General features: G+C 45.7%; 1 protein-coding gene across 2 annotated transcripts; it reads right to left on the bottom strand.

The window, feature by feature from the left end:
* Nucleotides 1-14668: 14668 nt before the first annotated feature.
* Nucleotides 14669-64864, bottom strand: LOC118394133 (docking protein 4). Of its 2 annotated transcripts, none has more exons than XM_052462049.1 (9): nucleotides 64562-64864; nucleotides 33556-33860; nucleotides 23542-23649; nucleotides 22809-22923; nucleotides 22574-22693; nucleotides 18671-18860; nucleotides 17939-18077; nucleotides 17597-17711; nucleotides 14669-17398 (listed from the first exon to the last, which is right to left on the bottom strand). In XM_052462049.1, exons 2-9 carry the CDS (start codon nucleotides 33619-33621, stop codon nucleotides 17256-17258), a joined length of 996 nt encoding a protein of 331 aa, XP_052318009.1. In that variant the 5' UTR covers nucleotides 33622-33860; nucleotides 64562-64864; the 3' UTR covers nucleotides 14669-17255. The 2 variants fall into 2 exon arrangements, with proteins under 2 accessions (XP_052318009.1, XP_052318010.1); XM_052462050.1 differs by lacking the exon at nucleotides 64562-64864 and adding an exon at nucleotides 52243-52540.
* Between the last annotated feature and the right edge of the window lie 7225 nt (nucleotides 64865-72089).

Here is a 72089-nt window from a genome sequence, read left to right as displayed (position 1 = left end):
AATGCATTTTGGAATGAAACTCTTCATACATTAATATTTAGATTATCTAGTCGCATACTGTCATGAATTAACCATAATGAAGCATGCGTTTCCATTCAGTGTAAGTTGATTTGACCAACACCCAGAACTCTGTTCTCTGCTTACAGACTCATCAACATCATGCAGCCAAATTATGAAAACGGCAAGGAAATGCCTCTAAAGAATTGTGTGGATCAATGGACCTTTATCACTATAACAGATCTAAGTCAGAACAGCACTGATATAGCTAAAGAATAAAATCATAACCATCCCCAATGAAATGTTTTTATATGGTTTGACAGCATGTGATTGTTGAATGGAAATATAAAGATAATGACTGATAATGACTGATAACTTGCTGATAACTTGAACAGAAAATGTAAAGGAAAGGAAGAAACAGTATAACGTTGCCAGAAGTTGCATTCCATGAAATAGTTGTGCACTTATTAGGACTGACATGTATTTTACTGTCATTTGAGCTATGTCAATATTTGACTGACAACTTAACATATTCTCACGGCATCTTTTTTTTGGCATGATTTTTCCGAGTTGTGATTCTTTATTTCATTACAACAGCACATTTCACAACATTACCAAGCAGGGATCTCAGAAAGTGATCCTAGACAGCATCAAAGTCTCAGTGACATCACATCAGAAAAACAATTTGCTAAAGTTTAGAATGGCTCTACCCTCCACCAATAATGTAAGCAACGAGCGAGAGGGATGCAGAGAGAGTGGGTTCAATTGCAAAATGGGGAGATAGTCAGTAATCACATGTATAACTCTTTCTCCATCTCCACCAGGCCACGTTGGAGAAGATGGATGACATTTGGTTGGAGATTCCTACTGAGGCCTTACGTGTTTTCCTGGGAGACACGGCAGAGGAAGTTAACCTGGGAGTATTTTGGTTTGAGCATCACAGCATGTTCCCGGTAAAACAACAGTTAACAACATCTCAGAGATTACTAATGAAACAGTCCTGCACTCATAACATACATTTACATATTTCAGGACATCCTCATTTCACGCAAAGCACAGAAAAACATCTGTGGTACATCCTCATTTTAACTCCAGTATGTGAATCATGTAGTGACAACACATTGTTATTAACATACACTGATGTTATCAATGCACATTTGAATGAAGCCTAAACTGCAATGTGACAGGCTGCTATGGAAAGTAGCTCTATTTGCATGAATGGGATTTGGGCACATTGAGAGATTCATGGAAAGAACCAACAACCCGTTGTATCTCTGTCATCTATGTAAAGTTACAATGTAAAGTTCTGTTCTCTCTTCGTATCCTTGACTAGGTGGAGGAGAACGACAATGAGCTCCTAAACAGCCGAGTGGTGGCCATCGATGACGGAGAGTACATCTCAGGCCTCACTGACCATATAAAGGTCAACTTCCGGAATGCATCACTGGTTAGTGAGCAGTGCATATTCACACCACAATCAACCGTCACAGTCTCGTTTTAATTTATTTTTGTATTATTATTATTAGGATTATTTTCCTGTCTGCAATCCAAAAATGTCTTTAGAGCCTCAATTGTCAGGACCCGCTTACGAACCCGGGTCTCCGGAGTGAGAAACAGTCACTTAACCAACTGAGCCACGAATAGTTGGCAGAACCCAGAAGATGAGGCAGACACAGCAGTACTTGAGACGGTGTATTTAATGAAGTAAAAAGTGAAGTTCTTCAGGAAAACATGTAACTCCACAACCTCAAAAGGAATTCCACAAGAACAAAGGTAATCCTCCAAGACAAAAAGGTAAATCCACAAGGTGGAAGGTAATAGCACAAAAAGCCTAAAAAAATACTCAAAAACAAACAAGAACAAAAAACAGAATTCCACAAGAGAGACCACCGGGATCAACAAGAGTTCACAGAGTACTAGGGCTGGGTGCTAACATACAAACACAGAGCAAAGGACTGAGGAAAACAAAGGGTTTAAATACAATCAGGGGAAACGAGTCACAGGTGCAAATAATAATGGGGATCAAGGGAAAACAAAAGGTCAAAAGGCACAATGGGGGCATCTAGTGACCAAAAACCGGAACAACCCTGGCCAAATCCTGACAGAATCCCCCTAGGAACGGCTCCTGACGTTCCTACCAGCTCTCTCAGGGTGGAGGGCCCTGAACTGACGAATGAGGTCAGGGTCCAGTATGTCTTTGGCAGGAACCCAGGAGCGCTCCTCGGGACCGTAGCCTTCCCAGTCCACCAGATACTGCCAGGACCGCTGCACCCGGCGGGAATCCAGTATCCGATGGACGGTATAAGCCGGCTGGCCTCCAATGACACGAGGCGGAGGGGGAGGTCTGTCTGCCGGGACAAGGGGAGAAAAAACAACAGGTTTTAATAAGAAAATGTGAAATGTGGGATTCATCTTAAGGGATCTGGGTAAGTGTAGGCGATAAGAAACTGGGTTAACTCTCCTGGCAACCTTAAAGGGACCGATGTATTTTTGGGACAGCTTGCGAGACTCCACCCGTAGTGGTATGTCTCTTGTGGAGAGCCAGACTCTCTGGCAGGGGCGCAGGGTAGGCCCGGGACGGCGACGTCTGTTGGCTTGTTGTTGGTACCTCTGTGAGGAACGCATAATATTAAGACGGGTCTTCCTCCACATAAGCCGACAGCGTCTGACAAACTTCAAGGCTGAAGGCGCTCTGACTTCTGCCTCCTGGTCCGGGAACAATGGAGGGGCATAGCCAAACTGACACTCGTGCGGGGACATACCAGTGGAGGAGGAGCGCAAGGTGTTGTGCGCGTATTCGGCCCAAACAATGAAGGACGACCATGTGGACGGGTTGTTACGAGTCATACATCGGAGGGTGGTTTCCAGCTCTTGATTCATCCTCTCTGTTTGGCCGTTGGACTCCGGATGGTACCCTGAAGATAGACTGGCAGAAGCCCCCATGAGTTGGCAGAAGGCCTTCCAAAACCTAGAGGCGAATTGGGGACCTCTGTCAGAAACCATATCTTGAGGAATGCCGAAGACTCGGAACACATGATTAATTACCAACTCAGCCGTTTCCTTGGCAGAAGGTAACTTAGTCAGAGGGACGAACCTGGCCGCCTTTGAAAACCTGTCGATTATGACTAGGATAGTAGTATTGCCATGGGATGGAGGAAGGCCAGTAATAAAGTCCAACGAGATATGGGACCAGGGTCTGTGGGGAACAGGTAAAGGGTGAAGGAGTCCTTGCGGGCGGAGGTGAGAAGATTTGCCCTGGCAGCACACGGGGCAGGCATTGACGAAAGTGGCAACGTCTTCTCTTATGGTAGGCCACCAGAACTTACGCTGGATGAACTCCAAGGTGCGACCTACGCCCGGGTGACAGGTGAGGCGAGAGGAGTGCCCCCACAGAAGGACCTGAGTCCTCACTGCCTTGGGGACAAACAACCGATTGGCAGGACCTCCTTTCGGGTCCGGTTCAATAGCTTGAGCTCGTCTCACGGTATCCTCAACTTGCCACGAGATCGGAGCCACGATCTTAGCAGCAGGAAGGACAGGCATGTCCGTGTCATCTCGAATGGCAGGAGCGTAGACTCGGGACAGGGCATCCGGTTTGAGATTCTTCGACCCGGGCCGATAGGTGAGGATAAACTGGAATCGATTGAAGAAAAGAGACCATCTAGCTTGTCTAGAGTTCAACCGCTTCGCCTGCTGGATATACTCCAGATTTTTGTGGTCCGTAAGCACTTGAAACGGGTGAGAAGCCCCCTCGAGCCAGTGTCTCCATTCCTTCAATGCCATCATAACCGCTAGGAGTTCACGATCCCCCACATCGTAGTTCCTCTCAGCCGGGGTAAGCCGGTGTGAGAAGAAAGCGCACGGATGAAGCTTCTTGTCTTCACCCCTCTGAGACAGGACAGCTCCAACACCAACCTCTGAGGCGTCTACCTCCACCACAAACGGTTCATCCGTAGTCGGTAGTATCAGGATGGGAGCAGAGAGGACGCGCTGCTTGAGTCCTTGGAAGGCCGTCTCAGCTTCTCTTCCCCACAAAAACCTTGCATTGCCACCCTTGGTTAAAGCTGAGAGAGGGGCTGCCACCAAGCTGAAGTTCTTGATGAACTTGCGGTAAAAGTTAGTGAAGCCCAGGAAACGCTGAACTTCCTTAACGGATTTGGGGTGGGCCAATCCGCTACCGCCCCTACCTTCCTGGGGTCCATTTGGACTCGACCGGGTTCCACTACAAATCCCAGGAATTGTACTCGGGATGAATGGAATTCACATTTTTCCGGCTTAACGTACAGATGGCTGTCTAGGAGGCGTTTGAGTACTTGTCTGACATGCTTTGTGTGTTCTTGAAGAGAGCTCGAAAAGATGAGGATGTCATCCAAGTAAACGAACACAAATATGTTAAGCATATCCCTAAGCACATCGTTTATGAGCGCTTGGTACACCGCTGGGGCATTGGTCAGGCCGAAGGGCATCACCAAGTATTCATAGTGACCAGTAGGCGTGTTGAAAGCGGTCTTCCACTCGTCACCAGGTCTGATCCGCACAAGATGGTATGCGTTCCGCAGGTCAAGCTTAGTGAAAACAACTGCTTCCTGGAGCAGCTCGAATGCTGTGGCCATAAGGGGTAGCGGGTAACGGTTACGGACGGTTATGGCATTGAGTCCCCGGTAGTCGATGCAAGGACGTAATCCACCGTCTTTCTTGGCCACAAAGAAAAACCCTGCTCCCGCCGGGGAGGTGGATGGACGCATGAGGCCCGCTTCCAGAGCGTCCTTGATGTAGGTATCCATAGCAGCTCGTTCGGGTGGAGATAGGGAAAAGATCCGACCCCTGGGGGGGCAAGTGCCCGGAAACAGTTTGATGGGGCAATCATAAGGTCTATGGGGTGGTAGCATGGTGGCCCTCTGTTTGCTAAATACCAGTTTGAGGTCATGGTAACGCTCGGGAACTCGGGTCAGGTCGATGGATTCTAAAGACTCGGGAATAGAACTCGGGGAATTCGGGAAAATACAAGTAGCTTGGCACGTAGGACCCCACTGCTTGATAGTGCCCACAGACCAGTCGATGTGAGGGTTATGGCTGTGAAGCCAGGGGTATCCAAGGACGAGAGGGAACTCGGAAGAGAAGATCAAATGAAAGTTCATCAATTCCTGGTGTTGTGAAACTGAAAGTCGCAAGGAGGTGTGACATGTGACAAGTCCAGATCCCAAAGGGCTTCCATCCAATGTAGTAACCCTCATGGGGTCACTTAGAGGTCAGAGGGAACGCCATTCTCCTTCGCCCAGACACCATCCATGAAGTTACCTGCGGCTCCAGAGTCTATCAAGGCTTGAAGGTGAAGCTTGTGGTTGTCCCAGGAAAGGATGACTGGAATGAGCAGACGGGAGTTGGACGGATGGGAGGAGGTTATGTTTCCCGTTACAGTTCCCCCCGGTCTGTACGGGACAGAGCGTTTCCCTGGAGCCCGGGACACGTGGAACGGAAATGGCCCGGTTTGCCGCAATATAGACAGCGTCGCTCCCTCATCCGGCGGTCTCTCTTAGCCTGGGAGATGCGTCCAATCTGCATGGGTTCCGGTGGAGCCAGCGAGGATAAAGGTGGGGACTCGGAGCTGGGACTGATAGGGGCTAGAGGTCTACAGTTGAGTTCTCTCTCTCTCAGACGCTGGTCAATGCGTGAGGCCAACTTGATCAGGGACTCGAGATTGTCCGGTGGTTCCCGAGTGGCCAGTTCATCTTGGATAGTGTCGGAAAGGCCTTTCAGAAAGCACACCGTGAGCGCCTCGTTGTTCCAGCCACCGTGCGGAACTGGATGGCATGCCGTCACGCTGCGCTGACCTTGGAACTGTTTGGCTGAGTCAGGACCACTGCTTGGGCCTTGAAACACTTGTTTGAATTACTCAGCAAAGGCAGAGTAGCTGGCACAGCAGGAACTATGGGCATCCCACACAGCAGTAGCCCAGGCCAGGGCTTTTTCCGACAGCAGGGTGATGATATATGCGATCTTAGACCGGTCGGTGGGGAACGACGAGGGTTGCAGCTCGAAGGAGAGAGAACATTGGGTGAGAAACCCTTTACAAGCACTTGGATCACCTGAGAACCGTTGGGGAGGTGGAAGACGAGGTTCAGCCAGAGGGTTAACTGCCATGGGTACGTGAATCTGAAGTACTGGGACGGGAACTGTTGCCGGGGTAAGTCGATCAGATATCTGCTTTATGGAAGTCAGCATCTCCGACAGAAGATGAGAATGTCTAGCCATTAAGGCCTCTTGCTGAACCAGGGTGGCTTCGTGGCGTTGGACAGTCTCCTGGTGGTGGGACAGCATGGCAACAAGGTCCTGGGAACTGGCTGCCTCTGGGTTCATTTTTGGCTCTGTGTTTCTGTCAGGACCCGGTTACGAACCCGGGTCTCCGGAGTGAGAAACAGTCACTTAACCAACTGAGCCACGAATAGTTGGCAGAACCCAGAAGATGAGGCAGACACAGCAGTACTTGAGACGGTGTATTTAATGAAGTAAAAAGTGAAGTTCTTCAGGAAAACATGTAACTCCACAACCTCAAAAGGAATTCCACAAGAACAAAGGTAATCCTCCAAGACAAAAAGGTAAATCCACAAGGTGGAAGGTATAGCACAAAAAGCCTAAAAAAATACTCAAAAACAAACAAACAAGAACAAAAAACATAATTCCACAAGAGAGACCACCGGGATCAACAAGAGTTCACAGAGTACTAGGGCTGGGTGCTAACATACAAACACAGAGCAAAGGACTGAGGAAAACAAAGGGTTTAAATACAATCAGGGGAAACGAGGTACAGGGGCAAATAATAATGGGGATCAAGGGAAAACAAAATGTCAAAAGGCACAATGGGGGCATCTAGTGACCAAAAACCGGAACAACCCTGGCCAAATCCTGACACTCAATCATTGATGTTCACATGTACATTTTGTGGTGTGGATTGGAATAGGTCAGTGACTAATATATTCTCTGATAGGAAAACAAATCACTTACGTGAGTGTTCTGGGATGTTGAAAATTGTAGTATTATTTATTCACAAAACAAGAGTTTTATCATGAACTATATACAACCAAATGAAATGTTGAAAATGTTTCACTGTATCTCTTTGTTACACAGATACTGTTGCACATTGGAATTCCTCTGGATGTGTCACTGAGACAAAGGAAAATGAAACAGTGTGCTCTTGTAACCACCTTTCATTCTTCGCTGTACTTATGGTGAGAAATAACTTCTTAACCTAACTCTTAAAATATGTTGTGACCTCACTTTAACATTCGTTTGATCCTTTAAATAAAACTCTCAATCAAAGCGTGATCTAGCCACTGTGTGTTTTGTTGATGGCAGTCTCCGGTCAGTGGCTCCAGTGCCAGTCTGAGCTCCTCCTCTGTGTGGTTGCTGACGTTGTTGTCCAGGGTGGGCTGTGGAATATCCCTCTGTTTCCTGTGTCTGGCTCTTCTCATCCACCTCAGATCAGATTCTACTAAATCAAATCAAGTTATATTTGTCACATACACATGGTTAGCAGATGTTAATGCGAGTGTAGCGAAATGCTTGTGCTTCTAGTTCCGACAATGCAGTAATAACCAATGAGTAATCTAACCTAACAATTCCACAACTACTACCTTATAGACACAAGTGTAAAGGGATAAAGAATATGTACATAAAGATATATGAATGAGTGATGGTACAGAATGGTATAGGCAAGATGCAGTAGATGGTATCGGGTACAGTATATACATATGAGATGAGTAATTTAGGGTATATAAACATAAAGTGACATAGTTTAAAGTGGCTAGTGATACATGTATTGCATAAAGATGGCAAGATGCAGTAGATGCAGCAAGATGCAGCAGTTTAAATGAGTACAGTATATACATATACATATGAGATGAGTAATGTAGAATATGTAAACATCATATTAAGTGGCATTGTTTAAAGTGGCTGGAGGTAAGTCAGTATGTTGGCAGCAGCCACTCAATGTTAGTGGTGGCTGTTTAACAGTCTGGTGGCCTTGAGATAGAAGCTGTTTTTCAGTCTCTCTGTCCCTGCTTTGATGCACCTGTACTGACCTCGCCTTCTGGATGATAGCGGGGTGAACAGGCAGTGGCTCGGGTGGTTGTTGTCCTTGATGATCTTTATGGCCTTCCTGTGACATTGGGTGGTGTAGGTGTCCTGGAGGGCAGGTAGTTTGCCCCTGTGATGTGTTGTGCAGACCTCACTACCCTCTGGAGAGCCTTACGGTTGTGGGCGGAGCAGTTGCCGTACCAGGCAGTGATACAGCCCGACAGAATGCTCTCGATTGTGCATCTGTAGAAGTTTGTTAGTGCTTTTGGTGACAAGCCAAATTTCTTCAGCCTCCTGAGGTTGAAGAGGCGCTGCTGCGCAGCCAGCGCATGCTCTGAGGACGTGGCTGGGGATGCCGTCTGGGCCTGCAGCCTTGCGCGGGTTAACATGTTTAAATGTTTTACTCACGTCGGCTGCAGTGAAGGAGAGCCTGCAGGTTTTGGTAGCAGGCCGTGTCAGTGGCATTGTATTGTCCTCAAAGCGAGCAAAACAGTTATTTAGTCTGGGAGCAAGACATCCTGCTCCGCGACGGGGCTGGTTTTCTTTTTGTAATCCTTGATTGACTGTAGACCCTGCCACATACCTCTTGTGTCTGAGCCGTTGAATTGCGACTCTACTTGTCTCTGTACTGACACTTAGCTGACACAGCTAATACTTACGTTCACTACATGCAAATAACTAGCCACCACACACAATGCAATTCAAAGAGAACATCCTCGTTGGAAAAACAAGTTTTGGGATTCATAGTACCCTTTTTATATCAGCAGTTGTCACATAGTGCTTTTACAGAAACTTGACCCCAATGAGGAAGCAAAAGAAACCTAGATAGGAACTGCCATAAAAATGTGATTTAATCATAACTTCTTCCCCCAGAAGGGGAAAATCTGATGATTCCCTGTGCATCCACATCCACCTGTGTGTGGCGCTGCTGTGCCTCAACCTAACCTTCCTCATCAACGACAGCCTAGCCTCCCTTGGTGTCCATGGCCTGTGTGTTGCTACGGCAGCAGCCACCCACTACTCTCTGCTGTGCACCCTCACCTGGTTCTCCCTGGAAGGCTTCCACCTCTATCTGCTCATCATCCGGGTCTTCAACACCCACGTCAACAGATACCTTCTCAAACTGGGCCTGGTAGGATGGGGTGTTTAACTCTGGGGCAATTAAATGAAAATGTTCCTAATCTCTTTCTGGAATACCTGGCATAGTAGTTAGCATAATTGTTGCTTGTGGCAAATATGGAGAATACAGAATATACCAGCAAGACGGTGGTGCTGCTCAAATGAAAGCAATATCATGATAATGATAATTCTATGTGTGTGTGTGTGTGTGTGTGTGAGAGTGCTAGAAGGATGGCGGCTGAAGCGGGCAGAAGTGCTTTGTCAACTGTTTTTCGCGCAGATTCTGGGGGGCGGACCGAAGGGGTGACGTCGATGCTGCGTGACGAGAGGATGGAGCTCAGGATGTAAACAAACATGGCGGCGCCCTGTCCCCGACTGCATCTGTATCTGTTAAGACCCCGAAGTAATCCGGTAAGGGGGATTGGGGAGCTTGTCATGTTCCGTTTGAACTGTTAGCTCATGCTGGCCTCAGGGATGATGCTCTGTCCTGTTTGATATTGATTAGCCCTGCAGACGTGATTATGTGGATTTAGTTGGAGCACTGAGGAGGCGCTTTGAACAGTGAGCGAGCACGGGACCAGTTCATACAAGTGCTCTCTCCAATGGAGCTGCGCATACAGACCCAGCTGGCTCATCCTGAGTCATTTCAGATAGCTTTGGAGAGGGAGCTCGTGTGGGCTGGGACTTAGGTGGGGGTGCATGGAGACACCCACTGTGCGGGCTGTGGTGCAGAGCAGCCCAGGGCCGGAAAAGCCTACATGGGTGGCTGAAATTACTGAACTCATTCGTGCCGTGTAGCTAGAGGTGGCACAAAACACACGCCCTGGTCCCATGGTCTGCTGGGTGTTTGGCCAGCCAGGCCATCTGCACCGGAATTGCCCCATGTCCCCCAGAGCTCAGGGAAATGGCTCTATGTCAGCACTGGCACGGACGGGGGAGCAAGGCTGTGTTGTGGACTTTTGTCATGTCCCTGTCACTGTGGAGGGGGTGCCCTGCTCTGCCCTGATGGACACTGGGTCCACAGTAACCCTGGTGAGGTCGGATATTGTGCCAGGTTGGACTCAGTTTGAGCCCACAACTGTTCAGCTCAGCACAGTCACAGGTGAGATGGCACCCATGAAACGGAAGGGAATAATGACTGACAGTAGGGGGCAGGACAGTGCATTATCCTGTGTGGGTAGCGGTTGTGCAGGACCCTTGTATCCTACGGTTGGACTTTCTTAGGAGCACAAGCTGCCAGTTATTCCTAAATGGGTGGAATTGCAATCTACTGCAGAGGTCTATGCCCAAACAGTTCGAGCTTCTACTTTTAAAGCTCCATCTCTCCAGAAATAAGACCCTCGCAGTTGCTGCTTGTTATAGACCCCCCCCCCCCCAATCCCAGCTCTGCCCTGGACACCATATGTGAATTGATTGCCCCCATCTATCCTCAGCGTTTGTACTGTTAGCTGACCTAAATTGGCATATGCTTAACACCCCGTCCTACAATCTAAGCTAGATGCCCTCAATCTCACACAAATTGTCAAGGAACCTACCTAGTACAACACCAAATACGTAAACATGGGCACCTTCATAGATATCATCCTGACCAACTTGCCCTCTAAATATACCTCTGCTGTTTTCAACAAGGATCTCAGCGATCACTGACTCATTGCCTGCATCCATTATGGGTCCACGGTCAAACGACCGCCACTCATCACTGTCAAACGTCCCTAAAACACTTCTGCGAGCAGGCCTTTCTAATCGACCTGGCACGGGTATCCTGGAAGGATATTGACCTCATCCCATCAGTAGAGGATGCCTGGTTGTTCTTTAAAAGTGCTTTCCTTACCATCTTAAATAAGTATGCCCCTTTCAGAAAATGTATAACAAAGAACAGATATAGCTCTTGGTTCACTCCAGACTTAACTGCCCTTGACCAGCACAAAAACACCCTGTGGCGTACTGCACTAGCTTCGAAAAGTCCCCGCAATATGCAACTTTTCAGGGAAGTCAGGAAACAATACACACAGTTAAGAAAGCAAAGGCTAGCTTTTTCAAACAGAAATGTGCATCCTGCAGCACTAATTCCAAAAGTTTTGGAACACTGTAAAGTCCATGGAGACTTTACAGCTGCCCACTGTTCTGAGACTAGGAAACACTGTCACCACTGATAAATCCACGATAATCGAATTTCAATAAGCATTTCTCTACGGCTGGCCATGCATTCCACCTGGCTACCCCAACCCCGGCCAACAGCTCTGCACCCCCTTTAGACACTGTGTTAACAAACCTCCAAACGAGCTTCAATGCCATACAACACTCCTTCCGTGGCCTCCAAATGCTCTTAACTGCTAGTAAAACGAAATGCATGCTCTTCAACTGATCGCTGCACGCACCCACCCGCCTGACTAGTATCACTACTCTGGTCGGTTCTAACTTAGAATATGTGGACAACTATAAATACCTAGGTGTCTGTCTAGACTGTAAACTTTCCTTCCAGACTCACATTAAGCATCTCCAATCCAAAGTTAAATCTAGAGTCAGCTTCCTATTTCGCAACAAAGCCTCCTTCACTCATGCTGCCAAACATACCCTCGTAAAACTAACTATCCTACCGATCCTTTACTTCGGCGATATAATTGACAAAATAGCCTCCAACACTCTACTCAGCAAATTGGATGCAGTCTATCACAGTGCCATCCGTTTTGACACCAAACCCCCATATACTACCCACCACTGTGACCTGTATGCTCTCGTTGGTTGGTCCTCGCTACATATTCGTCGCCAAACCCACTGGCTCCAGGTCATCTATAAGTCTTTGCTAGGTAAAGTGCCGCCTTATCTCAGCTCACCAGTCACCATAGCAACACCCACCCGTAGCACGCGCTCCAGCAAGTATATTTCACTGGTCATCCCCAAAGCCAACACCTCATTTGGCCGCTTTTCCTTCCAGTTCTCTGATGCCAATGACTGGAACGAATTGCAAAAATCACTGAAGTTGGAGACTTATATCGCCCTCACTAACTTTAAGCGTCAGCTGTCAGAGCAGCTTACCGATCGCTGCAGCTGTACACAGCCCATCTGTAAATAGCCCATCCAACCAACTGCCTACCTCATCCCCATGTTTGTTTTTCTGCTCTTTTGCACTCCAGTATTTCTACTTGCTCATCATCATCTGTACATATATCACTCCAGTGTAAATTGCTAAATTGTAATTACTTCTCCACTATTGGACTATTTATTGCCTTACCTCCTTCATTTGCACACACTGTATACAGATTGTTCTATTGTGTTATTGACTGTACGTTTGTTTGTCCCATGTGTAACTTTTTTGCTTTTGTCACACTGCTTTGCTTTATCTTGGCCAGGTCGCAGTTGTAAAGGACAACTTGCTCTCAACTGGCCTACCTGGTTAAATAGAGATGAAAAAAATAAAATAATCATCTGATTGAATCTAAGCCTAAGTGTACTCATAATATATATAGATATGTTTTTGTACGTTTGGCTATTTATTAAACTTTCTGTTTTACCTTTTTCCCCTAATTATTTTTGTTTCATTATTGAAATGCCCATATAGCTTTTGTAAAAATAAAAAAAATCAAGAATTTAAGAATTTGTTCTTAACTGACTTGCCTAGTTAAATGGAAAAAAAATACACCGATATTGAAATGATAATGTGATGAGGCAGGACAAAAACAAGCCACAACCAGTCTTTACAGTGTATTTTTTTATAGTAAAAACTGCAAAATGTTAATACCACAAACATTACAGGACACACATGGCATTTTGTTAAAGGAATTCATGCAACAGGGGTTTCAATGGCAACATGCTCATAGCATACCTACATCAGGGTCCCAGGCATTGAGTCCACACAAAACTATAATCCTAATATGTCCTGTTTAGTGTGGTCTCCCCAAATCACACCACGTGCCTCACCCAAAGGAAATGCACCGAGCACAGAGACAGAGCAAAGTATGTTACGAGGCAGATAACAATGTATCGTATTAATGTTTTTAATTTCAAGATCAATTTAAGCACTATTCCCAATGTTCCAATGAATGTGTGGGGCTGTAACTTCCAGATTGATGAGAAGGTTAAAGTGTTGTTTTCTCTGTGCTCTCAGAGAAAAGTAACACAGCTCTAGCTGGGAGAAACCCTGGCAGAGAGGAGTATTTCAATTTAGTTATTATATGAAGAGTGACTTGGTCCTCCTTTCTTTTTGGAGAGGAGAGGAGGTTGGTTTGAGAGGTCCTCCATGACGTGCCAACTAACCTAAACAGATACCAGGAATAGTACAATGAACATAAACCAATCATTTGTGGCGAATGTCTGAAATAAACCATTTTCCTACAGAACACAAACATCTTTGCCTCTGTAAAAATGCTTTTGACGAATTAAACTCTTATCAAACTTTCTGAACGCACATTTAGCAGATGTATGATTAACATGGAGGAGGAACATGTTTGGAGGTTGAAATTTGGGTAGATCAGCTTGTCCAAGCCATTCCTCACCAGCAGAAATAGGTTCCTGAACCTAACAAGACTATGCTTGACAACTGGCAAACAAAGATAGCAAAATATGTTTTCTATTTTTCAAACATCCTGGTGAAATTGAATATTTTGTCGACAGGTGGCTTGGCCCACAATCTAGTCCATTAGCAGTTGTAAAATGTAGTTAAAGTATTGTTAAATATACAAACGTGCAAGTGAATTGTATGTGACATGTGAGGTAAAGTTTGCATTTGTGTGCCTGCTATGCAAATAAGTACTGGTGTTGATGTTGAGTAACATGTACGTTCTGTGGAAACAACCCAGTATCAACCACAAAGCTAAGGAGTGATCCAAAATGCCTGTGAAATTATTACATACATTGTAATAAAACAACATTTTCACCACCACAGATGTTCAATCCATCATGAGATATCCAGTCCTATTGCAATTCTTATCCAGGAGGGATTTGGCCGATAGAATTGTTATGAAAAATATCCAAGCAGTTTCCGTAATGTCGCTCGCTTGTCTGATGAAAACCAAACAAAACATTTTGCCAAATGTTTAATTTTTGTACATTTATTTAAAGCACTAACTCCCCTCAATGTACTCTGAACCTTTCATGACTCTGCGACCAATAAATCCTATTCGAAATAGCTTTTGGGAGTTTCATAATTGTATGTTTGTTCGTGGGAAAATGTTCTAATCTTTTCAATGTCCTGAAACGGTTCTGTTTTGGAGATGAGGTTTTCACCAGACAGCGACGATAAAAAAGAGAACCAAGAGCAAGAGCAGCGACGGAAACGTGAAGTCTAAGGCAAAATAGTTTCAAGGAGAGGAGGTAAAGCGGACGAAATGGAATGAAACGTGGTAGTTTCGGACCCATGGAGGGAGTATGAAGACTCCTCCCATTCCAGAAGACTTGTATCAATCCTTCCCCTCCATACATCATCCCCATGGTAACATCTCTCTTTCATCCAATGAAGTAAATCACTTCGATGACCCCATGATCAGGTGAATCGTTGTTCTTTATTTCCTTGTGCCAAGTAAACGTCTGTAAAAAAAATCTTCACCCACATATCTGGACGAACAACATTTCAATCTTACCATCGTTACGCAGTATAAAAATGTGTGGAGTGCATGCATTTCAAAGAAACGTCCCCCAGACAATCCCTGTCACAGAACATTCAGCCATACACCGCACACTCTCTCTCACAAACACAAACATCTAAAGACCAAACGATGTGAAATAAATAGCTGTATTTTCAAGAGCCCAAAGGGGCAGCAACAACTCATGTATGTACACAAACACAAATACATAGGGTAAAGACTATGTTCAACAAAAAGCTTAGCCCTTTATGTTAACATGAGATAAATAAGCTGTAAATGTGTGTTTTATTGGATTCCAGCATTTAACAAGTAGCCTTAAACATCAGACTGTCCCACTCTGGCCAACTCAAATAAATAACATTACACCTAGTCAAGGAGATTAGAAAATTACCTCATTTTATAAGCTTCACATATAATAACTTTAACAGTGGTGAAATATTGTATATATATATATATATATATATATATATATATCATATTAGTCCAATCTCTAACTACATGGTGGTATTAGTTGGGTCATATCCAAGTGTCACAAATGAATACACATTTGGAAAGTCTTACTTCATCGTCAATCAAATCTGCTAATGTTGAGACGGGTTGAAATAATTAGCATTATTAGTTATAAACCCAATCTTATGTAAGAACTGTGTAGAGGGCAGGTTTTATACTTCCAGCTATAAAAACATGTGTTTCTCTCTTTGTGCAACAGTCATCTACTAACTAACCCACTAGCAGTATCTAGGCTACACCCCTAAAATGAAAGGACTCCATGTGAGGGTCTCTGAGGCAGGTAACTTATTGGACCCGCCTTAGATCTGTGCTTATCCCTCACATGACCCAAATTAAGAGCAATGGCTCCTGATTTATCAAAAACACATAAACAAAAAAGAAGGGGAAAAAAACAAGTGCAAACATGTCAAGAACCATTTTGGTCAGGCGATAAACCACTCCCACACACCAGAAAGTCTGTGAAGCTACAAACACAGGACATTAACAATGGTTATCACAACTTCACTAGTTCATTATACTCTTGTGCCTGACAGGAAACTCAATGAGGAGCCACACTATGACACAGTCCGTGGTGTCTCCCTCATACCAAGGACCTCCACAATAATGATGAGGTTTGAGGGAGTGGCTACATCTTTGTGACGTCTATATATTGTTTTAAATCTAGCTTATTATTTACCATGTCTAAATGATCTCGTAACATTGGTTTTAAAGTGGCCAAATGACAGTAACTGTGTATCCCATTCATGCAGTATACACACACACACACACACACACACACACACACACACACACACACACACACACACACACACACACACACACACACACACACACACACACACACACACACACACACACACACACACACACACACACACACACACACACACACACACACAGGGGACAGGGGACCATTACCATATTATGAACAGCCTTGGATGTCTTCACAACCCAATGGCAGGAAACCAGGAGAAAACAACAAACGAAGTCATGACTTCAGAGGCATATGGCTCTCCCTCCCTCTCATCACTGCCTCCCTCTATCCTCCCAGAAAAATCTGTCTATTTTCTTTACCAGACAGAACAGTATACAAGGTAAAGTCAGAGTCAGGTTGTTAAGTCTGCTACAAGTTTTTTTTTTTAAGAAAGAAAGATGAAAGATTTGTTTCTCTGTGGAATTAGACCAGTTGTTTGTTTGGATGGTAGTCCAGGGACAGTCCCTCTTCCACCCACACACAGTTGAAGAAGGAAGCCAAGGCCAGTTCTTGGGAAGAAACTGTTGTCTTACATATGTGGCTGTCAGATTGAAGTTATGGGTTGGAGCGAGTGCCACAATCCTTATCATGCTGGAGAGCAGGGATGGTAGGAAGGGGTCCTACTGTTCTGCCCCCAATAAGAGCTGTACGGGGACGTCCTGAGCCCCTAACATTGAACTTTGCTAAGAGCTGGCATGAGGTACATGAAGAGGTCTGTCGCGAAGGGGGTTGAGGTGATGGAGAGCTGACTGAATCCCATCAGAAAATAAGATTTCACAGGGGTTAGAGAGGAGACTAAATCACATCCTTACAGCTCACACCCATCCTCCTCCTGTTCCTCCTCCACACCCACAGCAGAGCAAAGAGAGATGCACCATGCCACAATGTCAGCTCACTAAGAGGCAACAAGCCACTGCTGGCTCGCACAATGCACTTTGCCCACACTGTGAGGGATTCTGGGAGTTGAAGTTCTTTCAGGTAACCAGCCTTTGGAAGAAGAAGAGAAGACCAGAGGCGCTGTCACGTCCTGCTTCACAGAGCTCCCAGCTTTAGGAGAGGTCTTATGACCCCATCTTAGAGCCCACTTTCCACAACCCAACCTGATTGGCTGGAGGGTAGATGAGGGGGCGTGGAGTTGAGGTAAGCACTGCAGAGAAAGGAGAATTGGAGGAGTGCGGTGTATAGAGTGGAGGAGGCTAGGGGTCTGCAATGCACCCCTGGGATCACTGGCTGGGGTAGGTGGGGTAGCGGACGGGGGAGTGTCGGCTGTGTGCCAGGGGCATGGTAGCGTGGCGTGGCTCTGAGGACAGCCGGGTGGAGAGCAGGTCTGCATCAGCGCCAGTCTGAGAACCACCAAACATGTCACCTACAGGACAGGACAGGACACAAGAGACAGACGAGAAAAAGTCATGTCTACAGGTGCAGCCTACTCTATAAGCTTCTGTATGTTTCGTTAAACTCCAGACCCCATGTTCAAACGTTTACACTTTCCATATTCAGACCAATGTTCCCACTCTAGCCCCAGTGCTGTGTGGTTGAGATTGTAGTCTAGGCTGTGGATTACCATGGGCTGGGTCCATGCCCCCCTGGGTGCCAGTGATATGGTGCCAGAAGGCACTGCGGGGCAGGATGGCTGTGGGGGTACAGGGGTAGGAGCCCGCCTCAGAACCTTTAGACAACTGACAGAGAGAAAAAAATGTATCAAAACACAGTATGATATAGTATCACATATTGTATTACACAGTATTATATAGTATCACATATTGTATTAGGCAGTATTATATAACCACCAGGGAGAATACTGTGTGTGTGTGTGTGTGTGTGTGTGTGTGTGTGTGTGTGTGTGTGTGTGTGTGTGTGTGTGTGTGTGTGTGTGTGTGTGTGTGTGTGTATAACTGTTCCCTACTCTGCTGTTCTTCTCCATCTCCATCAGAACTCTCTTGTGCTGCTCAGCGATGGCCAGGGTGGAGGAGTGGACTCTCTGGTAGATCTGTTCTCCCTCCCGCGTCTGGAATGTGTACAGGCCTTCGCCACTGTCACACATCCTGGAACACACCAACACACACTACTCAGTACAACATGCATGTGTATACAGGCCATAATAGGTCATATCAACAAATCATCTTATATAGCTGTGTTTTTTGCAAACAGTCCTTTTGCAGGCACACTATTCACCACAAATTCTTCTCAAGCAAATAGCAGCCAATAATACTGCATCCTAAACATCACTAGGTGGCAGTGTGGGACTACGTTCTCCCTACTTACAGTGCATCACTCTTATCTTTGTCCTTTGGGGGGCACCCTGCAAGTGGACCGAATTCTTTCTTTTCAAGTTTATCAAAGCACAGGAGGAGATAAGAACGCCTCGCTCACCATTGATTTTCCTCTAATCTATTCAATCAATCTCTTTATGAGGCTCTGCCGGACAGGGCTCCTGTCTTTCTCTGTGTGTGTGTGTGTTTTGTGCACGTACGTGCGAGCATGAGTGTGTGTGGTCTGTATGTGTTTTTCATCAAGCGATGTATGGGCTAGGCACAGACAACTGGTTACACAGTCCTGCTTTCCTGCAGCTTTTGCATTCTTCTCCCCATCCCTCACTCTCCATACCCCTCCCTCCCTCAGTGAGTGTCTCCCTCACCGTCCAGCCTCGAAGGTGAAGCGCGTGGCATCTCGTCCGTAGCGGCGCAGGGAGCAGAGAGGCCAGGTGACCAGTTTGGTGCGAGGGTTGTGGATGTCCCACAGGTAGATATTCTCATGGGTGATCTGCATCATACACTCCCCATAGATGTCCAGGTTAGGACAGGGCAGTAGGAACACATTGAAACGCTCTGTCAGGGAGACAGGAAGGGATATTACTAGTCTTAGTTCAGCATGACATACCACACATTATAAAGTGACTTGTAGAAAGCCAGGACCCGTATCCACAAAGCATCACAGAGAGTTGAAGTGATGATCCATTTAGCAAAAATAATAAGAGACTGGTAGCAGCAGCTGTATTGTCTGTGTAGCAAGAATGTGTGTGTGTGAGTGAATGAGTGAGTGAGTGAGTGAGTGAGTGAGTGAGTGAGTGAGTGAGTGAGTGAGTGAGTGAGTGAGTGAGTGAGTGAGTGAGTGAGTGAGTGAGTGAGTGAGTGTGTGAGTGTGTGTGTGTTAAGGTGCGGAAAGTCAGTGCAGGTGGTCAGTCTAGTTTAAGTGTGCAGCAGTCTGGTGGCTTGTAGTTAAAACTGTCTCTGAGCCTGTTGGTATCAGACCCCACGCTCCAACGGTAAAGGAGTGAACAGCTCGTGGATATATAAACAGTATACAGTGCCTTCGATAAGTAGTGCCTTCAATAAGAGCCCTTGACTTTTTCCACATTTTGTTAACTTTACAGCCTTATTCTAAAATGAATTTGTAAAAAGATTATAATCAGCAATCTACGCACAATACCCCGTAATGACGAATCGAAAACAGGTTTATAGAAATGCTTGCAAATGTATTTAAAATTATACACAGAAATACCTAAGGCAAAATAAGGGCCTTGGTCAGGGAGCTCTAGAGTTCCTCTGTGGAGATGAGATAACATTCAGGAAGACCAATCATCTCTGCAGCACTCCACCAATCAGGACTTTATGGAAGAGGGCCAGACAGAAGCGACTCCTCAGTAAAACTCACATGACAGCCCGCTTGGAGTTTGCTAAAAGGCACCCAAAGAATCTCAGACTACAAGAAACAAGATTCTCTGGTCTTATGAAACCAAGATTAAACTCTTTGGCTTGAATGCCAAGTGTCATGTCTGGAGGAAACCTGGCACCATCCCTACGGTGAAGCATTGTGGTGGCAGCATCATGTTGTGGGGGTGTTTTTCAGCGGCAGGAACTGGGAGACTAGTCAGGATCAAGGCAAAGATGAATGGAGCAAAGTACAGAGAGATCCTTGATGAAAACCTGCTCCAGAGGTGCTTCCAACAGGACAATGACCCTAAGCACACAGCCAAGACATTGTAGGAGTGGCTTCGGGACAAGTCTCTGAATGTCCTTGAGTAGCCCAGCCAGAGCCCGGACTTGAACCCGATCGAACATCTCTGGAGAGACATGAAAATATCTGTGCAGCGACGCTCCCCATCCAACCTGACAGAGCTTGAGAGGATCTGTAGAGAAGAATGGGAGAAGCTGCCCAAATACAGGTGTGCCAAGCTTGTAGCGTCATATCCAAGAACACTCGAGGCTGTAATTGCTGCCAAAGGTGCTTCAACAAAGTACTGAGTAAAGGGTCTGAATACTTATGTAAATTATCTATTCTGTTTAAAAAATAATAATAATTAGCAAACATTTCTACAAACCTGTTTTTTCTTTGTCATTATGGGTTATTGTGTGTAGATTGATGAGGGGAAAAACAATTTAATACATTTTAGAATAAGACTAACGTAACAAAATGTGGGAAAAGTCAAGGGTCTGAATACTTTCCGAAGACACTGTATATAAATACTTTTTTTTTATTGTCACGTCCACCGGATAGGTGCAGTGAAATGTGTTGTTTTACAGGGTCAGCCATAGTAGAACGGTGGCCCTGGAGAAATCAGGGTTAAGAGCCTTTCTCAAGAGCACATCGACCGATTTTTTTCCCCTTGTCGGCTCAGGTCTAACCGCTAAGCTACCTGATGATGATGCGGGCTTTCCTCAGGCACTGTTTTGAATAATTGTCCTGGATGTTGCAGTATGGGTTCTCAGCATGGTATGGATATTTCTGTTCATTCAGAGTTTTTGGTTGGGGTATTTCTGGATTTTTATTGTGACTAGGAGAACACTTGATGCCCCAATGCATAGTGCCAACTGTAAACTTTGTTGGAGGAGGAATAACTGACTGGGGCTGTTTTTTATGGTTCAGGTAAGATCCCTTAGTTCCAATGGCAGGAAATCCTAACGCTACAGCATACAATGACATTCTAGACGATTTTTGTGCTTCCAACTTTGTGGCAACCATTTGGGGAAGGCCCTTTCCTGATTCAGCATGGCAATGTCCACGTGCACAAAGTGAGGTCCATACAGAAATGGTTTGTCGAGATCGGTACGGATGAACTTGATTGGCCTGCACAGAGCCCTGACCTCAACCCGATCGAACACCTTTGGGATGAATTGGAACGCAGACTGCGAGCCAGTCCTAATCGCCCAACATCAGTGCCCGACCTCACTAATGCCCTTTTGGCTGAATGGAAACAAGTCCTCGCAGCAAGGTTCCAACATCTAGTGGAAAGCCTTCCCAGAAGAGTGGAGGCTGTTGTAGCACCAAAGGTGGGACCAACTTATTAATGCCCATGATTTTGGAATGAGATGTTTGACGAGCAGGTGTCCACATACTTTTGGATTGGCCAAAGTGGGGGTGAGGGATGGCATCACGGATGTTTGTATATACAGTGCATGGTTCAGCACGTTGTTTCCTCTCGTGGGACAGGAAACATGTTGGTAATACTTTATTTTGGAAGAATACGTTTTAAACTATCTTGGTTCAAATTACCCATGACAATAAAGACTGCTTCCGGGTGTGAGGATTCTTGCTGGCTAATGTTCATGTACAGTTTGCTGAGTGCCGCCTTGGTGTTTGCTTGCGGCGGTATGCACACAGCTGTGATAATAACATGCGTGAATTCCCTTGGCATTTAGTGGGGTTGGATTTTAGCATCAGAAACTCCAGGTCAGGTGAACAGAAGCTCTACATGTTTTCAACTTCGGTACACCAGGAGTTGTTGATGAGGAAGCATACACCTCCCCCTACTCTTACCTGAAGCTGCCGTTCGATCCATACGGAGAATGGAAAATCCATTTGGTTGAAGAGTCGAGTGTCCGTAAACCATTCCACTGGGCACAAACTGTTTGAATCAATGTCGTTTCAATGTAATTTCTCAATGTATTGTGATGTGGAATCTACAGTACATGGAAAATACATTTAATTTGACTTTTTTCAATAACCACATTTCTATCCAATCTTTTAATGTGAGTAAAGTACATGTCCGATTAAAAGAAATGGCACGACAGGCCTGATGGAAAATTTCAACTTCCCAAGTGTCGACAAAGCAAAATACGCTAGACGAGGTGGAATCTTCTTGTGTCTGTAAAATGAATTATGCGAGAGATGGCAGTGGAAACACCTTTATGAGCAACGGGAGAGCAAGTGCCAAGACCAGAGTGGGCACATTTGCTATAGCCTATAACGCTCATTTGTTTTGTGGCAAAACTATTAGCGTAGTTGAAAATGCGTTGAACTTTTTTTTGTGGGGGGATACATGGGAAATGTACCTCAACAGTCATTTTAATGTGCACTACGTCACCACACACTGATTCTTATCCGCAACAAGTCCATTTGATGTAAACATCTCTGGTGGGAAAATGGCTGTGTTGTTTTTATTCATATTTTTTTATATTCGCATGAAATTCTGACACCAGTTGGATGGAAACCTAGCTAACTTGTTTTGAGGATGAGTAATAAGTAATAATGCATGCAAACATAGCCATAGAGCAAAGTCGAGCAGGACTGTGTCATGGTGCTCGTGAGTCAAGACACTCACCTGTATGTTCACACTGAACACCTGCTGCCAGCAAGTCCGGCTCTCCTAGACTGATGTCATTGAGGCGGGTCCCCAGGCATTCGATTGACAGAGTTTTGAACCACTCCTCTGCTTCTAGCTCTGAGTTTAGACCAATGGGATGTAAAGAGAGACGTCATAAAACAGGAAACTTTAGAGAGAATTGTACACTGTGAGAAAACATACATTACAATACAGTAGGTGTGGTGTGGAGTACCTGATTCACAGGTGAACGTGCGTGAGGTGTCATCGGTAAAGACGATGGCTACCGCCTGGCGCTTGGTGTCCCTTGGGAGCCTTGTGACATTCTTCACATTGCTGATCTCTGTCACCTAGGCAACAGGAGAGGTCAAGAGTTCAGGCAAACACAGAGAGGTTGAAAGGATTTTTAAAAAGCTGTCAAAATACTGTACTGCCACCGGTTGGTCAGATTCAGTTTTCAGAAAGAGAGGAGAGAAAGAGGGAGTGTTGTAGCCAGGTGTAGTGGGGGCCGGGGTGTTTTGGAGGAGGGCACCCCATGCTCAGACACTTCAGGGAGGCCTGGAATCTGTCTGGGATTGGGAGGCTGGCTTTGATGTGAGCAACGTCTGTGTCACTCTCATTTCCTTCAGCCTTTTGTGTGTGTGTGTGTGTGTGTGTGTGTGTGTGTGTGTGTGTGTGTGTGTGTGTGTGTGTGTGTGTGTGTGTGTGTGTGGATCCCTCCAGATATGCACGTTTGCTCCCCACAGCTGAACGGGGGGCTCAAAGAACAGACTGACTGAATGACTGACTTTCAAATGCCCCCCCACACACACACACACACGAACACGCACACACACACACAGATATATCACCCACTCACAGTAATACCATACGCGTCACACACAGACATCATACTTCAAACTGACATTTGCCAATTGAAACGTGACTTATCATGCAGCACTCTCTGGGGTGGTGGGGGGGGGGGGTACCTTAGGACAGACTCTGATGTAAGCGGACTTCTCATCAGTGTACTTCTCCAGTCTGCGTGGTCCTTTACTGGACGACTTCTTAAACACCAGCCAGCAGCGACGGTAAATCTCAACACACAAAAAACAGTCAGTTAACATACTGCAACCAGCCACCTGACAGCAAAGCCAATGTTAACATATCCACCCCATTCAAGCCTAACGATTTACAATCTTTTGCTATCAAGAGCAGGCACACAATGGTTGCCTCTGCTTTACCTGATCAATGAACCAGGAAGCGTTCTAAGAAAAATCAAATAGCATTTAGTGATTAGCAATGTGAAAGAGAGACACAAGAGAACAAGAGAGACAGGTAGAACATGAGAAGGAGCACACCGGGTCCGTGTCATTGAGTCTAACATTGTTCATACAAGACAATTCTATTATGCATATGATATTGAGTTAAGAGGCAGACAAAGACACAAACTCTCCTGGCGGAATAATGAGAAATCCATCGCGCACGCACGCACGCACGCACGCACGCACGCACGCACACACGCACACACGCACACACGCACACACGCACACACAGACACAGACACAGACACAGACACACATCAATATGAGCGCTATTGCTTTAGCGACATTTATCCCCCTTATCTCTGTTATAAAAGGCAGGGCCTTTATTTTATTGATGTTCCACTGTCCTCCTGTTGCCAGGGCAACCCCAGGACCTGTACAGTACAGGGCCAGCCATCCCTAAACCAATCCCCACATTCCTCTTTCCCTAACCCTTTATCACACCCCTGTTTATTAGCTAGGGGCCACAGAGCCAGTGAAATCCCTTAGTGCACTGACTCAGTTGTAATGAATACAAAGACCCCAAACTGAGTGACAATGTCTCACTACTGTTCACCGACAAAACACCGGTGTCACCGTGACAGAGATAACAAGACCAATTAAATATGCAATTGTATTTTTTGAGACATTAAACAAGAGTGCCATCAACAAAGTCACACCATAATGTGAGCGTGCTCAAATGGAGACATGGTGAAAGGAAAAAAACGTTGCTCTGATGTGTCGTTTTCCTTTTTTAATTGGTGCAAAGAGTTTACACCTTGAGGAGAGCGGAAGCTCTATCGCTGCTTGCCTGTCTGATCCTGGCGTCAGCGGGATGAAAGCGCTACCTTCAGTGGGACAGCTGACGGCGAGGTGAGAGCAGGTGCTCACCAGTCCATTGTGTCTCAGCGATATCAAGCTGTTCAATGGAGATTTACCTCCATGTATCTGCCACCAAGCTCCTGATTCTCCACAATGCTTTTCCAAACCAAATGGGCTCCGTTCGTCATTGGAGCCGTGTGCGCGTGCGTGTTGGCAAGCTTGCAGTCTACTATCGTGTCCCCCTCCGTTCTCCCCCTCGCCCCCTTCCTCTCCGCCCTCAGCTCCAGTGCTCAGAGCAATCAGGCCTTGCCAGGCAAACTGACTGTGAAACCTGGTAATTAAGCTAGTGGGTGGAGGAGCAGCAACATAGAGATGAAAAAAGAAAGGGAGAGAGAAACAGAGGATATGGTAGACAGGGAAAGAGGGAGAGAGAGAGAGAGAGAGAGAGGAGTGGGAGCTGTGAATTCTGCTGCAATACCTTGGTATGAGGTTCATTGGTTCATTAAATACGAGGAAGTGATGGACGTCACATCGTTCAGAACTGAACTGAATAGTCATGTATTAGCCTACCTTTCTTCAAAAAAATATACATTGAAGCAATCAAAAATCAATGTCTCTCTGATCATACTGTGTGTTCAGAGGCAGGAAAAGCCCATCTGGACACACAACCACCACCACCTGAACACAGCAAACCCAAGATCACAGGCCTGCCACATGATCCACCTCTGCTGTCAACAATTTCAAGGGTCTTTGTCCCCCAGACGAGAGGAGCGATGCTCCCTGCCCTGTCGACCCAGACCTAATGCATTTTACAAAACAGACTGACCCAGCCAAGTCAAAAAGCACAGATCCTGACAAGCACCCCTACAGGGAGAATTACTCTGGCCACCACGGACAGCAAGACAGACAAAGAAAGAGAGAGAGAGAGAGACCTTTTGTCCCAGCCTTTATCTGTTGAAAGCAAAGGTGCCTTTAACAATGAGATGTGTGGAGATGGTCTCCCATTCTATTCCAAATGTCCCTTCTCCCATGCCATTTCTGAACAGCGAAAGGGCAGTATTTTGTAGGTTGCCATTGATATTCCAGACAGGTAGACATGGATTCCTTGTTTGCATGGCTCTCTCCCCTGAGGTGGAGCTAATCCCCTGTAAACAGGCTGGGAGGCGTGAGTGAGTGAGTGAGTGAGTGAGTGAGTGAGTGAGTGAGTGAGTGAGTGAGTGAGTGAGTGAGTGAGTGAGTGAGTGAGTGAGTGAGTGAGTGAGTGAGTGAGTGAGTGAGTGAGTGAGTGAGTGAGTGAGTGAGTGAGTGAGTGAGTGAGTGAGTGAGTGAGTGAGTGAGTGAGTGAGTGAGTGAGTGAGTGAGTGAGTGAGTGAGTGAGTGAGTGAGTGAGTGAGTGAGTGAGTGAGTGAGGTGAGTGTGAGTGAGAGAGAGAGAGAGAGAGAGAGAGAGAGAGAGAGAGAGAGAGAGAGAGAGAGAGAGAGAGAGAGAGAGAGAGAGAGAGAGAGAGAGAGAGAGAGAGAGAGAGAACCTTGCATGAGTAAGGAACTATTGATCTCCCCAGTGTGCCGATAAGAGAATGTGAAAAGTCAAGTCACACACTTACCGAGAGTGGGCTCGGCATTCATGAGGGTTATCAATGATCAATATCGTAACCATTACACCCTTTAAGAACCCTTTCAGAGATTGATATCGGAGCTCTTCTTTGGACACACTGACGGGAACACAAAGATCCACATACAGTGTAGTGTGCAAATACATTACACACAGACCCACTAATGTATCTTCCCTGTACATACCTTCTGCTACTGCACTCAGATTGCCTTCCTCAGTCTAATTGTCTCCGCCCTGGTTTTCCTCCCCATCCCTGGCTCCCGACTGCCCCAGAAGGGGCCAGAGGCAGTTAGCCTACATTAATCCCCTTAGCTCCCAGGAGATCCTGCCTGTCACAGCAGCCCAGTTGGGACGAGCCCCACCCCAGCCTGGTCCCAGGATTAACCGGCTAATTTGAAATAAAAAATAAATGTAACCTTTATTCAACTAGGCAAGTCATTTAAGAACAAATTTGTATTTACAATGACTGCCTAGCCCGGTCAAATCCAGACGACGCTGGGCCAATTGTGCGCCGCCCTATGGGACTCCCAATCACGTCTGGATGTGATACAGCCTGGATTCAAACCAAGGACTGTAGTGACGCCTCTTGCACTGAGATGCAGTGCCTTAGTTCGCTGCGCCACTCGCGAGCCCAATAACGCTAACAGGTTGACACCACGCTTATATCCAGCTTATTATACAACACACAGGACAACACAAACAGGACAACACAAACACACACTAGACAACACAAACACAAACAGAACAAAACAAACACACACACAGGACAACACAAACACAGACAACACAAACACACACAGGACAACACAAACAGGACAACACACAAAATCAGGACAACACAAACAGGACAACACACACAAACACAAACACAGGCTGTGTGGTTCAGAAGATGAGAAATGTGCAAGTCTGAAAAGAAAATGAATGGGAATGATTGGCACCAGCTTATTCAAAACCAATTCACTTAAATTCACCTAGAAATCTGAAGGGGAAACATGAGTCAGCATCTAATCTTTCTAAGCTGATCCCATTGGAAGCTCACAATGACTGGCTCCTCAGGGGGGCTGGCTCAGATAGAGAAATAAGAACAGGGGATGAAGAAGGAGAGAGACAGGAATAGAGGAGAGAGACAGAAGAGAGAGATCTGTCACTATAGCTGTGGGAACGGGCTCAGAGAGGCAGGAACAGAGGAGAGAGACAAAAGAGAGAGATCTGTCACTATAGCTGTGGGAACGGGCTCAGAGAGGCAGGAACAGAGGAGAGAGACAAAAGAGAGAGATCTGTCACTATAGCTGTGGGAACGGGCTCAGAGAGGCAGGGGGATTGTGAGGTGAAGGGAGTCTGCTTGATTCTCAAAGTTGAACCATTTGATTTCTGACTCTTGTTATTATTTTCAGTTCCATTCTCCCTCTCATAAAAACAGTAGTTTGACCTTAGTTTGACCTAACTCCGTTAGAATTGACTGAACTTGAGAAAACAACGCTCTGAGGTTTTTCGCTGGCAATTTTCCACAACCGCTGACAGTTACACGAGGAAACAAAACCACAGATCCGTCGTGTGTCAGTGTAACATCTAGCTAGAGGCAATCTACACATCATACCGTCGGTTATACAATGGAAAGTCACATGATCATACTGACATTCCTAGACTAGACACACGGCGGTAGGTCAAAAAACAAGGAGAGATCAGGACAAAGATACCGAGCTGTTATTCCAGAAGGTTCTGTCCAGTCTGAGTGAGTCAGAGTCAGTCCGTTCAAATCAGCCCTCTCTCTTTCAGGTGGGATTAAACATTTAACTCGTCCTGGCTGACATTGTGTTTATCTAAACCACATCTCCTCAGACCTTTTCCATCCTCCCTGATCAACCGTCCTCCCTGATGTTCCTGCTCATCAAAAAAACAGGGCACAGTCAAATGGGATGGCTGCGAAGCAATTAGGGCTGTTCCTCCACCGAGGCTAGAGGAGGCGAGGAGAAGCCAGCTAGTACAGCGCTACCGATAGGGAACGAGAGCTAACAGAAGCGGAATGCTAAGCAGCCTCTTATTAGTATGATTGGACTGCTGCGATATAACTGAAAAGCAGCAGGAGGGCGAGGCAGAAAGGGAGAGTGAGGAGATGAGGGGAAAAGAGAGAGAGTTAATTAGCCTAACCAGAGGACTGGAGGAGTCAAGGGTCTTCTGGGGAGAGAGGGAAAGTGAGAGCTGGAGGGTAGGAGGAAGAGGGGATAAGGGGGGAAGGAGAGAGGAGGGGGAGGACAGAGCAAAGAAGAGCAGCGGTCCGGAACAGCTCTGATAGGCTATAGAGGAGAGACAGAGATGGCGAGGCCAGCTGTCCAGCCTTACAAGGCCAGAGTGGCAGTAGACTGGCAGGGTTTTGGCAGGAGAGGAAGGTGACTGTCTGGATACACATTTGACAGGGGGGAAAAAAGATAGTGTGTTTGAGTGCTTGTTCCGGCCTGTGCAGACAGAGTGTGCTCGTATGTGATAAGAGAAGTGGACAGCATTTTGTGTTTATACATAGTGTTTCGACTGGAGTATGTGCGAATTCGTGCACGTTTGCTTTTTTAGGTGTGTGTGTGTGTGTGTGTGTGTGTGTGTGTGTGTGTGTGTGTGTGTGTGTGTGTGTGTGTGTGTGTGTGTGTGTGTGTGTGTGTGTGTGTGTGTGTGCGTGCGTGCGTGCGTGCGTGCGTGCGTGCGTGCGTGCGTGCGTGCGTGCGTACGTGCGTGCGTGCGTGTGCGTGTGTGTAGACAGTACCAGTCAAAAGTTTGGACATACCTACTCTTTCAAAGGTTTTCTTATTTTTTACTATTTTCTACATTGTAGAATAATAGTGAAGACATCAAAACTATGAAATTACACATGTAGTGTGTAGTAACCAAAAACGTGTTAACCAAATCAAAATATATTTTATATTTGAGATTCTTCAAAGTAGCCACCCTTTGCCTTGATGACAGCTTTGCACACTCTTGGCATTCTCTCAACCAGCTTCATGAGGTAGTCACCTGGAATGCATTTCAATTAACAGGTGTGCCTTCTTAAAAGTTCATTTGTGGAATGTATTTCCTTGTGTTGTGACAAGGTAGGGGATATACAGAATATAGCCCTATTTGGTAAAAGACCATGTCCATATTATGGCAAGAACAGCTCAAATAACCAAAGAGAAACAACAGTCCATCATTATTTTAAGACCTGAAGGTCAGTCAATGTGGAAAATGTCAAGAACTTTGAAAGTTTCTTCACTTCGAACACTGAATACAAAAAGAACAAGAGAAATAAATGAAAAGAGAAATAGTTCTGTATGGTAAAACACAGAAAACAACTACCCACAACCCATTGTGGGAAAACAGGCTGCCTTAGTATGGTTCTCAATCAGAGACAACGAACAGCTGCCTCTGATTGGGAACCATACCAAGTCAGACACAGAAATACAAAACCTAGAATACACAACATAGAATGCCCACCCCAACTCACGCCCTGACCAAACTAAAACAGAGACATAAAAAAGGAACTAAGGTCAGGATGTGACAAGGACTTAATAAAATATAAACTACAACAACAATATCAGGGAATTGTTTCAGAGATGAAAGCCAGAGCACCAACTGGACCATAGTCTTCAGAAATCAGGAGTCGGAGTTGTTGGGCGGCTGTCCACTGAAGCTGGCGTTAAAACAGCTAACGAACACAGGCTTTGTTTCAACTGCTAATGCGGACTCACACGTTACATAGCAGAACTGGAGGAGAAGCGGGAATACGGCTGTAAATAGCATTAGCGCCACATAAGCGGGAGTTTATGACATTGTGTTGTTATTCCGCGCAGTCCTAATACAGAGCAGCTGGGGGGTCTACTTAAAACAATGACAGAGTGAAGGCCTCTGATTTCACTTTGTGTGCTCACTGCAAGGAGATGCAGCAAGATGGAGAAGAAAACAGGGGGAGATGATGATGGGTAAAAAAATAAAGAAAATAAGAGATAAAGGTGGAAATGAAGGAGAAAATAAGGCATGAAAAAACATGCAGTGACAAGATTCCAGAGAGAGAGAGAGAGAGACAGCAAGAGACAGACCGAGACAGACAGAGACAGAAAGACAGAGACAGAGACAGAGAGAGACAGAAAGACAGAGACAGAAAGACAGAGAGAGAGAGAGAGAGACAGCAAGAGACAGACCGAGACAGACAGAGACAGAAAGACAGAGAGAGACAGCAAGAGACAGACCGAGACAGACAGAGACAGAGAGAGAGAGAGAGACAGCAAGAGACAGACAGAGACAGACAGAGACAGAGAGAGAGAGAGAGACAGCAAGAGACAGACAGAGACAGACAGAGACAGACAGAGACAGAGAGAGAGACAGCAAGAGACAGACCGAGAGAGAGACAGAGAAAGAGAGAGAGAGACAGCAAGAGACAGACCGAGAGAGAGAGAGACAGAGAGAGAGAGAGAGAGACAGCAAGAGACAGACCGAGAGAGAGAGAGACAGAGAGAGAGTGGACAGAGAGACATACACAGAAAGACAGAGAGACAGAGAGAGAGAGAGAGAGACAGCAAGAGACAGACCGAGAAAGACAGAGACAGAGAGAGAGTGGACAGAGAGACATACACAGAAAGACAGAGAGACAGAGAGAGAGAGAGAGAGACAGCAAGAGACAGACCGAGAAAGACAGAGACAGAGAGAGAGTGGACAGAGAGACATACACAGAAAGACAGAGAGACAGAGAGAGAGAGAGAGAGACAGCAAGAGACAGACCGAGAGAGAGAGAGACAGAGAGAGAGTGGACAGAGAGACATACACAGAAAGACAGAGAGACAGAGAGAGAGAGAGAGAGACAGCAAGAGACAGACCGAGAAAGACAGAGACAGAGAGAGAGTGGACAGAGAGACATACACAGAAAGACAGAGAGACAGAGAGAGAGAGTGAACAGAGAGACAGCAAGAGACAGACCGAGAAAGACAGAAAGACAGAGAGAGAGAGAGAGAGAGAGACAGCAAGAGACAGACCGAGAAAGACAGAGACAGAAAGACAGAGAGAGAGAGAGAGACACAGCGAGAGACAGACCGAGAAAGACAGAAAGACAGAGACAGAAAGACAGAGAGACAGAGAGAGTGGACAGAGAGACAGAGACAGAAAGACAGAGAGACAGAGAGAGAGTGGACAGAGAGACAGAGACAGAAAGACAGAGAGACAGAGAGAGAGTGGACAGAGAGTCAGAGAGACAGAAAGACAGAGAGACAGAGAGAGAGTGGACAGAGAGACAGCGAGAGAGAGAGAGTGAACAGAGAGAGGAGGGTGTAAAACCAAACTCAGGTAATCCACTGCTTGCCTTCCCCTGGGGAGCTATGTGTCACAACCCCCACGCTACCACGGTAACCACAATCCTGCTGAGTGCACACTTCCTAGCGACTCCACCACAGAGGAACGGAGGAGAGAGAAAACGAGGTGGGGAGGACATAGAGAGAGTGAGAAGCCGAACTACTGTGGGGGTGCTCTCCTCAGGTCAGAAACCCAAGACCCTGCCTCCTGTAATAATTACAGCCACAGAAGAGATGAGACTTCATGCCATGAGACAGAGATAGAAAGTGCTGGAGGGACACATGAGGTTCATTGTACAGGGTTAGCAGGGCTGGGGTATACTGAAGAAGGGATTATGTGGGTGGAAGAGGTGGTAGGACAGGATATATGGTTAGGGGGAAGGATAGTCCCATTATCAACACGTATGCACAACACAATAAGAGATACTGGGCCAAATACCAGCTGAGAGAGAAACCAGTGTGTCTGTGTTGTGTGTGTGTGTGTGTGTGTGTGTGTGTGTGTGTGTGTGTGTGTGTGTGTGTGTGTGTGTGTGTGTGTGTGTGTGTGTGTGTGTGTGTGTGTGTGTGTGTGTGTGTGTGTGTGTGTGTGTGTGTGTGTGTGTGTGTGTGTGTGTGTGTGTGTGTGTGTGTGTGTGTGTGTGTGTGTGTGTGTGTGTGTGTGTGTGTGTGTGTGTGTGGCATATCAAATCCAGCCTAGAGGGGGTGCACAGCTGTAAATCCACTGTCTCCTCTGGGTAGGTAGAGAGATACAGACATGGTTAATCTGTCCTTAGAGCTCCCGTGTCTGTAACTGAGTCTGTGCATCACAGAGGACTGCCACATCACACTGACACTAAGCCTGTGTCTTTACCCCTGAGCACAGCAACACAACCACAGGATTAAACTACTACTGCACAAACTACTAGCCTAATACTCTTTTTGGTTCCAAGTGAACCCTTTCACAACTAAAAGGTTCTAAGTAGAACCTTGTCTGGGGTCTACCTGCTAAAAATGGTTCTATGGGGAAAACGAAGAAGGCCATGAGAGGACCACACAGAGAACAGCCCTGTCATACAAATCTAACCCTTCTTTTACCAGGCATTTTCTCACAGAACAGGTTGAAGCCAGTTCATTATTTCACAGACACACAACGTGTCAGTCTTCTTCTGATAACGCCTGGACTTGACATCAGCGTGAGGACACTCGTCAGTCTGGCCTCACGCCAATACAGGCAAAACAATACCGCGAAATGAGGGAAACCAAAACGAGCCATTTAAGGAGAATTTTACCTGAATAAATAAAACAAATGTCATTATTGAAAGCACTGAACATCCTCTACAGTTTCAAGGAGAATCAATACAACTAAAGCAGATAAATAGTGCTTGGCAGTCGATTATGATGACTGGAGATACTGGAGGCTAAAATGTCAAATGTAAATCAGGCAGTCTGTGCCATACTGACTAATATTCATAAGTGTATCATTAAAACATTTCATTTGTGTTCATTGACATATAATTCATCTGACTCATCCCCAAAAGACTAATTCCAACAACCAGATGTGCGTCATTCCGTTCTGACTCATAAGCATTACCATACTTCATTACCATACTGCATGTTCATATTCATGGCTTGAAGCAGAGGTGAAGAGAAGATGTATGAATACATCAACCCAAAAAACGTTTCCCATTTCTCTTTCGTGAGATACAAAGAGTTGTTCTGTATCATCTTCTGTTTTGTTTCAAAAATGATCTTTATCTTTCCCTTGGGCAGACATGGAAAAAGCATAAACAAGTAGACAATCACACGAGCGCACACACACACACACACACACACACACACACACACACACACACACACACACACACACACACACACACACACACACACACACACACACACACACACACACACACACACACACAACCCCCTCACAAAGACCAGAGACTCCCAAAAGACCCCCAGTCCAGTTTGAGGCTCCACTCACCCCCAGTTTCCTGCTGCGCATGCGGACGTATCCCTGCTTGACGATGTCGTTGAAGTTGGAGGCCATCTCTGTGGGAGCTGGGACCTGCTGGGGCCTATTGAGGCTAGCATCCAGTCCTTCTGTCCTCCAGTCCAGCCCTGCACCTAACCCCCCTCCCTCCCCTCCTCTTTCCCTCTTAAGTCCTGGGGTTACCTTCTCCCTCCTCTATATCAGCCAAATCTTCCTTTTCAGATCCTGTTGCCCTCAGACTGCGCTCACTCCTCTATTGCAGCTCGTTGTCCCCCATCGTCCTTTCGTTGCAGTCCCTAAAGAAGGAGAGAAGGAGAGAGAGAGGAGAAGAAACAGGGGATCTATTATTCATTAAAGTGGCAGGAGAGAATGGTAGTGGCTTGCAGACACACAGAACATTATCCTCCATTATTCATTGCTTTGGCAGACACCATTATTGAGGGCAAGTAGGTAGCATGGCTTCTGTGACACATCATTATGTATAGTGTACAGCACAGCCTCTGTCTCGGAGCTACTGGAACTACCATTAGATCGGGCTTGGAAACAGAGGCTCTTCCGGAGACCAGCCTTCCCAGTCAAGAAGGAAGAAAACAGAGTAACGAGGAGAAACTCATTTTAAGTTCAGCCGGACAGCTGTAAACCAAAGCAGACTTTATGACTTGGTCATTGTTTCTAATGCTTCTTCTGACAAATCCCAAAAGCTACTTCAATAACAACTCAAATCAAAAGAATGTTGGTTGGTTAAATGATCCGTCATGGAGCCTGTTTGACACAGTATTGAGAGCAGCCATGTGATATGCAGAGCTCCACAGTGAGGGAGATGGGGTGAGGGGGACTGTAGTTCCAATGGCATCAATGCCCCTATTCAGACATTTAAACACACACTTGTACACTCACTCGTAGAGATGCAATTTAAGCATGCACACATGTACACACACAGACACATCACAAACACCATTGGAGGCATTGCAGAGTGAGACAGACAGGCAGGGAGAGTATCTCCTGAGACCATATGATGCCATTCTCAGTGTTCTGCTCTAGTGGTGCACGGGTAAGCGGTTTGTTCACCCGCACCCACCCGCAATTGCTAATAACCCATCTGCAACCACCCGACTATATGTGATACAGTGCCCCACCCTAACTTGATAATATCGAATATGCGCTATAGGCTAATCAGATTGGGTGAAAATAAAATTTGACAGGGGGCATAGGATTTTATTTGCCTGATTTAGATTATGTTTCTGTTTATAATTTCAAACATTTTGGTAGGCTATTTAGTCAAACTGTCTATAATGAAATACATGCAGCTTCTCTTCTGTCATTATAGCATAATGTCATAAATCAATAGAATGAATCCGATCTATCTAGTTGATGTCGGTAAATTTCTCTGTCATCTCAAAAAAAAAAAAGGAACGATTTTCTGTGCAGAAATGTCCAAATGACATCAGTTTGACCGGTTATAAGGAAATAGAAGCTGTGAAAATAAACCAACATGTTTCGGCTTGGATGCATATTTTATGTGGTTGAAATACTATCAGCTTTTATGATGCTGATAAAGACAGCACCTCTACAGATGGCATCTAATTGCACATTCTCTCAAGATGATGAAATAAAGAAATCATATTTCTCCACTCATGTTCCCAAATAGTAATTTAGCCTACATTCGGTGTATCATTTTACTACAATAAATTCTTAATATTAAGGCTGTGAAAGGTTATAGACCTACAGTCAGTGTCCAGACAGTTTTCATTTAACCCATCAGAACAGCAGGCTACAGTTCCCTTGACGTCCCCATCTTGTGACTGTCCAATTTGTGTAACACCCAACAATCACCACACATAACACTGCTATCATCCTCTTTTACCACTTCAACAAATCTTTCCCAAACATTTACTTTTCTGGCCCTCCCTTCTCTTCATTTTCAACTATTGAATTAAAACTCAGACATTGTCCTTTTTTGCCTCTGTGGATCGACTTTTAACTTTTTCTGCCCGTTCCCAAAAGCTTTTGGCGATTGCCGTGTAGGCTGCTTGGCGCGCGTACAGTTAGATCCTGAAGCCTACGCTTACATGCTGACCAGACCAGGACACGTCGCGTGTGCGAGCATCGCAAAATAAATGTAGAAATCCATGTTATTCAATTATTGCATCCACACTGCTTGCGCGTGCCAACGAGCATCTGCGTTGCCAAGGGCTAAAATAGAAGTCCTTTCTATTTCTGACGCAGATCGCGCTGAAAGTCCTGCCTCTCCCATCTCCTCATTGGTTTATAGAAGCAGGTACCCACGTGCCATCTCCTCATTGGTTATACCCACGTGGGTAATTGAAAGACAAACTGATTTTGCCGGAAGTCGTGGTAATACTATGAAAGTTTAGATGCCAATCACCATATAAGTTCAAAGATGAAAAAGCCTGAAAGGAGGAGAGATGACTAGAAACGATTCGGATGTCCGTTTTATGTGTGGATTCATTGGCAGAGTAGAGGACCTTGTGCATTTCAGGTAAAATAACAACTCAATGTTTATATACCAGGGCAAATTAGCTAGCAACAGCAAGCTAGCTAAATAGGACAAATTAGCTAGCAAGTGCAAGCTAACTAGCTACTTTGCCATACATGTTTAATGCTTTTCGACCTGTCGCTAAATTAATGTCATCGGTTCAGAGTTTGTTTTGATAATTTGACCTGCGTGTCGTGATCGCGTTTGGTGTAGGGGGACAAAATAAATGTATGCACGATAGCGCTCGATGGCGCACGTGCGCAGCCGGTTTGGGTTCCGTGTTATGTACTAACTCCAGATCGCCTAAAATAATGAAAGGAAAACCTCAATGTAGCCTATAGATATAAATCAATGTAGCCTATAGATATAAATCAATGTAGCCTATAGATATAAATCAATGTCGCCTATAGATATAAATCAATGTAGCCTATAGATATAAATCAATGTAGCCTATAGATATAAATCAATGTAGCCTATAGATATAAATCAATGTAGCCTATAGATATAAATCAATGTCGCCTATAGATATAAATCAATGTAGCCTATAGATATAAATCAATGTAGCTTATAGATATAAATCAATGTAGCCTATAGATATAAATCAATGTAGCCTATAGATATAAATCAATGTAGCCTATAGATATAAATCAATGTCGCCTATAGATATAAATCAATGTCGCCTATAGATATAAATCAATGTCGCCTATAGATATAAATCAATGTAGCCTATAGATATAAATCAATGTAGCTTATAGATAGAACTCATACAATAATTATATATGGATTTTAAAGTATTGTTTTGTCTTGATTCAACCGGCCGGCCCGCCACACACCCTCCCTTCATCCACACAATATTTAATGATCCTAAACACACCCGCCCAGCGGATATAACCGCAGGGACTACGGGTTATAAGTCCACCCATGCATCACTATTCTGCTCGCTCGGGGGCAGAAATCAGTGTGGTGCATCTTCTCCCTGAGGAACTGCCGCTAAATCTCCCTGACAATGGTGGAACAGAGACATTAAACTTTAACAAGGACCTCATTAACCAGGACAGAGCCAGGCTAATCGCTCACAGCACTGTTGTTTTAGAGAAGTGGCTCACACATACTGGGGAGGGGGCTAACACATATACACACACACCTTACAGACAGACAGACAGACAGACAGACAGACAGACAGACAGACAGACAGACAGACAGACAGACAGACAGACAGACAGACAGACAGACAGACAGACAGACAGACAGACAGACAGACACACAGACAGACAGACAGACACACAGACAGACACACAGACAGACACACAGACAGACACACAGACAGACAGACACACAGACACACAGACACACAGACACACAACATATAGAGCAAAACAGCTGCAGCTGGCTCCACTGTTGCCCTCTGGGACTGCTGGTGTCACCGTGGTGGGTAACCTAGCTTGCCAAGCTCCTAACATCATTCTAAGAAAGTAGTACCTGGCAAAGACACACGGCTGGGAACAAGAATATATGTCGCCTGAGCAGAGGATCCTTATGTGGATGGGATTGGCTCAATGTCAGCATAGTGGGAGTGCTTGAGACACACTTGATGTGCCATTATATCTTGGAGCACAATTGGAAAGCGATTAAATCCCATGAAAGCTATTCAAATGAGACAAATGTGCACCCCGGTGAGATAAAATAACTCCCAGGGTGATGCTTAGTTAAACAGAGCTTCAATAGAGTACGCATGGAGGTGATTGAGGAATCTCACACATTACACATGCTGTATTACAGATCTATTCAACATCCATGGTCAGTGGTGAATCACCTGGAGAACAGGGATTGTTGTCTGCAGCCAGAGGTGGGCTGGTGTGTGAGGAAGATCAATAAAGAGTGCAAGGGTGCACACAATGGAGGATCAGCTTGTCAAAACCCAACGTCAAAAAAAAAGGACATGCCATTGATTCTGATCCTGCACTGACTGCTCCTGTGCTAGCCTCTACAGTGAAACACCAGGGCCCCGTTCCCCCTCTACCCCCTCTCCACCCCATAATCATTGAGATGTGCTGATTTACCTTTTTTTCCCCCCACGATCAATACACATCGGCAGCTTTTCCCCCTCCTGAGACGGACAGTAAACGGCCCGCGGGTGATGTATCACTGAGCAACACATTAGTATTAATATACGTTCAGTGTGTGGAGAACACATTGTACCGACAGAAACAAAGCCTTATCACGCCTTGTGTCAGCACAGGAAACCACTCCATTGTACTCTGCTTGTTTTACACGACGGCGCATCGCCACTAGGCCGGCACAGAGCCGGGAGTGGGATTCTAGGAACTACAGACAGACAGACAGTATCGTCAGTCACTACTTCATAATGTGTGTTTATGATAGAGGGGAACACAGGAGTGTTTGTCGGGACCCAGGTGCCGGGGATGGTAATAGGCAGATAATGAATTCAGAGATTAGTGAATCCCACTTCGCTCCTCTCCCAGCGAACGAGGAACAAACAGCTTGTTAAAGAAGGACGTGAGGTGAGACGGCGGGGGTAACAGTGCCTTAACGAAGGCGAGGCAGGAACACCTGTTCCGGCTGGAAGTGTAGGTTGAGACAAGAGGCTGCAGACAGGCCTGTCTCTGGGAACAGAGCGACTTGATAACAAGCGGCTTTGAGGAGGGCCTTTCGGGTGTCGTCTGTTCTCTACTTTCTTTAGAGGACACGTTAGATCACACAGCTGGCTGCTAAACCTCTTCTTAAAGCCCATCAGCTCCTCTCAGCCACAAATTTAGGGAGGAACCTGGAGTTCCAGTGTATACACATGACTATAAAGGACAATGTGTACAAATTAAGAAGGAGAATGTAACTGTGGAAAATAAGCACATTTCAGATGGTTAAAAAAATGGTGATGATGGTACATCCACTGTAACCATGGGAACCTAAACGTGTATCCCCAAAAGGCCGGTCTGCGCCTTTTGTACAGCTCCCTGACAGAGAGAACAGAGATATGCCATGCTCGGAATACCAATAGGGAACCGTGTCTGTGAGCTTGATCTCATATCTCATTCACTATCACCGAGTCATTTAAAGGGGCATATCATATCAGAAGTCAGTTGTCAACGGAATACTTGCACACGTCACTCACGCAAAATCTACCGTGACTGATCTGTGAATGTTGTTTTACTAGATCGTTTTTTCCCCCAATATTGTCATCTTTGAAAAACCAAGGTGTGTCACGCCCTGAATTAGAGAGCGTTTTTATTCTCTATTTTGGCTAGGTCAGGGTGTGACTAAGGTGGGTACTCTATTTTGTGTATTTCTATGTTGGCCTGGTATGGTTCCCAATCAGAGGCAGCTGTCTATCGTTGTCTCTGATTGGGGATCATATTTAGGCAGGTCTTTTTCCACCTGTTGTGTGTGGGATCTTGTTTATGTTTATTGTTGCTTGTGAGCACCGCATAGCGTCACGGTTCGTTTTGCCCTTTATTGTTTTCTGTGAGTTTCATTTAAATAAACATGTGGAACTCTACACACGCTGCGCATTGGTCCAGTTATTCCAACGAACGTGGCAAGGTGAGGCGAGCCAATGTTCACCCCCCCCAAAAAAATTCCGTCACTGAAATTTCACGTCTGCTAAACATGCAAACGTGAACATTGTGACAATTCTGTGCAACTTCTGGCACGTTTACTGTGAACGCCGTTGTTTGTACCTGCTTTAAGTTACAGTTATAACAGTGGCCAAGTACGCTACCGTGTGGTGTTCAATGTAGGCCTACATTCCTTGAGACTTTTTAAAAAAACATGTAGGGATTGACATTAACCTGCTGATCCACGTGTGTTTCAGGCAAGGAGTGGACTGAAAATGTTGTGTTGTTTGATGCAAGAAACCACTTTACAAAATACAACTCATTATTATTCCCATACCATTACAACAGAGAATCACACAAATCATGCTGCCCTCTGCCTATTGGCTACTTAGCTTATTCAAGACTGTCTCAAAATAACACACTGCCCCTTTAAAAAGCTCTTTACCTTACTTGCTTTCAAAGATGTCTAGAAATGCACACGTTTTGTGCTCTTGTGGGATGCAACCACCCCCCCATTGCTGACTAGAAAGTAGCTATAACTGGGATAATACCTCACTAACTAGCAAAGAATATGAACAAATGTGCACAGGTGGCAAGATGCAGCTCTCGCTTTGATCTCAAAACAAGCGCACCTACTCACGCTGTAAACACAGTCCAGCTCAGTATGGGCCTGAGTCATGCCTTTAAATGCAATAGAATCCTACTCCAATGTGCTCTGCCTACAAGAAAATATCTTGCATAGTTCGTTTTGTTTCAGGATGTTGCATTGAAAGTGGCGTTGGTTCGAGCACAATTCGCACAGTAGTGTTAACTAACGGGGAGTTCAATCTGATGCTTCTCCGCGCGAGCTGAAATGTCTTCTGCGAGGCAGTCCTGGGGGAGCTGCGCCGCCCGATTGCAGCTTTGAGGGAACAACGAGGCCAAATCTACCATATGGCTGTCTTGAAATGCACTTTCCTCTCTTCTCGCCTGATAACTGACCCTTCCTGCTCCCTCTCTCCTCTCTGCGTTGTATTGTCGATGTCAGAGTTCGATATGGATCCCACTCTGCCCGGTTGCTGGAAGATGGATTGAACCACACACACAGAGCCAGCAGCTACGTGGACCTCCTGCCCTGTTGAGATGTGAGGGAGGTGTGGTAGCTAGAGGCAGGGAAGTGTGTTAAACCACAGATGACCCATTATGCATATATTGACCAGATACTCAAGAGGCTGCTCTAACAATGAAAATAAAATGTCTTCAAAAATGGAAGGTAGTCGGGAGGAGGCAGGTAGGACCATTCTAGCCAATGAGACGGCAGATACCCGTGTGAACAACAGGCACAACTTCAATAGAAAGTGGGTTTTTTTTTTCAAAGTTGTCCTACTTCTATCAATACACTCGTAAAAACATAACCATTACACAACTTCCGTTCGATCAAATAAGCCACAGGTAGCAAATAAGCTAGTCATTTTATTTTTTTGCTAACCAAATACTCCACTCTCATTGACCTCCTTACAAAAACACCTCGTTTGGTGAGCGGGGGAAGAAAAAAAACGAGGAACCAAAAAAAACGCCACCTGCAGGAGAAGACAGATTTTGGGCCCAGTTATTCCTCTCGCTTTGCCGCAATCCTCTCTGGTGAAACACACATCGGTGCTCCTATCACCATACCACGAGCCTATCACCACTGAATCACTCGCAGCCGATCGTTTGCCGGGGCTGGCATGAATAAAGGTCACACACTGGTAGAATATTATACCAGCAACAGTAAAGCAACAGTAAAGTAAGAGACACTGCACATATCTGACATCTGTATTCAGGCAACAGGAGTCTTAGGCAGGCCAGAGAATGCAGGAGAGCTGCTTAGCTGACAGGAGGAGGAGAGAATGCAAGAAGTTTGTGTTTGCTGGAGGCTAAATGTGTCTAGGCAAAGAGGCCTGTGTCAGTTTGAGTTCTTATGAGCGAGGGCATGCTTATTGTGATACTGCCTGAGATAGCTTGAGGCTAAGAGGCAGATCGTGTTGGAGAGCCTTGGCTAACTGGAGTCGAGAGGAATAGGGGGAGTTAGTAGCAGGATACAGAATGTAACCTAATGTGGAAAGGGGAGTGACTCCACTAGCATCATGACGTTGGTTGTAGTTACAGACAGACGCCTCAGCATCTGTACTCCAACAGACACACCTTCTGTGTGTGTGTGTGTGTGTGTGTGTGTGTGTGTGTGTGTGTGTGTGTGTGTGTGTGTGTGTGTGTGTGTGTGTGTGTACATGTGAGCATGCATGTGTGTGTGTGTGTGTGTGTGTGTGTGTGTGTGTGTGTGTGTGTGTGTGTGTGTGTGTGTGTGTGTGTGTGTGTGTGTGTGTGTGTGTGTGTGTGTGTGTGTACATGTGAGCATGCATGTGTGTGTGTGTGTAAATGAGTTAACAGCTGAGCTGTAGAGCAGCATAGCAGCTCTCCCTGCAATGTGTACCAGTTGGAACTGCTGTCTGGTGAATGCAATCCCCCGTATCCTCTCTCTCAGCTGTGCCTATCTCAGCCTAATCAAATCCCCAGAGCACCAGGTGTGCCCAGGGCAGGTTAATCTGATGCCAGGTGTGCCCATCTCAGCTGAATTAGATCATGCTACATTAGGCGCAAGACAGATCCAGATATGTCATCTTCTCTCTGGGAGCGACACTGGGCGAGGGAGGGAGGGAGGGCAAAAAAAGTGAGTGCGACAGAAAAAAGGGTTGATTGTCAGTGTCAGGTCAATTTCATGAGCCACTTCACTTCCATTCCCTTGGAGAGGTTAGTGAGGTGAAAAGAATGGAGCATTCCAGCCATCGATCAGGTGGGGAGGGGAGGGAGAGAGAGCAGATCGACTGCAGTGTAATGCTATGAGTGTGTGTGTGTGTGTGTGTGTGTGTGTGTGTGTGTGTGTGTGTGTGTGTGTGTGTGTGTGTGTGTGTGTGTGTGTGTGTGTGTGTGTGTGTGTGTGTGTGTGTGTGTGTGTGTGTGTGTGTGTGTGTGTGTACACGTCTTCATAGGGTTAATAACTTCAGCTCTGTGAGTTTGACAGATTTTCTCAGATTTGCTCTGTGATGTTCAGCAGCTTCAACTTGGAGAAGACGGCATCCATTTAGGGGGCGACGAAAACGACCCCAGAGCTTCATGTTCTCTCTCGATCTGACTTCCTCTTCCACCCACACGTCAATGTCACCCATCGCTCTCCTTTCACCATTGATTATACAGTATGTCTATCTCTGTTTTTACCCCCATGTCACTCAGCCTATTCTATAAATGGGACCTCTTCAATAATGATGAGTCATCCTCACCCTCCACAATCTGAGGGCATCATATGACAGCCATTCACCAGGAGAGAGGCTTTGCGTGCTGGGGTGGCATCCTCCCCACGGAGCAGACGGCTGTCTAACACACAGGGGGCAACAAGCAGCTGGTACACAAGATGGTAGAGGGGGTACCAGCCAAGAGGGAGGATCAACCAGTAAAAATACCAATGACTGTTCCATTACATGAAGGAGAAAAGATGGAGGAAAAGACAGAGACAGACAGACAGACAGACAGACAGACAGACAGACAGACAGACAGACAGACAGACAGACAGACAGACAGACAGACAGACAGACAGACTCAGGAAGAGGGCAACTGGTAACTTCCACTTGTGAAGGTTAGTGAGTTATTGTTGTTGCTCCAGTAAGAGCCAGTGTTTAAGGGCTCATCCAAGCTTACTCCGCCATCTTGATATCATTAATAGAGTCAAAAGAACACCCCAGACAGGTACGCCACTAAAGTGTCACAAGAGAAACTCTTTCAACCTGCCAAAATCTCTGTATCTCATGAGCTTTCGTCAGACTGTGCAGTTTCTTCAGACTACCGGTATTACTCCTTGTCCACATATGCACGCACACCACGCACTCACACACACACAAACACACACCATGCACGCACACACACACACACATAAACACACACCACGCACACACATAAACACACACCACGCACGCACACACACACATAAACACACACCACGCACACAAATAAACACACACCACGCACTCACACACACACACATAAACACACACCACGCACGCACGCACACACACACATAAACACACACCAATTATTATTTGACTCCACAAACAGACCCCCTGGGAGGAGAGCTGGGAAAAGGCCCAGGGAACGCCCCCTCCCTCCGTCTACTCCCTCCATCTATCCCCTGGCTTAATGAGGACAGACAGACTGCTGTGAAGAAGGGATGAGGTCAGGGGAGGATGTGGGCAGGAAAAGGACAGAGAGAACAAAGATGGAGAGAAGGAGGATAAAAAGGAAGAGGGGTGCTCCTTGGGGTGATAATAGGCAGCTCTGTCACAGTAATGGCTAATGAAATGCCGCACCAAGTTTCAGAGCTCGTTTCATTCTTCTTTTCCTTCGCTGAGTCTGACACATACACCTTAAACTGTCTTTAAAAATGGGTAGCGGAAAAGGACATTCATACCATGTGACCGTCTGGGGAATGGATCAGTGTGTCGATACAAGGCTGGCTAAAACGATTGACAGAGGACAAGACAGAGACTTGACATCGAATGGCTGTTTTGGACATGGAACCGTTATTCTAAGAGAAACTATGGTCGATCTGAATCAGCACGGTGTCACGGTCGTCCTCCTCTTCATCTGAAGAGGAGAGGCGAGGAGGATCGGAGGACCAAAATGCGGCGTCGTATGTGTTCATGTTGAATGTTTAATTAAAGAAAGAACTGAACACTGAAACACTATACAAAAACAGTAAACAAAATAACAACCGTGACGCTAATGCGAGCTGCGCTGAAACAAGCCATCAACATAGACAATCACCCACAAACAAACAGTGCAACCCAGGCTACCTAAGTATGATTCTCAATCAGAGACAACTAATGACACCTGCCTCTGATTGAGAACCATACTAGGCCGAAACATAGAAATACCCAAAACATAGAAAAACAAACATAGACTGCCCACCCAACTCACGCCCTGACCATACTAAATAAATACAAAACAAAGGAAATAAAGGTCAGAACGTGACACACGTGACACGTTACATAACGACCCCGGCCAAAAACAGACCACCAGATCAACTGTGGACCGGGACCTGCGCTTATTAAGTTTAGCCAATCACGGCACATTAACACAATTGATCCCCCGCCTATGCAAGATTAGAATAATTTATCATTGATCAAGAATCAATTGCCCCACTCTGTTTGGACTCTATTTCTATTACTATTTCTTTCTATTTCTTCCACTCTATTTCTTCCAGTGGCTGTGAGTCCTGAGGTCATTGTAGGATACAGTGTCCAATTCAATCCCAATGCCAGCCTGCCCCCCTGGGATCCAGAGAGCCAATGAAAGGTGGATGTAGAAGTGAGAATCAATGAATGCACAGCAGTTTATTAAACTACCATTTTACGCTCTGGTATGATATCGACGGACAAACGGGAGCACGGTATTAAGTTAGGCTGGCTGCTCATTCGACAGGAGCACGGTATTAAGTTAGGCTGGCTGCTCATTCGACAGGAGCACGGTATTAAGTTAGGCTGGCTGCTCATTCGACAGGAGCACGGTATTAAGTTAGGCTGGCTGCTCATTCGACAGGAGCCCGGGAATTGGCAATGCAAAGCACTTCCCACAGAGAACTGTTCAAAAAAAATATAGACTCCATTTTATGGTATCAACTATTGGTTTGACTGAACAATAACTCGAAAATGGAGTCCAAGGAGACAAACCAAGCGAAGGCAAACAACAGAACGTCAAATAAAAGACTGCTGGCTGTGCCAAAGGGTTCAGGGGCAAGGACAATGTTGAAGAGAATAAAAGCAGCCTAGGACTACATTTGGAACGACAGTGGGGAAGGATGAGAGAAAGAGAAAAAGAGAGAGGGCAAGGTGCATTCCACTCTGTTGTTCCGCATGTCGTCCGCTTGGACCATGTTGTGGTGAAGGACGTTTCACGGTGCTTTCTAGACAGGGGGGCTTTCTGTCGGCCTGGAGCTTTTTGTCTCCACTGTCAGCACAGAGAGAATTACCTGCAGTCACAGCGCTGACCTGGACACCGATAAAACACAATGAGGACAGGGAGAAAAGGGGGAACATGGAAAGAAAAGAGACATCTTCGCGGATGTACATTATGGTAATGTCCAGACATGTTATTTGGTGTGATCTGTTTTTGATGATGTTATTTCTTTCTTTCCTTTGGTTTTCATCTAGAGATTAAATCTGTCGTTCTGCCCCTGAACAGGCAGTTAACCCACTGTTCCGAGGCCGTCATTGAAAGTAAGAATTTGTTCTTAACTGACTTGCCTGGTTAAATAAAGGTCAAATAAAAAATAAGAAATGGGCGTGGGAAATTAGCGTGAGCTAGAAACACTAGTGCAATGCGTCGGACGATTGTTTGTTCAATGTGTCGATGTGTTTGTACTTGTCCCCATCCAAACAAACTAGACAAAAAGGACAAAAATCAGGCATAACGTGAAGAAAGAAGACTCAGCTGGCCGCGTGATTGGTTGATTGAATTTCCCCCATTTCTCTGCCAGGCTGCAGTGAGTCAATAATGGCTCCTGCCACCCCTACTGCTGAGTCAACTGATATCGTGTGGATGTGTGTGAGTGTCTGAGTGTGTTGTCTCACGGTGTATCTTACGGATTCAGGATGTAGGACACCGCAGAGTTTACCCTGTAGCGTACACTTACACAGCTCCTCAAAACCAGAAATCAAATACTTTGTGTTTTGTCGTAGTACCATTACGGAGGAGTCACCTCACATGCCCCTTCAGAGTTCCCCCTGCCCCAGTAACACTCCCTTCGCCGGCCCTCCCTCCCTCCCTCCCAATTCTATCTCATCCTCCTCATCCTCCTAAACCTCCTATCACATCGTGCATAACCCCCCGGCTCATAATCCTTGTATCATATCCCATTAAACCCCCCACCAAAAAAATGTTTATCTGCTGAAGCTCCCATATAATCACACACACTACACACACACACCTGCTTATCCTCCGCAAAGAGAATAAGAAGGAAGAGGGGATTCATTCTCACTATATTCTCTGATTCTCTGCCCTAGGTCTTTATCCCCAATCTTTATCCCCAGTAGGAGGCTGGAGGAATCAATGCCCAGGGATAAAGGAACCCAGCTGACTTCAGAAACAAGTGAGAGGTCGCTCTTAATTAATACAGCTTGGCTACTGCTGGCGGGGTTTAACCCACCATGCCTGGCTCACTGGGAGAAACACCGGGAGAGAGAGAGGGGAGGGGGGAGATTCTACACTATGAGCAGGCCGGGAAAAAAAAGATATTCTAATATGTTCTGACCACACAGTCCACCGAGAGAGATGTTCTTAGAACATCTCAACGTTTCCATCCCCTGGGGCTGGGAGTAGTGAGTGGGCGGAAGGCCGGATCATTCTCCCACTCTTGAAAAGGATGGAATAAAGACCTGAAACTAAGCCAGTGCATGTTCTCTGGAGAGGTGAGGTACTAGCAGCTATGACAAACAGTAGCATCCACACCCACAGTAAACACGGACACAGTGTAGGAACACACCATCTCTCCCCCTCTGCACCGTGAGCTCCTCCAGTCCGGCACTCTGGCACATCCAATACCTTCCTCTTCCCACCTCCGGCACAACCCATAACGCACTGCTCTGTCATCATCAAAAACCACTCTGAGAATGAGGATGAGGGCGAGAGAGAGAGAGAGAGCGAGAGAGAGAGAGAGAGAGAGAGAGAGAGAGAGAGAGAGGGACAAGGGGAGAGCACGCACAAAGTGCTAAACGAGCAATAAAGTTGACAGCAGAGAGAGGCCATTCATCTTGCCGCCAGAGAAGAGGCTCCAGAGTTAAGACGCTGGCTAGCACCGTATTTACACCATCTATCAGAGGACAACACACACAGTACATCACTACAACCATAACACAGCACTATGTGGACAACAGTGAAGGCTGCGGAGGGGAGAACGGCTCCTAATAATGGCTGGAACGGAGCAAATGGAATGGCATCAAACACACGAGAACCACGTTTGATGTATTTGACACGATTCCATTCATTCTGGCAGGCAGGAGGGAGGGATCGTGTCACTGGCAGGGCTGGGACAGGAGGGACTGGAGCTCAGGCAGCAGGAGTTGTCCCCCAGGTCCCCCCTCACCTGTCTGTGACCCCAACTAGACAGACACACACACCCAACCTAAACCAACCTCGGCTTCAACCTCTCCATGGCCCTACTGAGGAAGAGTCCTGACAGCAGACATACATGGACAGGCATATGTGCAAGGATGGATGCTGGCACAGATGCATGAATGCAGACAGACACATAGTCTTGCTCTGATTGGGTGCCACCGAAAGTGAGCTCACAGAGACCTCTCCTCTCTCTTTTTCACACACACAGAGACAGAGACAGAGACAGAGAGACAGAGACAGAGACAGAGAGACAGAGAGAGAGAGAGAGAGAGAGAGAGAGAGAGAGAGAGAGAGAGAGAGAGAGAGAGAGAGAGAGAGAGAGAGAGAGAGAGAGAGAGAGAGAGAGAGAGAGAGAGAGAGAGAGAGAGAGAGAGAGAGAGAGAGAGAGAGAGAGAGAGAGAGAGAGAGAGAGAGAGAGACACACACAGAGGGAGAGAGATATTTCGCCTGAAGCCAGCACTAGGGAACGACGCCCTGTCTGCTCACGTCTACTATCTGTCACAGATAACGCGCACGCACACACATACGCACACATACGCACACACACACCATCCTCATAGACAGACCAGACACTCTGTCTGCAAGCGCGTCCTATCAGACAATGCCCCATAGCCAGCGAGCTCACACACACACACACATATATATATATACACATTACACACACACACATTACATACACATACTAACAGGGAGACAATGGAGCATTTATCTAGTTGGAGGATAAGAGGACTATTGACTAGGGAGATTGCTAGAGGCTGGCAGGCATGCACACTCCAGCCCATCACTGGACATCGTGTATAAAACCCCACATATCCTAAACCAACAAACACACACAATAAAAAAATAACACACAACAACTTCATAATCCCATGCAAACCCATTTATGACCGATAAAAGAGTATCCTCTTCCCATCCTAATACTTCAGGGTGTTTTTGGACATGGAGTCTGGGCTGCATTGGGAGCTGATAACCATCGTTAACCCTTGCAGTGAAAGCACACACACACACAGATCGCCATCTGAACCCTTTAGGTACCGTGAAAACACACCCTCGAGTCATTACCAGCAGAGGGGTGTGGGAAAGAGACACAGGTAGGGGCCAGGTGACAGACACTAACCCTGTGTTCTAAACGGCACGATATTCCCTGTGTAGTGCACTACTTTTGACCAAGGCATCATCGCAGTTTTGTACTTCTTAGTTTTTTTGTGATCATCCATAACTTGAACCCTGTCATAACATCATTTTGCAGCACACAATCACGTTTACATTTTACAATCTAGAGATGTTTTCTGTCAGAAGAAACCCACAGATGATACACTCTTAGAAAGAAAACGGTTCCAAAAGGATTCCTCGGCTGTCCCCATAGGAGAACCTTGTTTAGGTCCAGGTAGAACCCCTTCTGCTTCCAGGTAGAACTCTTTGGGTTCCATGTAGAACCGTCTGTGTAAAGGGTTCTACATGGAACTCAGAAGGGATCTACCTGGAACCAAAAAAGGGTTCTAACCTGGAACCAAAAAGGGTTCTCCTATGGGGGACAGCCGAATAACCCTTGTAGGTTCCAGATAGCACCTTTTTCTTTCTATTGGTGTACGAGAGAAGGGAGATTGAATTTCAACCCAATAAAACGCTCCCTAGAACAAAAGTACAGTCAGCCGTGTTCTTCATTTGGAACCAGTGATATTTGCTTTCCAGTGCTGCGGGTGGTTTTTTCCATCTCTCTCTCTCTCCATCAAGACGGGATCCGTTTAACCACCAGACTTTTGAATTGTCTAAGAGAGGATTTTAAAGTCAATTGAGTCCTTCCGACATTTTTTGTTGTTGCCCTCAGCAAGCTGTACTACTTTCTAGAAGAAAACACAAGTCACTTAGCAGTCAGAGGCCTAAACGCACGCACGCACGCAACAGATCTTAGAGCACACAAAGCATCCATTGAGACAATAAGCCAGCCTTAATAAATACAGAGGTGGTGTTTATTAAAGCTGCTCAAATCTACTGCTGACCCCTTGAGATGTGGATTCTGCTGCTACTGCAAAATGAACAGTTTGGCCTGACCAAGCCGAGAGAAGGCGGTGGGGGTGGTGGGGGGTAATGCAGTTAGAAATAGGATAGCAATAACTGGAACAGAAAGGGATGAAGAAAAGAGAGGAAAAAAAGAGGGAGGTCACAGAGGGAGGTAGCGCTGGAAAGAGCTTTGATGCTACATTATCTTTTCACAGTTGCTGTGCTGCCCCAGGTTGTGCTCTCCCCTCAACACAAGAGGCGCATAGTAATGGCCGGAACGGAGCAAATGGAACGGCATCAAGACACCTGGAAACTGTGAGTTTGATGTATTTGATATCACTCCACTGATTCCGCAACGATCAATACCACCAGCCTGTTCAACCTATTATGGTGCCAGCGACCTCCTGTCCCCCTCAACAGATACACACTGCATGTGACACACACACACACACACACCACACACACCGCCTGCAACATACACACACATGCGCACCACCCCATTCACATACACTCGTGGGGTAACTACACAGATGTCTAGGGAACACTGCACCTCAGAATCTGTGCCACAGTCACTGTCAAACTATCAGCCCTTTTCTCTCCCCATTCAACTCAATGAATACCATCTGCCAAGCCAGGGACAGAAAACAGAACAGCCCACAGACCTTACAGAGAGACTGGCGCCTTGAGGGTGTGGGTTTGTTTGTGTGTGTGTGTGTGTGTGTGTGTGTGTGTGTGTGTGTGTGTGTGTGTGTGTGTGTGTGTGTGTGTGTGTGTGTGTGTGTGTGTGTGTGTGTGTGTGTGTGTGTGTGTGTGTGTGTGTGTGTGTGTGTGTGTGTGTGTGTGTGTGTCTGAATTCGGACGTTTGCACACAGGGCTTAATCTCTGACGCAGTGTCTAATTTCTAACACAACCCAGAGCCTTTTGGTCAAGCCCTAGTCCAAATTGGAGCCAGGCCAGGTCAATGTCTGGGGGAGTACACTACCCTGCTCCCTCCTCCCCCTCTTCACCCACACCCTACACATACCCCCCACACAGCCCATCACAAGGCTGTTGGCATGACCGTCTCCACAAAAATAATCTATTCGTTCTCCTTATCTCTAACAAACAGAAATGATCATCTACAGGTTGTGGTACCACTGAAGAAAAACAAAATACACATTTTATTCACCGAAGCTCTTCAGGCAAATTGAGAGGAAAAAGAGCAGTTGCTGTCATCTAACAGACAGTTATTCGATTTTAACTTAATGCGCCATAACCTTGCAGTCTGCCTGCAACGCTTTCTGGGGACTTTAAATCATTAGGTTGTTGAGTTTTTTTGTAATTGCCTTGGTGAAGTGAGGAATCCTAACAAAGTGGTAGGCAGGCCCCAACTCCCAGGATCTCCTTAACAACACTCCTGTGAATAAACATCAAAGACAAACAGCTGCCAGCAAGAGACTGTGGGAGAGAGAGAGAAAGAGGGAGGAAGGGTTTACACTGTCTGTCTGTCTGTCTGTCTGTCTGTCTGTCTGTCTGTCTGTCTGTCTGTCTGTCTGTCTGTCTGTCTGTCTGTCTGTCTGTCTGTCTGTCTGTGTGTGTGTGTGTGTGTGTGTGTGTGAATGCCTCTTAACTGTATCATCTTTTACTGGACTAAATATAAACACAGAGGACGAGTGGAGCCACAGAGAGCTCATGGGAGGAAGACAATAGCCTGTCCCTGACATCATCCACATACATACTTTTTATGTTACACACATTCTATGTTGTAAGTACATAGCTATATTGACTAAAATGTCAACAAATTGTGTCTCTCAGAGAGAGAGAGAGAAATACAGAGAGAGAAATATAGAGAAAAAGAGAGAGAGAAAGAGAGAAATATATATATATATATATACTGTATATATAGAGAGAAATAGAGAGCAATAGAGAGCAGGTCTGGTCATGCCTGGGGGTTTGGGGCTGTCTGGGGCAACATCCCTCAGCTAGACAAGGCCAGCCAGACTGGTGAGTAATGGTAAAGGGCAGGGTACTGAGGGCATACCTTCAGATATAAATGTCTAGACTTTAGAGATACAGTATAGTTAGTGTTTTCCCAACATCTCAATCTCCATGGGCCGGTATGACACGAATATCTAACCATCACAAGGACGAGGACAATCACACAACCAGTAGTAAGTACCATGACGGGAAAACACTCACGCAGCCACACACACGCAGTCAGCCACACACATCCGCGTACCGATAGACATGCACACACACACTTCCTTGGAGACAAATTGAGAGCCCGTGAGCCAAAGAGCAGCAGAGGAAATGTAATGAGGCCAGATTAGCATCAGAACAGTTGATGCTAATCAGAGGAAACGCGCCTCGACACATTCCCACGGCACATCACACACACAAACAGCAGGAGTGTAGAAGTCAAAGTTCTAGTAATCAACAAAAAAACATTACCTGTCAGTCCATCTCTATTCCCTGAGGAGTGCTGCTGACCGCATGGTGCAAGACTCTTCAGCGACTGCTAATGAGCTTTGAACATCTCTGACGCAAGAGCTAAAAATACATTATTACAAAAAACGACTCGCATTTTGGAAAATATTGGAAGCTGTCAAAGAATAGAGCTGAGTGGAACGTAGCATGTGCCTCATGGGTGATCCTTGGACGTTCGGACCTCTGAATGTAGCCAACGGCTAAAGTTCCACTGACTAGTTTCCAGTCAAACAGCGAATGAAACATTGGCATTAGCAGGGTGAAAGAGGCAGAGAGGCAGAGACAGACAGAGAAGAAAGGTAATCATATCTCACCAGCGGGTGGACCAGCCCCAAATCCCAGCATTGTTGGCAGACAAAGGCCGTGTTAAGCGTACGGATGAGGGAGGGAGGTGACCGCTGTACGGGCGTTGTGGGCCGTCAGAACTGTCTGGCTCATGTGGAGACCAGGAAGTCAATCTGAAGCCACAGAACCAGACCTGACTTCATTCTCTCTTTTTTTCTCCACACTCTTTTAAAGTGTTGTTTAGAGGCAGTGAGCCAGAGAAGGTCAGTGTGTGAGAGATCACAGGACAGAATTTACAGAGTGATGACACTCCTACAGAGGCTAGTCTGTGTTGCTCTATAGGGGGATCCCAGTGGGAGGGCTCTCTAGATGGTCAATTGCCTATGCCACTCTGTACCATCACTCATTCATATATCTTTATGTACATATTCTTTATCCCCTTACACTTGTGTCTATAAGGTAGTAGTTTTGGAATTGTTAGCTAGATTACTTGTTGGTTATTACTGCATTGTCGGAACTAGAAGCACAAGCATTTAGCTACACTCGCATTAACATCTGCTAACCATGTGTATGTGACAAATACAATTTGATTTGATTTGATTTGGGAGGCATGTCATCCATTGTCTCTAAATGGATACTCGCACAGCGGGCCCTTGTTACAACAGAATGTGTTTTACAAACCGCTCAACTTTACTGACTGAAAGTCAATATTCAAAGTATCTCTGCTGATGAGACACTCAAATCACCAGAAATCGACCCTCTCATAGACATACACACTCTCCGATCTTGCTGGCAGGCCCGACGTGTGACAACACAGGGTGGATGTGTCTAAAAATGGAGACCTTAAGAGATGTCAGGAGAGGTGTGATGTCACTGACTGCTTCTAAGTGCAGAGAGAGAGAGAGAGAGAGAGAGAGAGAGAGAGAGAGAGAGAGAGAGAGAGAGAGAGAGAGAGAGAGAGAGAGAGAGAGAGAGAGAGAGAGGCTGAGTACATATTTTCCACAGGTTGTGTTTCTCTCAGCAGAGCAGCAGTGCAGAGAGGAGTGGCAGGTCAGGAAAAGCAGGTTTGAGCTCCACAACATAACAGATGATGAGGAAACTAACTCACATATGGTGTAAATGAGTCTACATCACCTCCCTCGACCTCTACAGACTCCACTTGGCCCTCATAAATATAATGTTGAATGGAGAATTTAAGCACTTGTCCTCTTGGAAGGAAATATCTGTTGTAAACGCATCTAAATACTTCAATGCACAGAATGTCATAGAATGTCATAGAATGTCATAGAATGTCATAGAATGTCACAGAATGTCATAGAATGTCATAGAATGTCACAGAATGTCATAGAATGTCATAGAATGTCACAGAATGTCATAGAATGTCATAGAATGTCACAGAATGTCATAGAATGTCATAGAATGTCATAGAATGTCATATCAAAACCTCTACCCTCTACACACCACCAGCCAACACATAGCCTCCCCATTCTGCTGACATGTAAGTTTAATGCGACCACATTGTGATTTCAGTGTGAACTTCATGTGAACTGCAGATAACACACCAGACTGGAGATCTGCTGTCACATTTTCTAACAGATGACAAGGTGGTAGGGGCACTATGAGTATGGCGTCGCCCTTGTGGTTGTGATTAGGAGGTACAATTTGAGGCAGACACACACACACGCAGCATAGCTCCCTGTTAAAATAAAGGTTAAACACACGCACACACACACACACACACACACACACGAGACAGAAGGAAACAGAGATCGGGGGAAAGAGAAAATGTATTTTGAAGAGCCAAAAATGATACTGAAAACAAAAACTTGTACATGCAATTACCTGAAACGATGGGCTGAACTCACCTCTTCTCTGGATAAAAGGCTATAGTTAAAAGACATTCAGGGAGGCGCGTGCAAAAAAAATGACATTCAGACAGACAGGCAGGGGGCCATGAACAATGCAAAAAGGAATCTGGGAATACACGGCCGAGGTGAAAAGATGAGAGACGAAGGTTGTAAGAAAGAAAAGCTACCAGCTTGTGGAGTTAAAGGGCGTGGAGTACATTCACAGCACAAAGACACACACACACACACACATCTCTGTGTCAACAGGATAAATGATTCAAGTTCAGCCTGATCCTCTATAAATGCTTCGGAGCTCTCAGGAGATCCACTCTTCAGTCGTTGAGTGAGAAAACACAGGATGTAAGAATGAACCAGGCTCAGAGTACAACTGCTGTCCCTCTGGGCTGATATATGTGCTGAGAGGACCTAAGCTCTGATTCAGGAACAGTATTTTTCCTCTAGTTTCCCCGTGGGGGTTGAGCTAGGACACAGATCCTGGATCAGCAGTTTGGAACAGATCATACCGGTATCATAGTAAACCTCCCCTTCGGTGCCTGTAAAAAAAATTGTTTAAAGGAGCCGATATGTCCACATAGTTCTCATTGCTCCTGGTGATTACGTCCTTCTGCAGCAGGAGTAACTCCTGTGACCATCACACAGTGCAGGTGGCCTGGCGGTGAGAGCGTTGAGCCAGTAACCCGAAAGGTCGCTGGTTCAAATACCTGAGCCGACAAAGTGACAAATCTGGCGATGTGCCCATGAGCAAGGCACTTAACCCTCATTTGCTCCAGGGGTGTGGTACTACTACTGGCTTACCATGTAAAACAACACATTTCACTGCACCTCTCTGGTGTATGTGACAATACAACGTTATATATATTTATGGTGGAACTGGAGGAAAATCACATAACATTACTGCATCTCCAGCAACGTTCCACTGGAAACACTTTTCCGGACATCCACTGTCAGAGAGACTGGACAGGGAGTCTGTTGAACTGTGGGACAGTGACAGTCACTGGGAACTGGGTACTGTTCTGCCATCCATCAACAAAGGCATACTAGTGGTACAGGCCGGGGTCAAATGGAGAGAGTGTCAGGAAGAGAGAGTGTCAGGAAGAGAGAGAGAGAGAGAGAGAGAGAGAGAGAGAGAGAGAGAGAGAGAGAGAGAGAGAGAGAGAGAGAGAGAGAGAGAGAGAGAGAGAGAGGTCCCTGTCAGCTCACTTTCGGGTGGCAAGCAGACAGAGCAAGTGCTCCATCAGACGGGCAGGCTCCCCAGACAACCCCCCCCAACAGGGTCACCATCTCAGGCCTCATCCATCAGCCCAGACAGCTGTCCCATTAGCACCGCCTCAGCCTCAGACACAGAGACGCACAGAGGACACATGGCGACGCGGCACACCGGGGGAGCACACAGGACATGCACACAGACACCGGGGGGGCTCTCACTCTTACTCACAGACTCACTAATCCACACACTCATAAACACTAAATGTTCCTTTCCCCACCCGAAAAAAAACCCACACCCATTTAAACTACACAAACCCCTTCTGCTTGCCTCTCTGAAGAGAAATGATGTGCATTCACACTTAATTGAGCCGTGATGACGTTATCCATTCGTATGTAAAAATGTTTTCCATTTTACAGTAGCACAATTCAGCTTTTCCCTTAAAAATACTTCGGAGTTAGTCTGCACCCGCAGATGCACTGTACATTCCTCAGCTGACATGGGAAAAGCTAGTCATGCTACACATAGGGAAACAGACACGCTGCTGCATGGTCGCTCCGTCCCTGGCCTTGCAGTGCGTCTCGGTGTGGGCCGGCTGCGGCCCGCCATCATGGAGGACTGAAGTTACTGAAATCAAAACAAATCAATTGAAGCCCAGACCCAGGGGAGGCGAGTGGAGGAGGGGAGCCTTTTGCTCCAAATTACAGCATGAAAAAAAGAAAACGCTGTGGATGTGATATGGAATAAAACAAGAGGCAACACAGCTCTGCCTGCCAGTAGGCCTGACCACACAGTAGCAGACACGAGAGAGAGCTAGTGAGGAGGGGATGAGGGACAGAGATGGAGAGAGAGAAAGAGAGGGTAGAGAAAGAGTGAGTGCAAGGAGTGAAATGCTGGAAGCATTGAGAACATTTTTACCCACACAGAGGGAGCGACAAGTGGATATAGCAAGAGGGACACACACACGTGCAGAGAGAGAGAGAGAGAGAGAGAGAGAGAGAGAGAGACAGGACAGTACAAAATAAAAACCCTCCAACCCAAAAAGGCAAGTGGTGTTGATGGTATCCTTAATGAAATGATCAAATATACAGACAACAAATTCCAATTGGCTATACTAAAACTCTTTAACATCATCCTTAGCTCTGGCATCTTCCCCAATATCTGGAACCAAGGACTGATCACCCCAATCCACAAAAGTGGAGACAGATTTGACCCCAATAACTACCGTGGGATATGTGTCAACAGCAACCTTGGGAAAACCATCGCATTATCATTAACAGCAGACTCGTACATTTCCTCAATGAAAACAATGTACTGAGCAAATGTCAAATTGGCTTTTTACCAAATTACCGTACAACAGACCATCTATTCACCCTGCACACCCTAACTGACAACCAAAAAACCAAAACAAAGGCAAAGTCTTCTCATGCTTTGTTGATTTCAAAAAAGCCTTTGACTCAATTTGACATGAGGGTCTGCTATACAAATTGATGGAAAGTGGTGTTGGGGGTAATACACGCAACATTATAAAATCCATGTACAAAAACAACAAGTGTGCGGTTAAAATAGGCAAAAAACACACACATTTCTTCCCACAGAGCCGTGGGGTAAGACAGGGATGCAGCTTAAGCCCCGTCCTCTAAAACATATATATATCAACGAATTGGCGCGGGCACTAGAAAAGTCTGCAGCACCCGGCCTCACCATACTATAATCTGAAGTCAAATGTCTACTGTTTGCTGATGATCTGGTGCTTCTGTCACCAACCAAGGAGGGCCTACAGCAGCACCTAGATATTATGCACAGATTCTGCCAGACCTGGGCCCTGACAGTAAATCTCAGTAAGACCAAAATAATGGTGTTCCAAAAAAGGTCCAGTCACCAGGACCACAAATACAAATTACATCTAGACACCATTGCCCTAGAGCACATAAAAAAGTATACATACCTTGGCCTAAACATCAGCGCCACAGGTAACTTCCACAAAGCTGTGAACGATCTGAGATACAAGGCAAGAAGGGCATTTTATGCCATCAAAAGGAACATAAAATTCAACATACCAATTAGGATCTGGCTAAAAATATTTGAATCAGTCATAGAGCCCATTGCCCTTTATGGTTGTGAGGTCTGAGATTTCACAAAATGGGACAAACCCCAAATTGAGACTCTGCATGCAGAATTCTGCAAAACTATCCTCCGTGTACAACGTAGAACACCAAATAATGCATGCAGAGCAGAATTAGGCCGATACCCACTAATTATCAATATCCAGAGAAGAGACGTTAAATTCTACAACCAGCTAAAAGGAAGCAATTCCCAAACCTTCCATAACAAAGCCATCACCTACAGAGAGATGAACCTGGAGAAGAGTCTCCTAAGCAAGCTGGTCCTGGGGCTCTGTTCACAAACACAAACACACCCTACAGAGCCCCAGGACAGCAGCATAATTAGACCCAAGCAAATCATGAGAAAACAAAAAAGATAATTACTTGACACATTGGAAAGAGTGAACCAAAAAACTGAGAAAACTAGAATGCTATTTGGCCCTAAACAGAGAGTACACAGTAGCAGAATACCTGACCACTGTGTCTGACCTAAACTTAAGGAAAGCTTTGACTATGTACAAACTCAGTGAACATAGCCTTGCTATTGAGAAAGACCGCCGTAGGCAGACATGGCTCTCAAGAGAAGACAGGCTATGTGCACACTGCCCACAAAATGAGGTGGAAACTGAGCTGCACTTCCTAACCTCCTGCCCAATGTATGACCATATTAGAGACACATATTTCCCTCAGATTACACAGATCCACAAAGAATTCGAAAACAAACCCTATTTTGAAAAACTCCCATATCTACTGGGTGAAATACCACAGTGTGCCATCACAGCAGCAAGATTTGTGACCTGTTGCCACAAGAAAATGTCAACCAGTGGAGAACAAACACCATTGTAAATACAACCCATATTTATGCTTATTTATTTTCCCTTGTGTACTTGAACCATTTGTACATTCTTACAACACTGTATAAATAGATAAAATGGCATTTGTAATGTCTTTATTATTTTGAAACTGCTGTATGTTAAATGTTTACTGTTCATTTGTATTGTTTATTTCACTTTTGTATATTATCTACCTCACTTGCTTTGGCAATGTTAACACGTTTCCCATGCCAATAAAGCCCCTTGAATTGAATTGAACTGAGAGAGAGAGATGTTTCCCATGCCAATAAAGCCCCTAAAATTGAATTGAAATTAAAGAGAGAGAGAGAGAGAGAGAGAGATGGGGGGGTCTGGATAGGCTCAGCTAGTCGAGGGCAGAAAAGGGAAAGACAGGGTCCTATGGCAGAGAGCTGGACACTCTTATCGGCTCAGCAAACAGACAGGCAGGCAGGCAGGTAGGCAGGCCACTACACTCTGTAATTTACAGACGTGGAATGTGGCAGCCAGCCCCTGGTGCTAATTACAGGCCCTCTCTTTCTCCTTCCCTCACTCTCTCTCTCTTTCTGCTGTCAGAGTGGGGCTGGGCCCTGGCTGCCTGCTGGAGACTGAGCCAGAGCCAACCAACCAGAACCAGACTACTCCCACAATGCCCTGCTCTCTCCCAGCCCCAGTCCCCAGATGCAGCAGCAGCAGCAACAGTGAACAGCAAGTCAGCTAGTCTCCACTGGAAACATACTGCACAAACACTGTCGGTCAGTCTACAGTATATCTCTGTATGTCCGTCCTCAAGTGGCTGGCAGTCTATTTTAATGTTGATCATATCTGTGCATGCATGTGAAAGGGTTGGTATGGTAGCTCATATTGGGGGTGAAGGGGTGTTGTATTCAAACAGATTACTTTCATATCAGGAAGGGGAAGGGGGCACTTTATGGCAAAACAATTATCCGCATCCATCTATCATCCTACTCTATGCATCCCCATCGTTCTCAACCTCCACCCATCTATCATCCTACTCTATGCATCCCCATCGTTCTCAACCTCCACCCATCTATCATCCTACTCTATGCATCCCCATCGTTCTCAACCTCCATCCATCTCCCTCTGTTTGTCTCCAGGTGCTGGTTACTGCCACACATAGAGTACACTCCCCTGTTTCTCTTTCGTATCGTCTGAGATCCCCAAAGATTGGAAAGCTGCCACGGTCATCCCCCTCTTCAAAGGGGAAAACACTCTAGAACCAAACTGTTCCAGATATCATAACCGCCATCGATAAGAGACAATACGTTGCAGCTGTATTCATCGACCTGGCCAAGGCTTTCGACTCTGTCAATCACCACATTCTTATAGGCAGACTCAACAGCCTTGGTTTCTCAAATGACTACCTCGCCTGGTTCACTAACTACTTCTCAGATAGAGTTCAGTGTGTCAAATTGGAGGGCCTGTTGTCCGGACCTCTGGGAGTCTCTATGGGGGTGCCACAGGGTTACATTCTCGGGCCGACTCTTTTCTCTGTATACATCAATGATGTCACTCTTGCTGCTGGTGATTCTATGATCCACCTCTACGCAGACGATACCATTCTGTAAACTTATGGCCCTTCTTTGGACACTGTGTTAACTAACCTCCATACGAGCTTCAATGCCATACAACACTCCTTCCGTGGCCTCCAACTGCTCTTAAATGCAAGTAAAACTAAATGCATGCTCTTCAACCAATTGCTGCCAGGACCTGCCCGCCCGTCCAGCATCACTACTCTGGACGGTTATGACTTAGAATATGTGGACAACTACAGATACCTAGGTGTCTGGTTAGATTGTAAAGTCTCCTTCCAGACTCACATTAAGCATCTCCAATCGAAAATTAAATCTAGAAATCGGCTTCCTATTTCGCAACAAAGCCTCCTTCACTCATGCTGCCAAACATACCCTCGTAAATCTGACTATCCTACCTATCCTTAACTTCGGAGATGTCATTTACAAAATAGCCTCCAACACTCTACTCAGCAAATTGGATGCAGTCTATCACAGTGCCATCCATTTTGTCACCAAAGCCCCATATAGTACCCACCACTGTACACTCTCGTTGGCTGGCCCTCACTTCATATTTGTCGCCAAACCCACTGGCTCCAGGTCATCTATAAGTCTTTGCTAGGTAAAGCCCCCCCTTATCTCAGCTCACTGGTCACCGTAGCAACACCCACCCGTAGCACGCGCTCCAGCAGGTATATTTCACCGGTCACCCCCAAAGCCAATTCCTCATTTGGCCGCCTTTCCTTCCAGTTCTCTGCTGCCAATGACTGGAACAAATTGCAAAAATCACTGAAGCTGGAGACTCATATCTCCCTCTCTAACTTTAAGCACAGCTGTTCGAGCAGCTCACAGATCACTGCACCTGTACATATCCCATCTGTAAACAGCCCATCCAACTACCTCATCCCCATACTGTTATTTATTTTTTTGGTCCTTTGCACCCCAGTATCTCTACTTGCACATGCATCTTCTGCACATCTATCACTCCAGTGTTTAATTGCTAAATTGTAATTATTTTGCCACTATGGGCTATTTATTGCCTTATCTCCCTTATCTTACCTCATTTGCACACACTGTATATATACTTTTCTATTGTGTTATTGGCTGTACGTGTGTTTATTCCATGTGTAACTCTGTGTTGTTGTTTGTGTCACACTGCTTTGCTTTATCTTGTCCAGGTCACAGTTGTAAATGAGAACTTGTTCTCAACTGGCCTACCTGGTTAAATAAAGGTGAAATTATGTTGTTGTTGTTTTTTTAAAATAGTATGCCATGCACTCTAACCTACATGTAAAACACATATCTTAGCTCTTGCACCGCCCTCATTGCACAGCACATCGCTCTGAATGATTTATGTGGTCCTTTACAGTAAATTCTCTCTCTCTCACACCCACATAGATATTTCCAAAACAACACAAAGAGGAACAGAAAAAGACAATACCTTTTTCTTTCATACCCACACGCATGTCCACACAAACATATTACACAGATAATGTATGTGGATAAAAAGCAGCCCAAAGCGCCCAGAAAACAGCACAGGCCCTAGTGACATTGACACACAAGTCATTGTTTCCCTTGATGGAAACTGAGTACCCTTCTTCCCCCATAGCAACAGCAGCAGTTTGGCTCCACATTGCCCTTTCTGAATAATTTCACAGTAAGACAGGAGCATATTGATCATACAGAACGCTACTAAACCCTACTAAGCCATCTCTGCCAGCATACACACCAACACAGACACACAACATGACCACCTCTGCCAAAAGACCAGGGGAGGCAAACATGGACCGTTGGAGTGGGAGGACAGCACAGATGTGCCTCCTTCTTATTCCTGCAATCTCCCAGAACCCAATCCAGTCTGTGTGTGTGTGTGTGTGTGTGTGTGTGTGTGTGTGTGTGTGTGTGTGTGTGTGTGTGTGTGTGTGTGTGTGTGTGTGTGTGTGTGTGTGTGTGTGTGTGTGTGTGTGTGTGTGTGTGTGTGTGTGTGTGTGTGTGTGTGTGTGTGTGTGTGTGTGTGTGTGTGTGTGTGTGTGTGTGTGTGCGTGTGTGTGTGTGTGTGTTCAGAGGGAGCTAACTGGCTATACCCAGAGCCCACACTGTCTGATTTTATTTGCATGTTTGACTGTCTGTAATAACAGCAGACAGTAGGAAACAAAGTGATGACATTTCACCGTAAAGTACCGCAGACGTCAATGTAAAATAACCCCCTGAACCACTGACCCTGGACCTGCCATACTCTAATATACACACACCCAGCTCTGTTAAACACCAACGAGCGGCCCATGATGGTAGCGCCGGCAGAGAGAGACAGAAAGAGAGAGGGAGGTGAGTCAGAGAGACCATATCATGTGAAGGGTTGCGGTTACATGAATCAATGAACACGGACCTGTCCATTCCACAGTCGTTGAGAACCCTGAGTGAAAGAGTGAATGTAGGCAGGTCCACAGTCATAGATGTATCCAAAGAAGATTCGCGACTGCCGTATTCGTACCGTCCTCACACTGTTCAGTATGGCAGGGAGGAGATATTGGTGGGGGTGTGGGTGAGGCTATAGGCTAACGTAGTGTTATATCCACTGGCCTGCCTATCATCCCTCCTCGTTTTTTTTTAGAGCGGGACAAAGTATTGACGCCCACTTGAAGACATCGCCGGTTGGCATGCAATTTGTGCCAGGCAGCCAAGGCCTGGAATTGGCTAGAATCATTCAGTGTAAGGGAGCCGGGAGAGAAAGTGCTCTTTGTCTCTGCGGCAGCGCTGCTTACGGTGAATTGCCTTGAATTCTCTCCTCATTGTCGATCTTCTCTAAATCGACCTATTATTTAGTGTGGTTCCAATAGAGCTGGGGTCACACCGGGTTAGCGTTGGAAAAAAACAGTCTGTCTCTATACCTGACAGCTGAGCCACGCACACATGCACACACGCGCACACAAACAAATCATAAGCAGTACAGTAGGATATACAAAAATGGTAATATAATCACGTCTCCGCATCATGCATAACACATCAATAATCACTCTCCCTGCGGGAGTTCAGCTATGATGCAAACAAACCCCGACAGCGGCCCGCTGTGTGTGTTACAACAAACAGCTGTGTGCGCACAGAGACAAGGCACGGTCCCTGGAACCTCGCATAGGACGCAAGTCAACTCTGCAAGGCCATTTGACGAGGCCATGTCTGACATGTTGCCTCTCATCTCCACAGCTTCTCATAGAAATATACTGCATGATTTCTATTTTCCTATAATGATCATTGTTCATTAGCGCCACACGCAGTCGCAATACAATGTTTACACCCACTACGCCTATAGAACAATCGAAAGAGAATCGTTTGATTTTCCGGCCACAGGTTAATGAGTTTTCATACTGTCATCTATATCTCAAAGCGGTTTACCAAAGATTACTACTGCAGGAAACATCCACTGTGGACCTCACTCGTGCCAGAGATTTTGCATTCTGTTGAACAGATTTATCAAGCTAATTTATTATGCGCTCTGGGTGACTTGTTTATGACCAGCGAGATAAGAGCAGACACGGTTTCATTAGCTGGGCTCGTTGATCTGCAAGAAACAAAATACAACTGAAGGTACTATTTCAATTTAATTACGCTAATTGTCTTGGGATTTACAAGGTGCCAGGCAATTCCACATTGAGTTGTTATTACACCTTTAGTGGAATTTGCTAAATGTCACCAATCTAGATAGGCCTACTTTAAGTATTTTTCCCCCAAAATATTATAACAGGCCCCAAGATTTAGTTAATTTCACATGTAGGCTACAGTAATTCAATCTGAATTATTTAGATCTGTTATAAAATTAATTTCATTTATGCAATACCCCTCATTATTTCATATAAATATACACCTATAATGTGTGTAAAATATTCATGTGACATATCTCGTTCTCTCTCTCTCTCTCTCTCCGCACACGTTTTCTTTTGACATTGCTTACTGCCAATCGCCCACTCTCAATCAATAGGTCTTATCCGATGTAGAGAATATAAACGATCAGCCCAAAGCCATACCCGTCAACTATTTATGCTATAAATGTATATAGCCAATAGTTAAAAAATAGCGATATAATCTTGATTATGCTAAGAGGACAATTCAGTTAGTCTTATTACATGTAGCCTAGGCAAAATAATGTGGGGTTTATGCAGTCTACAATTGGCGATTGGAGATGGATAATGGTAAAAAAATATATATATAAAAAAATACAAATACATTTACAATAACAAGTATACTTTTCCAAAATAAATCCCTCCATATGCATAATTAAAACAAACTGACATAGGCTATACTTTCTAGTTTCGGTAGGCTTTAAAACAAAATAGCATTATAGAATCATCTAATATCATCCATGTTGCAAGCAATGCAACTTAGTAAAAGCAGCACCTCAAAACAATTGCTCAATATACACATAATGTACACCATGTTAATCGATTTAACGCTCCAAAACATTTACCTGGGTGACGAAGTCCTGAAGGGGCGCGGCGGTCGGTGCTGAGCAGCTCCGCTTGTGACCTTCAGGCAGGATGGGTGGAAGCCACAACTATCGAACTGAATTGGTAATAAATGCAACCTACGCCACCTGACAATAATTCCATGAATCGACGTAGAATAGGCTGCCTTCTGGCTGTGTGCTTTTATTTGTGACGAACGCGCCGAGGTGATTCGCTCTGCACGGATAACTGTCGGCGATCTCTTCTGTCCAGTCCGGCTGGCGCTGCTCAGAGCTGTACCAATGACTGTATAGGGCTGTACGGAGCGGATCAGAGCTGCAAACAAAATAGACACAATTTCAGCCAGCCACGTTTCAGCAGCCACCCTTTTACCGTAAAACTCCAAGAGCTGTGCACATATCATTTATTCATACTTTCCAACTGGGTACTCATTCACAGTGAGAGCAGCATTTTACCATATTTGATACATCTTTCTCGGAAATGCAAAGATTTTAAGCATCTTCAAATATTTAACATGTAGCCTACTCTGCGTGTTTCGATATAGGCCTACCAAGTTCGTGGTGTGTGCTGTGTGCTCTGTGCAAATTTAGTACAACAAATGTATCATATAGTTTACAGGATATTAAGTCGGAATATTACCTGTCACAAAGTGGTGAGATGAACCCGAATATAAAAAGTGATGTATTTGCATTGCCTTTATGCACCAATGATATCACCAGCAGTCCTCTATTTACATTTTACTTAGCAAGTCAGTTAAGAACAAATTCTTATTCTTATTATTCTTCTTTTCAACACAGCCAAGGAACAGTGGGTTAACTGCCTTGCTCAGGGGTAGAACAAAATATGTTTACCTTGTTGGCTCAGGGATTCGATCTTGCAACCTTCCGGTTACTAGTCCAACACTCTAACCACTAGGCTACCTGCCTATGTAGTTCAAAGGCTGACTGTTTCACCATCTATCACAGGTCGTAACCTTACTCAAATATCATCACAGAAGACAATGTGGGTGTGACCGCCGCTAGTGTGTAATTGTGACCGGCAGCCTTTAACTCCCACTACTAGAAAGTTTTAAAGGGGTCAACCCGGGGAGACCCAGGGGGGCTGTACCACTTATGACGGAAGTGATGGATTATTGTTGGACCAGCTCGCTGGTGTTGCTACTGTACTGTAAATGCTCATGCTGGCAATGCTCCACTGCACTGTACCAGCCGAGGAGATCCTCATCAGTCACTATGAAGGGTAATCAATCTCTTGGTGAATCAGCTGAGAATATTATCATAGAAATGCTAAATAATTATAGGATACTGACAGGTCGTCAAGACAGGTACACCTGAGCTGTTTCACTAGGCATAGTCCTTTGTGGGCAGCAAGGATATTTCAGGTGAATTACATGTAGGCTGCACACCCAAACAAACCATAGAGATTCACATGCTTGTATGCACGCTAAGGACGGTCAAGCTGCACAGAACTGGGCTTTCTAGTCTCTTGCAGGAGACTGAACAGGGGTGATTGGAGCTGAACAGCTGCAGTCGGATGGACAGACTGAAAGTAGAGATAGGCAGAGACAAATGAGAGAGGAGCAGAGTGCTGATAAACACAGGAAGATGGTGGTGATTCATATCCATTACAGACAGCAAGGATAAACAGATATAGATGATACCTCTCCAGTCAAAGACAAACATCTGACTCACTAGAACATACAGTTAAACAAAGCAACCAGGCTTGTGGTGCAGGCAATTTAACACTTGTGTTTGTCCGTGCATCATACTGTGTCAGACCACAGTTTATCTGTGAAAGTTCTGTTCCTGTAATAGAGGTACGGGGAAATAGGAGGAGGAAGAGGGGGGTAGAAATAGTTTGCTTGGTTTGAGGAGGGGGTTCCTGACTTTTTGTAGGTGTTAAGGGAACCAGGGTTAGAGCGGAACAGAAAAGTGATGACACTGGAAACTTGAACCCCCCTCCTCCTGCCTGGCATCCATCCTGACAACAGAGAGGCGCAGGAAGTGATGTGCAACAAAGCAGCAGAGTCTCACGAACTCAGAGGAAACAGCCCCCCCCCCAGACCCATCCTGTCCAGTCCCGAACACACTGAACGGTGTCCTCTGGTGACCTCTTGAACACATTGTGGACTCAACCTCTTAGTCTCGCTCTGTTGAGTGTCTTACATAATGGTGCTTTCTCTTACTAGAGTAGTGTCTCAACAGTTTTAAGTGGCTCCTCTGCATTGATTTTCAGAGGCATAAATGCAGTCAGGGAAGATTTCAACACGAACAAAAAAAAAGTGGTATTATGTGCATGTTTCTGTGCCAAACTACCAACGCCGTGCCTATTAGAGCTCAGGGCTTGTTCATCCAGAACAACAACAAAATAGATGTATGCAACATTGCTTGATCAAACAGTCCAAGTGTGTTGTTTTCAGCCTGACATACAGTACCAGCCAAAAGTTTGGACACACCTACTCATTCAAGGGATGTTCTTTAATTTGGACTAGTTTCTACATTGCAGAATAGTAATGAAGACATCAAAACTATGAAATAACACATGGAATCATGTAGAAACAAAAAAAAATGTTTGGCCCACAATTGGCCCAGCGTCATCCGGGTGAGGGAGGGTTTGGCCAGCAGGGATATCATTGTCTCATTGTGCACTAGTGACTCCTGTGGCGGGCTGGGCGCAGTGCACGCTGACCAGGTCGCTAGGCGTACAGTGTTTCCTCCGACACATTGGTGCGGCTGGCTTCTGGGTTGGATGTGTGTTGTGTCAAGAAGCAGTGTGGCTTGGTTGGGTTGTGTTTCGGAGGACTCATGGCTCTCGACCTTTGCCTCTCCCGAGTCCATACGGGAGTTGCAGCGATGAGGCAAGACAGTAACTACTACCAATTGGGGAGAAAAGCAGGTAAAAAAAAAAGAATAGAGTTACCAGCCTCAGAAATTGCAGCTCAAATGCTTCAAAGAGTTGAAGTAACAGACACATCTCAACATAAACTGCACAGAGGAGACTGAGTGAATCAGGCCTTCATGGTCAAATTGCTGCAAAGAAACCACTACTAAAGGACACCAATAAGAAGAAGAGACTTGCTTGGGCCAAGAAACATGCGCAATGGATATTAGACCGGTGGAAATCTGTCCTTTGGTCTGATGAGTCCAAATTAGAGATTTTTTGTTCCAACTACTGTGCCTTTGTGAGACGCAGAGTACGCGAACAGATGATCTCCGCATGTGTGGTTCCCACCGTGAAGCATGGAGGAGGAGGTGTGATGGTATGGGGTGCTTTGCTGGTGACACTGTCTGTGATTTATTTAGAATTCAAGGCACACTTAACCAGCATGGCTACCACAGCATTCTACATCGATACACCATCCCATCTGGTTTGTACTTAGTGGGACTATCATTTGTTTTTCAACAGGACAATGACCCAGCATACTTCCAGGCTGTGTAAGGGTGAATTGACCAAGAAGGTGAGTGATGCTGCATCAGATGACCTGGCCTCCACAATCACCCTACCTCAACCCAATTGAGATGGTTTGGGATGAGTAGGATCGCAGAGTGAAGGAAAAGCAGCCAACAAGTGCTCAACATATGTGGGAACTCCTTCAAGACTGTTTGAAAAGCATTCCAAGTGAAGCTGGTTGGGAGAATGGCAAGCGTGTGCAAAGCTGTCATCAAGGTAAAGGGTGGCTACTTTGAAGAATCTCAAATATAAAATACACTGCTCAAAAAAATAAAGGGAACACTAAAATAACACATCCTAGATCTGAATGAATGAAATATTCTTATTAAATACTTTTTTCTTTACATAGTTGAATGTGCTGACAACAAAATCACACAAAAATTATCAATGGAAATCAAATTTATCAACCCATGGAGGTCTGGATTTGGAGTCACACTCAAAATTAAAGTGGAAAACCAGACTATAGGCTGATCCAACGTTGATGCAATGTCCTTAAAACAAGTCAAAATTAGGCTCAGTAGTGTGTGTGGCCTCCACGTGCCTGTATGACCTCCCTACAACGCCTGGGCATGCTCCTGATGAGGTGGCGGATGGTCTCCTGTGGGATCTCCTCCCAGACCTGGACTAAAGCATCCGCCAACTCCTGGACAGTCTGTGGTGCAACGTGGCGTTGGTGGATGGAGCGAGACATGATGTCCCAGATGTGCTCAATTGGATTTAGGTCTGGGGAACGGGCAGGCCAGTCCATAGCATCAATGCCTTCCTCTTGCAGGAACTGCTGACACACTCCAGCCACATGAGGTCTAGCATTGTCTTGCATTAGGAGGAACCCAGGGCCAACCCCACCAGCATATGGTCTCACAAGGGGTCTGAGGATCTCATCTCGGTACCTAATGGCAGTCAGGCTACCTCTGGCGAGCACATGGAGGGCTGTGCGGCCCCCCAAAGAAATGCCACCCCACACCATGACTGACCCACCGCCAAACCGGTCATGCTGGAGGATGTTGCAGGCAGCAGAACGTTCTCCACGGCGTCTTCAGACTCGTCTGTCACTTGTGCTCAGTGTGAACCTGCTTTCATCTGTGAAGAGCACAGAGCGCCAGTGGCGAATTTGCCAATCTTGGTGTTCTCTGGCAAATGCCAAACGTCCTGCACGGTGTTGGGATGTAAGCACAACCCCCACCTGTGGACTTCGGGCCCTCATACCACCCTCATGGAGTCTGTTTCTGACCATTTGAGCAGACACATGCACATTTGTGGCCTGCTGGAGGTCATTTTGCAGGGCTCTGGCAGTGCTCCTCCTGCGCCTCATTGCACAAAGGCGGAGGTAGCGGTCCTGCTGCTGGGTTGTTGCCCTCCTACGGCCTCCTCCATGTCTCCTGATGTACTGGCCTGTCTCCTGGTAGCGCCTCCATGCTCTGGACACTACGCTGACAGACACAGCAAACCTTCTTGCCAGAGCTCGCATTGATGTGCCATCCTGAATGAGCTGCACTACCCTCGCCACTTGTGTGGGTTGTAGACTCCGTCTCATGCTACCACTAGAGTGAAAGCACCGCCAGTATTCAAAAGTGACCAAAACATCAGCCAGGAAGCATAGGAACTGAGAAGTGGTCTGTGGTCACCACCTGCAAAACCACTCCTTTATTGGGGGTGTCTTGCTAATTGCCTATAATTTCCACCTGTTGTCTATTCCATTTGCACAACAGCATGTGAAATTTATTGTCAATCAGTGTTTCTTCCTAAGTGGACAGTTTGATTTCACAGAAGTGTGATTGACTTGGAGTTACATTGTGTTGTTTAAGTGTTCCCTTTATTTTTTTGAGCAGTGTATATTTTGGTTTGTTTAACACTTTTTGGTTACTATATGATTCCATATGTATTATTTCACAGTTTTGATGTCCACTATTATTCTACAATGTAGAAAATTGTACTAATAAAGAAAACCCCTTGAATGAGTAAGTGTGTCCAAACTTTTGACTGGTACTGTACTTTGCATTGAGATTGAGAATGGAGAATTTCAACCTCCCTGTTATAATTATAGGGTAACACCCTTCTCAGTCAGGCTCAGGTAGATTTCAAAGACATGTCGTCATTAGGCATACAAAAGAGTATGCACATTTACATCCTTCAGCGTAAATGCATTGTACTGTAATGGATCTGTTCTCCCACAATACATCTCTGCTTACGTTCTTTAAAAGATGCCCCTGAGTGCTATCACATGGTGGCGCTGGCGGAGGCAGGGGAGGGAAGGGGAGGCCTGGGGAGGGGTTGGACGGAGGATGAGTGGGTGTTCAGAAAGGAATCTGTCCAGAGAGAGACTGGTGCCGCTTAGTTGATAAGCGTCTGTGATAATGCTGACAGGGGACAAAAGACAGACACCAGGGCATGCACTGACAGGCCTCTGTCTGCTCACACACACAAGCATGCATGCAGGCAGACACGTGCACGCACACACATACATACACACACAAACACACACATACACACACACACACAAACAGCACAAAAACAAACACACAGACAGTGCCGACGACGTCGTCCCCACAGTGACTGTACGTACATATCACAACCAGAAGTAATGGATTACAGGCAACATCGAGCATCTATGCATAGTCACTTTAATAACACTACCTACATGTACATATTACCTCAATTACCTCGACTAATTGGTGGCCCCGCACATTGACTCTGTACCGGTACCTGCCTGTACATAGTCTCACTATTGTTATTTTACTGCTGCTTTTTAATTACTTGCTACTTTTATTTCTTATTCTTATTTGTACTGCATTGTTGGTTAGGGCTTGTTAGTAAGCATTTCACTGTAAGGTCTACACCTGTTGCATGTGACTAATAACATTTGATTTGATTTGCCACCAGCAAACAAGCTTTTTCACACCAGCCTTTAAAATGGGCCTTGATGTGTACCTCATGTGAAGCGTTATTTTGTTTCTGTTTGTGTTCATTAATCTTCATCCCAGTCTGTTGTAGGAAGCCTTCAGCTATGTCTGATACTGACAGAACCACAGCTGGTTCTGCCTTCTCCTTCTAGTGGTCTAGAGAGGACAGCTCAGGCTCTGTTTAAAGAGAGTGAGTGGGACGGCCCATTCTTTCATCTATATTAGCAACAGCAACATCATAGGCAACCTCAGGGTACTAGTACATGTGTCTCCCTCTGGTAACCTTTAAAGAGGAAAACGTGCGTGCACACACGCACACACACACACACACACACACACACACACACACACACACACACACACACACACACACACACACACACACACACACACACACACACACACACACACACACACACACACTCTTCTAATTGAGTGCAGAGGACAAACACTTTGGAGACGCAGCAGCAGACTAAGCATCTAGTGTGTGTGTGGGGGGGGGGACTTTCATAAATGAGTTTAATCGGGGCCATATGGCAGCATTTGAGAGCTAGTGCTGAGTGTCTGGGAGAAATATGACTCGCTGCTCCACATTTCACACGCCACTGCATTATCACACGCCCCCCCCCGTAACCCCATCACCAACTCCATCCCCTACGGGGTTAAAGACGCTATTTTCCCGACAGAGGCTGAGTGCGTGATGTTTATGTTAATTTAAACATCCAAGCTACAGCCAGGCAGTGAAACACACAACTGTTTATTTCACACAGAGAGGGGGGAGAAGGCATAGTTTTGATTTTATAGAGAAGAACACCATGGTTGCAAATCTTTCTTTCTCTCATAATGTCATTTGTTTTTTTCTCCACTGTGTCTGGGAACCTTATCAGGTTATTGCATGCATGTTATTGTTAAGGAATAATGAGAAGGCTGCTCCTTGATTCGGCAGTATGGTGTGCGGGGGCAAATGTCACTTGTATTGATGACTGGTGTGGAGTATAAACATGTCAGCAAAATACAGAAACAACATCCCCAGATATTTTATAGAAATCCTTCTGTCTGTTACACTATCAAAGAATACCCCACCCAGTGCCCGGTCCACAGACCACACGGCTGATATGGCAATGTCCCTGTGTGTGTGTGTGTGTGTGTGTGTGTGTGTGTGTGTGTGTGTGTGTGTGTG

This window comes from Oncorhynchus keta, chromosome 14 (genome assembly GCF_023373465.1).
Source record: "Oncorhynchus keta strain PuntledgeMale-10-30-2019 chromosome 14, Oket_V2, whole genome shotgun sequence".
Taxonomy (NCBI): Eukaryota; Metazoa; Chordata; class Actinopteri; order Salmoniformes; family Salmonidae; genus Oncorhynchus; species Oncorhynchus keta.
The sequence above is the reverse complement of the archived record's forward strand: the minus strand, read 5'-3'. Positions and strand labels throughout refer to the sequence as shown.

Excerpts from the sequence above, each read along its gene's own strand:
- LOC118394133 (XM_052462049.1), bottom strand. The coding sequence starts at position 33,621 with ATGGCCTCCAACTTCAACGACATCGTCAAGCAGGGATACGTCCGCATG. Across the intron at positions 18,078-18,670 it reads TTCACCTTCGAGGCTGGACG|GATGTGTGACAGTGGCGAAG; the intron begins GTGAGGGAGACA and ends GGTGTGTTCCAG. Across the intron at positions 17,399-17,596 it reads GGGCATGGACCCAGCCCATG|GTGACATGTTTGGTGGTTCT; the intron begins GTAATCCACAGC and ends CCTGTCCTGTAG.